The sequence below is a fragment of the Gymnoscopelus microlampas genome (assembly GCF_963454915.1).
Source record: "Gymnoscopelus microlampas genome assembly, chromosome: 6".
NCBI classification, from domain to species: domain Eukaryota; kingdom Metazoa; phylum Chordata; class Actinopteri; order Myctophiformes; family Myctophidae; genus Gymnoscopelus; species Gymnoscopelus microlampas.
This window is the reverse complement of record NC_139943.1, coordinates 15,013,131-15,085,219: the sequence shown is the minus strand read 5'-3', so window position 1 is coordinate 15,085,219 and position 72,089 is coordinate 15,013,131. Positions and strand designations below refer to the sequence as shown.

The following is a 72,089-nucleotide window of genomic DNA, read 5'->3' as shown; positions in this document are numbered from 1 at the left end:
TGTATAGACTTTGATTAATAACTTACATACATTTTCAGTCAGGTTTTGTACCAGACTGCTTTCCTTTCTTTTGTTTCAGTTTTCTTTCCATCAGTTTCAAGTCTTGGCTTTACAAAAGAAAATCAAAACTCTAACAGTGCAACATTATATTTTTACTGGTCCATCATTATGACCTCCTTTTTCCCCACCTAGATGAAGTATCAATTGGAACAGCTGGAATAATTCTATTCATTTGAAACCAGATTATAGCTGTACAATATAACACAGAAAGGTTTATACAGATTATGGGCTTATCTCAACTGAACCTGACAGCTTCCCACTAGTAGAAAGACTCTTGCCTACAATTTCTGACAGTGTGACTCTATCTTCTGAACTCAGCAAATGCTTCATTTTACTTTGCCATGTGGTTCAGTGACAACCCAACATTAAACTCTTAACACAGTACTGGAAAAGTACAAGAACAAACAGGGCTCACATAGTACAACAGGACATTACGGAACATGCATTTTGTGTCGTCTTCAGAACCAGGACATCATGTTCTGCAGGAAGAGAAGTGAGAAGAGACAAGATTGGACATTATCATAAGTATTGAGTTTGGATATTGTACACAATCTGACGTGGGCTCTTTGGGAAACAGAGTTTGATAGAGATGGAGATGATTCACAGATGACAACGTCGGTATTATCCAGTCCATCTGCTTGACCCTCACTAGTCACCTCTGACACTGTCGTAGCTTGGAAATTTCCCTTTGTGAAAAGGTTTACCTTATCGTAACATAGAAAGGTTAATGTGGTAAGAACATTGTTATATTAGACCTATAGATTGTGGTATTATGGAATATCGTTAGTAGGCTAATGGACATTGTGAAAGTGTAGCTATAGATTGTGGAAGTCAGAGGGAAACATGGAGTCATCAATCAGGAAGCGACATACCTCAGCGACCTTCATTTCCAGGTTTGACACATCTTGTTTGTTTCTTTAGGCCCATTTTACATTCTACAGAATGAAAGTAGTGAAACAGATTTTTAAAACATGGCCTTAAACCGCTGTCTCGCCAAAAGTGTTCCACACAGAGTGTGTACATAAAATAAATAGCAGTTTTATTTAGTAGAATGGAATTATAATAGTGTTGATGGATCATAGTGACATCTTTATTAATGAATTCTATAGCTACAGTTTTTTAAAGAGCTACAAGCTCAGCTCTACAAGCTCAGATCTACAAGCTCACAACACGTCACGTTGCGACACATTGTGAGCTTGTAGATCAGCTATTTTCAGTGACAACATTCGGTGTAGACGGAAAAAAGAAGTGGAACAAGTGTAGAGCCCTAGGGGATACCGGTCGACTAGTTTGAGTGGTTAATTTGTTTTTCTGTGTTTTAAACATCACAGGTCATTATGATGTTTAGACAACTATTATAGCACACTCATAAATATGGATTGAGACAAGATAAAGTACCTCTTGCTCTTTGTCGCTGAGCAAGAGGACAATGTACTGAGAATTTGGGGAGGTGGTGATGGAAGGATGATCCTGAAACAGCAGCTGGTATTGGGGGGGCTTTTCCCTGATCACCCCCTGCAGAGATAGAAGTGTTGTATGTGAGGGACATGACACTCATTCATTTACTTGTTGTTGTCTCATTAAGGAGTGAAGTAAAAAGTGATTGTGTTTTATGGCATTTAGCTACCTTAAGTACCCCCACTAGACGTGACAGTCCTCAAGGAATAAGTAAGTAAGTAAGTAAGTAATTTGACACAGCAGTGTCAAATAATAAATATGTAAAAGATTTAAACAATAAATCTTCATCTACGGCCAGCTGGGAAAATAACCGGGGACATTTTGTGCTCATGTGGAATGCGCCCTAACCTTTCAGCTGTTGGGTCAGCCCAGGAGCCACTACTTCAAAGGATTTAAATAGTGCTTTAGTTTTTAATCTGGTCTGAGGAACAGCCAGGAATCCTTGGTCAAAAGACCTCAGTGACCTACTGTACTAGTATTAAGGACACCGGAGTAGGTCATTAATGTGTTGGAGCCTGACCATGCAGAGCTCTGTGCTGCATTTGAGATTGTCAATGCCATCAAGTTGATATATTCAAGAAAATGAAATATACCCCCCCCCCCAACACACACACACACACACACACACAACAAAAACAAACAAAAAACAAACTACTTGTTTTTTTAATTGCCCTGAGGCTGATAATGTGTGTGTATATGTTGTCAATGCAACCTGAAAGTAAAGTTAACACATACCTGGTAACCTGTCTGTCGCCTGTCTGTCGTTCTGATCCAGACCTAGGCCCAAGTCCAGGGAAGAAGACCATTCTTTGTTTAAACCTAATTTTCATCTGGACCTGTGGATCAGCTTCACCCTACAGAACTGGCTCTTGGATGTGGGCAGGTCCATTGTCACGGTATCTCAGTTCAAAACCTGACCTGACATAGAATGTGAATTGATGTGTTTATAGAAAGAGCATGGTTGGAGTGTCTATGGTAGTACTATAGGAGGGCATAGGAGAGATGCACAAGGATGGACTAACTTGTTAGTTAGTTGTGGGATTGATATGATATAGTACATCGGATGAATGGAGGACAGAATAAAGGCTAGAGAGGATGAACTACGTCCTCAATCTACGTAACTCTAACTCCCAGTTCATGGCAACACTGTTGGTGTCTTATTTTGATCACACTAGATTATATAATTACAACTCAATATCCCTAAGGTTAGACAAACAGACAGAGATAGATGGATAGAGTCCTACTAACCATAATAACTCTTGTTATAGCTGTTGCTGCCAGTGGAATGGTTTCCTCTGAACAGACCCAGCCCTGCAGACTTTCTCCACATGGCTTACAACATCTCCACCCCCATCCTGCTGCTAAAGGTAACTCATCACACCATGGTCATGCTGGGCAGCTCCCACAGTGAATACTGAGAATCTCCTGGTGGCCAACAGAAGAACACTGTGGTCGTACTGGGTAGCAGGTTAATTAGGCAGACCATATGAAAATATTTGGTGGTTAACCCATTGAGACCTGAAGCCGATTCGACATGTCTCCTAAATCTCAACAGTATTCTGAAAAACGTATATGGTTCTATATCAGTGGTGCTCAATCATTTTGATGTCAAGGACCCCCAAAATTATATGTATTTGGCCGCGGACCCCCATCAAAATATTTTGTTCCAGGGACCCCCAGAAGCAACGATTTGAGTTAAAAATGTTCGCTTTAAAAATATATATTGTATTCAAAGATTTGCACACATTTTCACAATTTTTCAAAAATAGCAGATCTACAAGCTCATAGCGCGGCACTCGGTGCCGCGCTATGAGCTTGTATATCTGCTATTTTTGAATAGCCCAAAGTGTAAAATAATGCTTTTTAGCTCAAATCTAAAAATGGCACAGTTCCAGGTCTTAATGGGTAAGAGAAGTGGTTTTCAGAACTTTCTTGAATTGGTGAGAAGACAACTCCATTACTTATTATCTACTGGAGGTGTCTTCTCACCAATTCAAGTTCTGAAATCGCTTCTCTTAACCACCAAATACGTTGCATATGGTCAGCCGAATTAACCTGGGTCCGTCCGATATTTACTTTTTGTGTCTATGACTTTTATTGATGCGATATGCTTTTGTTGTTTATTTTCTTTGTTATATTGTTCAAATTGTTTTTTTTGTCTATTGTCTATTAATGTTTATTTGTAATAGATGTGTATATTCCACATTGATGTAATTTTATCCTACAGTTAATGTACAAACCTTCCCGGAGAATGCTACTTCTCAAGCCCCTAAATGATTTTTTAGGCATTCTCCTTCACATTTTTATTGATTCTTTGTGTATCATCTTTAAATTCAGTTGTAAGTGAAAACAAACAAACAAACACACCTAGCTCTCAGGTGTTAAGTGTGATTAACTTCATGAGTGTGAAGTAGAAATATTGACTTGGGTCTAATTACCGTACATGTATATCCCAGCTGACAGAGCGAAGCCCCAAGACCCTCCCCCGTTCTGTCATCTACCTGTGCATCATTGCTGTTGTCATGGGGACCAGCATCCATCTGGTGGCTGACTCTATCACACATCACCTCCTCCTGATTGGCTACCAGCTCCACCTGTCCATCAGGGAAAACCCAATAATGAAGAACCTCAAACCTGCTTCCCTGGTACAACCTGAGTTTCTTCACTTTAGTTTACATTATTTTTAGTGTAGTCTAGTTTAGGTTTGTTTAGTTATACATGGTTCATTTCAATGTACTTTTGCTTATTAGTGGCGCATGAGTCCCTCTATACTATTCTTTGCTGATAATATTGTGTTTTAACAGGTTGATTCCTTTGAGCTTCTGTACTTCTATGATGAGACTTTGGGTCATTTCATGTGGTAAGAAGTCAAACTATTTCCCCCTGCATGTGAATCTAAATGTTTTCTGCTGTAAGATCAGATAAAGTTAGATGGAATTCATATTAACAGTGTACCTTTTAAAGGCTCAGAGAATCAGATGCTTTATTAAAGAAATGAACTCGATGAACAAGTGTCACGACCACGCCCACGCCCTCATTCCAGAGGTCCTCATCTCCAGCCTATTAACCACACCTGTTCCTCCTTAGTGCACTCCTATATATACCCCCCTCTTCCACTCTGCCAGCAGGCAGTATTGTTTGGCTCTAGACTAGACTAGCAGCTCCACACGGTCCCGTCCGTGTTTGTCCTTGTTTCTAGTTTCTCTGAACTGTGCCTTGTGCACTTGTACCTTTGTTGGACTTTATTAACACCCTTGAAACCTGCGCCTGCATTCAAGAACGTCATTACAACAAGGTTCAAGGTTCAACTTTATTGTCAACAATACCAATTACAAGTAAAATGCACAGGAACAGGGGTTGGTCGAATGATAATCTTTTCTTTCTCTCTAGGTACATTCCTCTCTTCCTCATCCTTTTCCTCTATTTCTCGGGCTGTTTCCGTCCCAGGGAGGAGGAGCCAGTGATGCCCCAGGCTGGTTGGCTCCTTTTACTGCCCAATGCACTCTACTATTGGTCAGTCTTTTTTGTACCTTTATTTCATCAGGGATAGATAACAAAGCTCCTAGAAACATAAAGTTTGTTCATTTATTGAAACTGAAGTCGTAGCATTAGGGTAGTGATTTCCATGATGAGGTCATCAGGGTTGCACTTTGTAAATTGTGCATTAGAGTAGATTCACCCCTTCACACACCGATGATGCAGGCAAACATGTAAGGCACCAACCTGCTCATTGGGGCAGTTAGGGGTTCAGTGTCTTGGGACACTTCAACACTATGCCAGGAGAAGCCGGGGATCAAACAACGCTGTTAGATCTAACCAGTTACCAAGCAGTCACTCTTCCACTGCCACCCCCGTCCACTTGGAGTCACCAGCTGAAAAACAATCCGTGTGTGTGTGTGTGAGAGAGAGCTCATCTTCAGCGTGGTAGAATAATTTATGTGTTTCCCTGACTGTGCTGAGTAATTACCTCTCAGATCTCCACAGACAAAAGACCCAGGCTGAGATAGATTTAAAACTCATATCAGGAATTGGAAAAGATAAAGTTTGAATTGAGAGGGAGTGAAGACAAATTTTACAAGACCTGGCAACCCTTCATCGACCACTTCAATAAGTGCACGCTGACCCCTCTTACATAATGGTTAACTTATTAAAAAATGAAAAATAAAAAAAGGAACTGAGTGTTTTTATTTTTCTTATGATCTTTTACAAAAAGATCTGTGCAGGGAGAGTATGAGAGCAAGAGTGTGTTGTTGTTCTGTTTTTTTGTTTGTATCTGTATAACTGTTTGTTTGTTGTTTTTATGTTGTATATTTTATTTTTTGAATTCATACCAAATTATTTGTCATTGTCTTTTCTTGTTTTATATTTTATAGTTGTTTATACTCTGATTTGTTTATCATTTTACTAAGAATTCCAATAAAAAAAGTAAAAAAAAAAAAGAAAAAACTCATATCAGGACAATAACACTTGACTGCTTCACTGTCAGAGGAAGGACTTGTTTTCCTGAGCCCTTATTGTTATTGCATTATATGAATTCTATGATGTATTTCTTTTCAGTGAGTTATCTATCATTTCTATACTATATTATTCTTACCATTCCACCTGTCTGTCTGTCTCGTGTCAGGTACCTGGTCACTGAAGGACAGGCCTTCATCCTCCTCATCTTCACTCTCTTTACCATGATCGCCATGACCCTCCAACAGAAGAGAAAGGGTCTTGTCAACGACAGCAACGGACTCTTCTTGCTCTACAGGTTTGTGTATGCACGCACGCACGCACGCACGCACCCACACACACCCACCCACAAACCCACACACACACTTTTTGTGTGGTTTTGATGTGTATTTTTTTTGTGTTTTGTGTGTAGTTTCTGTGTTTCTCTAGGCCTTGTGTGTGTGTGGGCGGTTTGTCTGTGGAGCAACGCTGACCTCAGGAAGAAATACCCCGGGGTCATCTATGTGCCCCAGCCCTCCGTCTTCTACATGCTCTACCTTCACCCACAAAGCTATCAATAACACACCCACTAACTCCACCCCAAAAAACTATCAACAACCCACTACAACCACCCTAAACCTACTCCATAACACCATTTTCCTTCATCTTATTTGATCTTATCTTAAGAGAAAAGTGGCTTATTTTTCAGTGTTATATGTAGAAATGTAAGATTGACTTAAGTTTTTTTTTTTTTTTTTTTTTTTAAATATAGGCAAATACTTATATAACCTATGTAACTACTTTAAATGTAATTATAAATTAGTCTGTGCAATTAGTCTCTGAATGTCTGTCTCATCTATGGCTGACATGCTCTTATGTCTATAGAAACTGTATATCACAGCTGTACATACAGTATCTAACTTATCTCCTTACAGTCCTTTGTCTGTTTACATTACATTCTAGACAATTACTGTAACTGAAGACAAACAGATATGACCTGAATAAGAGATAAGAAAATAGGAGGGAGGCTTGATTTAATTAGAGGCTAGAGTCTTTACAATTTTACTGAAGTCAGATAAATAAGCTAAAACCACTGATTACAAATATATAAACACCATTTACAGCCGCTGTCAGCACCCCCCCCCCCCCACACACACACACACACACACACACACACACACACACACACACACACACACACACACACACACACACACACACACACACACACACACACACACACACACACACTCAATAGCATAATCTGCCTATCAGTTCAGTAAAATATTCAGCCAGTAAGTAAACAAGAAGAGAGGCTTGCTTTATTGAAACCTATAGCCGCCTGCTGAAGGAATCAATGGGCAAGTTCAACAGTTCAGACATCAAACATTACACATGCGGTTTGGATGTCAGTAAAGGGAGATGGATGACACGGCACGGCACACCGCCTCCAGTCCCACTATCATCCTCATCTTACACACACCCCAGGACACCGTAACACCCGAAACACCTGATCAGATTCAGCAGCTTCAGTAGGAACAGAGCAGCTGACAAATTCATCTGACAAGACTCTAGCCTGCACAGAAACCATGGTAAGCACACGTAGGAAATATTTTTTTTATTCTACAGTTTCCTCTTCTAACTTTTATTGAATATCTCTAATCTTCTCTGATAATTTTACTGTATTTTAGTAGTTTCCGTACGTATATTTTATTGTTAAATAAAAATGCAACTTTAAACAAACTTAGTGTTTAACTAAATTTAATGACGTAGAAGTTGGCCTTATGTTGCTAGTCTGAAAACATATTTGACGTTTTTATGTTCCTATTTTTATCACAGGCAAAGTTCCTGACACAAGATCAGATCATCGGTAAGGTTGGGAAATGGATCACTGCTTTTTGTGTTTGATGTTGGAAAGCTGTTACTCTACCGTAATTTCACAAAAGGATGAACAGAGTGATTTAATTGAGTTAATTGGTGCAGATGAATAGCATAGTAGAGTAGTGCTCCCCAACCATGGTCTTCTGAGAACCCTAGTACTTGTGGATTGCTTTTCTACTAATACTTTGGGGTTTTATCCTACCAGGACATTCGAACAGCTGGTTTTCTATCCTACCAGGATGGCTACTACTGTTCAAACAAAAAAGTAAACTTCAAGTCTGATAAGGGACCAATTGTGCTTGGAGCACAGCCTGAGGGTGAATGTAGTTATCAACCTGATGAAACTAAACAACAACAACCCAGCAGTACCAGTTCCTGAGAACCAGGGTTGGGAACTGTCATTGTTGGTCTGTTTCACAACAGACTCGAGTTGAGAAGACAGACAGTAGAGTGTCTCACATGCCCTGCATCAGTGCCCTAACCCTGCATCAGTACAAAGCCTGTACTTGTTCCCATTGAATGGGGGGCACTCACTTGCTCTGGTGTACCTAACGAGCCACACACACACACACACACACACACACACACACACACACACACACACACACACACACACACACACACACACACACACACACAGACAGACAGACAGACAGACAGACAGACAGACAGACAGACAGACAGACAGACAGACAGACAGACAGACAGACAGACAGACAGACAGACAGACAGACAGACAGACAGACAGACAGACAGACAGACAGACAGACAGACAGACAGACAGACAGACAGACAGACAGACAGACAGAACAAATATATAGAAGAAAATATACTTTGAGTGGCCAAAATACATGTAAAGTATATATTGAAAATGAAATTCCAGGGTCCCAGATATATTTTATGGTGCAATATATACTGTACTATATGTACACTATGTATACAACATTTTTGAACATTTTAAATATATCGCCACCTGGATGTGTACAGCTGACAGATGATGTTTTGCAGAGTTTAAAGAGTGTTTTTCGCTCTACGATAAAAAGCGATGTGGGAAGATTGATGCCAAGGAGCTGATCACAGTGATGCGCTGCTTGGGTTCAAGTCCCACCTGGTCCGAAGTGGACAGACACTTAATGATCCATAAGATAGGTACAGTACTCCTGTCTCTCCATCTCTCTGTTATGTTGTGTGTGTGTACCTATACAGACACAAGATATGTACACCTGTCTGTCTATCTGTCTGTTCATCTCTCTCCTACTCTCTTAAAGTGTATTTTTTAAATAATATTATATTATTATATTAATATAACACACCTGCAGCGGTTGGAAGTGGTAATGATAATAATAACAATAATACATTTTGTTAGTTGATTGATTGAATTGATTGAACACCTTATTAACAGTTTGCAAAGACAAGCACAGGGAAGTAAAGTTCAATACAAGGTCTGTTGAGAGGATTTTAAGCCCAAGAAAGCACAGGGAAGTACAGTTCAATACAAGGTCTGTTAAGAGGATTTTAAACCCAAGAAAGCACTATGGCTTGTTTCCATTGGGGTCCTTTGTACTCAGTTCATCAAAACATTTAATGACAGACAAATATACACTACTATGCAAAAACATCAACAACAAACGGGTAGAAATCGAAAATAAAAATATGTAAAGTAAACAGCTTTGACTTTTTTTTACAGGGTTTTGAAGGAGAGTAGGAATTCACATGTTTTTATAACTGTTGGTAGGACATTCCACATTTTTGTGGCATAGCAGTAGAACTAATTTAATCCCTTGTTAGAGCCGAATCTGGGTTGAACGTGATTTGTGGAGCTCCCTCTGGTGTTGTGATTGTGGATGTCACTAACGTTTTTGAAGTAGTTTGACAGGTACATGGGAGTCTTTGTGGTGTAGTGTATCTTGTAGACCAGGCCCTTGCAAGTTGCTGTACTCTGTTCTCTACCTTGAGCCATCCCATCCTAGCAAAGTGAGCAGGGGTTAAATGAATTGTAGATGTATAACTTGTATATCTTTACATTTTAAGTACATGGCATCTTCTAGGCAAATGCCTTGTTGTTGTTTTTAGTACCATTTTAAAAGGGTAAACCATCTATAACATAGATGGTTGTGTGTGTGTGTGTGTGTGTGTGTGTGTGTGTGTGTGTGTGTGTGTGTGTGTGTGTGTGTGTGTGTGTGTGTGTGTGTGTGTGTGTGTGTGTGTGTGTGTGTGTGTGTGTGTGTGTGTGTGTGTGTGTGTGTGTGTGTGTGTGTGTGTGTGTGTGTGTGTGCGCGCGTGCGTGTGCGCGTGTGCGTGTGCGTGTTCAGATAGGAGTGGGGAGCTGGACTTCTCTACATTCCTCGGCATCATGTACAAACAGCACCAGCAGGAGTCACCAGAGCAGGAGATCCTGGATGCTCTGAACATGGCTGACAAGGAGCAGAAGGGTTACCTCACTGCCTCAGAGCTCCGTGCCAAGCTCACCTCTTTGGGGGAGAAACTCACAGACGCGGAGGGTGAGGGCAGGGGATGGCGGTCAATATTAAGTAGAAATTTCACAAAATGAGTGTAGTTTGTAACATGATGCTATCCAGTGGGCTGTGGATTAGTTTGATTGACTGGTGTTTTGTCCTGTTTTCAGTGGATGACCTGTTGAAGATCGCTGGTGTTGGGCCTGACGGACGTATCAACTGCGTGCAGTTTGCCAAGGCAGTGACCCGCCCAACTAGGAAGTTCTGATCCAGTTCTGAATCACCACAGTACGACGGGAACACACACATTTAACATATTTATTTGCATTCACATTTAACAACAAATTCTTGAACACAAACAATAGTAGATGCAAAAACTTGGGAAACTCAAGTGTTTCAGGATACAGATCACGGATACAGGCAGCATCGTCTCCTCCATATGTGGCAACTGCCAATTATCACAGACACTGAACTTGCCAATGCCTTAAGCTCTTGGCTTGAACATTCCTGCAATCTGCAGGCCTCTCACAACAAATCGATGGACATTACCGAGGCTTCCAAATATGAACGCACGCACGCACGCACGCACGCACACACACACACACACACACACACACACACACACACACACACACACACACACACACACACACACACACACACACACACACACACACACACACACACACACACACACACACACACACACTATGTATCAAACTGCTGACTAACAGTGGCTGAGTAATGTGCTGAATGTCACGAGTTATAGGGTTTAGATTTTATCTGAACATAAACATACCCATTAATGTTACCACATGATATACTATTAAAAGATATACTATATACCACCCACTTGTCTCAACAACCCTTTTGGTGGGACGAGAACCGGAGATAAACCTTGAAGTAACTTTTCTACCTGGACAGTTCTATTTGTGTCGAACTAATACTGCAGTTATTTGTCTCTATTGGACAGACAGTTAAATTCATTATAATTGCAGTGAATTATAGAGTAGTTACAACAAGACATTGAAAAGTAATTTAAAAAAGAAATTCCATTATACTGGTCTAATAATAAACCACATTGTTTTATGAAATAGTGGTAAAACATTGCAGCATATTATAAAACATATATCTGCTACATTAATTGTCAATCAACAATATGTCTTAATTGTATTCAAGGTAAATGTTGAGAAGCCATGATCAATGGCAAAGTAGTACAAGTGAAGATTGGCTGTACTGTTGATACTGTACCAAAGATGCCACTCCAATTCCAGCACTATAGTTCTGTCTGCCAACGTTGTGATGATTAAATTATGAGTGATGGTGTTATTATAATGTCTGTATTCCACTCCCTTGTATCAGCCTGTTGTTGACGTAGATAAACCACTCACTGTATAAAAAAAAGATCAACCTGATTAACCAACTGCTTAGACAAATTGAGGAAGCTAAATGACCAACCTGAATGATGCTCTCTCTCCCTCTTGTGGATATTCATGTGTATTACAATTGTCCCCTTGGGTTTTTAGGACTTGTCAAGTTTAAATTTTGTTACATGCAGCCATGACCAGTGCATTGAAATACTGTCATAGTAGATGTCTTCAACCATTCTTGGCTGGATACGTATAAGTTGCAATGATCAATCAGGCTCTGCAGAGCTGTGTTTGCCCGTACGAGGCTTGTGTAGCAAAATGTTTATTTCCAGGTCTGTTACAGCAACTCTAATTTAAATCCAAATTCGTAGGAGTACTGCTTTATTTCTTTGTTACTTGTGAAAGTACATCCAATGCTGACTCAAAATCAAATAGTGTAGAATTGGATCTCATAGAGTTAAATGAACCTTATCCTGCTAAAACTGCTTTCTTGTTGCGCCCCTGTGGTGCCAGCGGGTGCCAGACAGTAATCATTTCTGTCTTTCAACTGCTTCCTATGTGTTTAAATGCATGTCCCCCCAGGGGCCAGTTTCATTGACCACATGAAATGTGTACCCAGACAGGCATGTGACACGCACGCACGCACGCACGCACATACACACACAAACTCCTGCAGGCACACAGGTCAAAAGGTCAAGCAACTGGACAGGTGTTTCACCGTGAACACACACGCACGCACGCACGCGCGCGCGGCACACACGCGCGCACACAGCCACACAGTCAGTAGGGGCAGGATCTCCATGTCTGACATGTTTTAAACATTTGGCCCCACAGAGGGCAATTAATTTCTGTAGCAACGAGGCTTTCTTTGAAATAGAGTCCCCTGCAAATGTTCCATTTTAATCATTAACTCGGTGGTCTCTGTTACTGTATGTTCAGCTTCACTCTGCAGGGATCTGCTACTTTGGTTTGTCAGTGCCATTAAACTACAGAAGCTGTATCCATTATTACTTTTTATTCTGTATGATAAGGAGATGAGTGGATCGTCACACTCCAGTAGCCCCCTTGTTCTCTCTACTGAGTTATGTGCCTGCCTCTCTCTCCATCAGGACGCTATGTGTTGAATGATTCATTCCATTCTACAGGCTTTACATGACAGTGCAAAGTCCACTTAGCAAGGCATTTATGGTTTAATACCTGTTTACAATTCACTGTGTCCTCTGGCTGTCAATATTACACTGCACAGCTGAACCTTTACCTGACGTGAAGGGGATTAGAACATTGTCCACATGACACATTAGTTTCAAATGCCATATTCCCATTTCTGGTATCATAACCAGAGTGGAGTTGTGCTGTCGGAAGGCTACCGACAGCAGCAGTAGCTGAATTAATATAGCCTACTACAGGTGTATTTTCATGATGTGATGTTTAGATGAACAACTATTTTACCAAAGGAAAAGGCTGGACACAGACACAAACCCAGATGAACTAAACAGAAACTTTGGGGATAAAAACACCACTGCAATTTGATTTTCAGTCTGCTGAATGTCTGCTTATCTGCCGAAGGTCTGCTGGAGGTCATTTGATGCAGAGGGTCATGTCATGTGATGCCACCCCCACTATCAGCAGTTCAATTAACCACCTGCCAGTTGTATCACAATATTTGTCTTGTATCACATGTCTACAAAGGTCTACTTTACTCTTAATGTGGCAAACTTACTTTTTCAACACCCAAGGAAAACAACACAATTAATCCCTGTAGGCTATTATAGAAAATGCTGCTGGAGTATTCCTATGCAACAATGAAAACTACTATACATTTTGTATTATTCCATGGTAGGGAAACCTTAATCTGACAATGGCGATGTATGCACATCCACTCTCACCCAGGTGCTGGACAAATGACTGAAAAGGAAAAATATTTACAAATATATATTGTACCTTTCTTAAATGTATTAAACGTCTGTCAAATGTAAGACAACAATTTTACTAATAAGCATAATAATAAAAGCTTGAGATGAAATATTGACTTGACTGAAGGGATTGATATACTTTGTGAGCTTGTAGATCAGCTATTTTCAGAGTGCAACACTGGCACGCAACTAAATATGGCTTTAAGATCATTAATGTTATTATATTCATTTTTCTTTTCTTTTTATAAAATAGAAATTGACTGTGTTAGGCACTTATTAATCTATTCTATATTGTAATGGGGAGTTGGGGTGTGGTGGTCCTTTAGGACTGTTTGAAATATGCTAGTGGCTCAGAGCTACAAAATGATTGATTATTCACATTCGTTCGTTATTTCCTCAGGTCATCATTTCATATTCCATGTTTACTTCTTCCCAAGGGCTATTAAGATGCTTAACCATATTAACCCTGGCTTCCCTATTTTGGGCATGTCATTATGGGCCAAATTTCTCAAAGATTTTCAAAAATAGCCGATCTACCAAGCTGATGTGACATGTGAGCTTGTAGATCGCCTATCTTTGAAAAGTATAAAATAGGGATTAAGTGGTTAATGGCAGAAAGCATCTATTGCTTTGTACATTGCACACTTGTTGCATTTTCATGTCCCTGCATAGCATATTTGTACTTGGTATGAACTTAATTTCCCTGCAATAAAGATAACCTTTAACTTAGAATACTATATAAATACTGCTGTATATATGCTATAAAAACGACCATAGATAATGCTGTATTAGCCTATAGACAATACTGCTGTATGCTACCCCTTAGATTGTCTACTACATAAAAGAAATAGGCCTATAGGCTATCAGAGTCATCATTTTATTTTTGGAAAGAATTCAGAACAATGCTTTTATGGTTCAACTGGCATGTTTTTTTTCCTTCTACATTCACATTAATAAAGCTTACATGGCACAACAACAAAGTCAGAAATATGCCACATATGGTAATGTGTGTGTAATCTAATGAGAGGACAGAGGTGCTCAGCTGTGCGGGGTGCGCTGAGGACAAGGACACAGCTGGGTGACTGTGGAGATAATTAGCAATTTGACACATTAGTTTCACTTTTTATCAGATAAACTTGAGTGATTCTGGTGGCCTTTTAGCCCACAAGCCACTTACAATCACAAACTAATCAAAGCAGCAAGAACTTTGCAGCAACTTGAAAGAAAGATTGATAGATACTAGATAGATACTAGATAGATACGAGAGAGAGAGAGAGAGAGAGAGAGAGAGAGAGAGAGACAGACAGAGACAGAGACAGAGACAGAGAGAGAGAGAGAGAGAGAGAGAGAGAGAGAGAGAGAGAGAGAGAGAGAGAGAGAGATAGATAGATAGATTGTTCACTGTCTTTGTATGGAATATGAAAGTTTAATGACCAACTGGTTTTGATACAAAACGGTTTTAATGACCAGTGAGACTCCGGTCCCCCAGGCAACGTTCCTCTGAGGCGGGCAGCCGGGCACCGCGTCAGTCACACTGGTCGTTGAGAACGGACAGCCGGCACTGCTCGGTGTCCATGTTATTTAGAGGGATGACCGTCAAATGCATGTCATCCGGGTCCTCGTCCGCTTTCATAATCCCGGAAAACGGCCGGACCTGACACGAGGTGCCGACGGCCGGCGAGGACATCCGCCAGAACAGGTCCTTGAGCATCTTCCTGAACTCCCGACGCATGAGGCAGTACAGCACCGGGTTCAGGCAGCTGTTGGCGTGGGCCAGACAGACGGTGACGGGGAACACGTAGGTGTGCACCATGTAATACGACGTGTCCCAGTTCACCACGTTGAACTTGACCAGCACGCCCCAGAAGGTGATGGCGTGGTTGGGCATCCAGCACAGGAAGAAGGACAGCACCACCACGGTGACCGACTTGGTGACCCTGGACCTCCGCTTCTGGTTGTTGCTCATGCTTCTCGTGCGCACGAGGCGCAGCAGCAGCAGGTAGCAGCCGCTGACGATGAGCATGGGGAACACGAAGGCCACCAGGATCTTCTGCAGGTGGTACACCGCCAGCCAGTGCTGCGAGTGTGGGAAGCGGAGCAAGCACAGCTTCTCCCCGGCGATGTTCCTGACCGTGGAGAAGATGGCCGTGGGCGCCGTGGCCACGGTTGCGCACAGCCACAGCCCCGCGCTCACCCACCTGTACACACAGGCACATGTCAATGCCCCATCTGTTAGTTTTGAAATAACATCAAATCATATCAATAAAAAAAGTAGGCTAGGCATAATAATAATAATAATGAAATCTAAGGTCATCAAATGCTGCAGAAGGCTATATAACCACAGAAGCTGTCAGCTTGTTTAGTTTATGGGCTGCATAAAGATGTCCTACTATGTAACTTTCCTGACTGTTCTATCCCGGATTGAACCTGGGTCTCCTGTGCAATGCTGACATGTTTTACCACTGAACAGTGAGCTAATAGAGCCTGCCATGCTTGCTCTGGGGAGACATTGAATTTTGAAACTTGAGGTCAAAATTAATGTCAAACCAGAAACAGGATCATGTCAAAGGTCATGTCAAACCAGACAGAATCTAAATGTCTCAATAGAAGAGCATGGAGACCACATACAAGTTACATTATATTAACATACTCTACCATACAGATTGGAAAAAACAACATTTTATCCACTAAAGAAAATTACACAGGCTAATAGAACTTTACAGTATTGTGTAATAAAATAGAGAATATTTGGTCAAATTGAAAGTATGATTTGGACAGTTCTAATCTAAGGCCATACCTGCAATAAAACTCATCACCCACCTCACTGAGCAGAATCTGTGTCTGGTCCGGTCTTTGAGGGCAGAGGCCACAGACCAGTATCTGGTGACGCTCATGGCGGTCAAGAAGAACACGCTGGCATACATGTTCATGACAGTAACGGACAGGATGATCTTGCACATGGCGTTACCAAACGGCCAGCTGAAGTCCAGGGCGGTGTCCACTGCCCAGAACGGAAGGGTCAATACGAACTGGAAGTCTGTGACCGCCAGGTTCAGGATGAAGAAGTTGATGGTGCAGGTCCTCCTGCTTCTGCCGGGCCTGACCTTCAGGAGAAAACAAGAATGCACCATTTAAAGCAGTGGTTCTCAGACTTTTTCATGTCAAGGACGCCCAAGGTGATTGATTATGTACAGGCCGCTGGACCCACATGAAAATATGTTGTGCCAGGGACCCCCATGCAAGAATTATATTGTTAAAATGTTTCCAAAATAGGCTGTCACATTTTTTCAAGATCTTTGGAAAATAGCAGATCTACAAGCTCACATGTTGTGAGCGTGTAGGGCTATATGTAGCTATACTGTATAGGGTTAAAGTGATTAACCTGATTTTGATGCAAAATTAAAGGTAGGGTAAGGGAGGTACCGGTAAGTTAAAAGGTTAAAGCACTATTTTCGGATAGTAATCATTTCTATAGATTGTTTGTTCAGTAATAGGAGTCTCCCCATCTCTCCAGCTCTTCAATAAACAGAAAATACATTTTCAGGTGCATTGGTGACAAAACTTCAGGCAATCAGAAGAGAGTACCCATTTATCAGCTTCATTTTTTTATAGTGTTCCAGTTCCATTTCATTTGTTTAATCTGTATCCTGTTCTCTATTCTGATTGGATCAAATTGGTACCCCGACCTGAAAATTCATTTTCCGTTAAATAAAGAAGAGCTGGAGAGACATGGAGACTCCTGTTACTGTACAAACACTCTATATAGCAATGAGTACTATCAGAATATAGAGCTATTTAACATTCACTTTAACCCAAGAAAATCACTAGCTCTACCTTTAACTAATTTTTCTGGGGACCCTGCACTGGAACCCCCTCAAGGACCCCTGGGGGTCTCCGGACCCCCCTTTGAGAACTGATTTAAAGAATAGAATAGAAATAGATGCAAATACATGGTTTACGGCATTGGTTCTCAAAGTGGGGTACGGGGGCCCCCAGGGGTCCTCTTTGGGAAGGTTCCAGGGGGTCCCCATGCATTAGCTAATCATTTTGAGCACTTTATCCATATTTTACACTTCGGCAGATGTACAAGCTCAGAGCGCGTCACTTGCACTGCGAGCTTGTACATCTGCTATTTTTAATTTATTTTTAAATAATAATTTTGATTGATTAATTTAAATATTTTTTTCCACACATAAATCTTATTTTATCATTATCCGATGGGGGTCCGCGGTCAATTACATATCAATTTGGGGGTCCTTGACTTGAAAAAGTTTGGTTTAATTCGGACCTTCATGAGGAAGAACACCAGCAGATTGCCGACCAGCCCCACGGCGCACACCACAGAGTAAACCACGGAGATGAGGATGCGCAGCGCCGGGCTGCCGTCCGCCGACGCGTCGATGTCCTCCAGGCTGCTGAAGCGGTCGGGGTCCAGGGTGGACCGGTTGGCACTGGTCGTGTGGTTCCAGTCCTCTGGTTCCATTCTTCCAAACGGTAACACCGGCACTCCGGGTCCCCTGTCCGCCAGGTCCATGTCCAACCCGTTCACACTCCCAAGAAAGTCGAAGCCTATACCCACAGTGGGATGGGAGGTTGCGGTTATTAGTCAAGCGTTGCTACCAGGTAAGCCACCGAGGCAGCTGTCCAAAACCCCGATTCGAGTAGTATTTGAAGCTCCAACGCGTGCCTTTTAGTTGTTGTAGTCCTATAGCGACGCATTAGGGAGTGAAAATGACAGAGCGGCAATAACTGACGCCTATCTGTGAGAACGTATCACCTTAATTGTATAGCGCGCTCTCACGGTGGAAACGGAGACTATCAGAAGAATAATTCAAATAATGGACAACCGAGCATGATTTAATCAATTTTTGAATAGCCTATGTTACCATCATAAGTTACATCCTAAACATGCAACATCTGTCACGTCTGAGACACTGGAGAGGTCCTATAGCCTCCTCCTGCCTGTCGTGGTGACCAAGTGACCGTTGCGCGCGCTTACACCTGCTTTTATGCATAGATGCCCCCCCCCCCCTCATCCCACACACTCTTCTACGCATGATTTCGAATTTCTACATTTGGTTTAGAATAGAATAGAATAGATAAGTACATTCTGTTTGTATATCCTGCACCATATAAGCACGCACGCACGTGTGCAGTGCGCACCCATGCAGCAAGCACACACACACACACACACACACACACACACACACACACACACACACACACACACACACACACACACACACACACACACACAAGCAATATGAACTGAGAGATCAGATCACCAATGCATATACAGATTCCTAAATTGATTTTTGGGGCGGTGTAGCCGCCCCCTATACGTTTTGGACACCGACCAAAAGATTTGTATACCCCCTAACCCTTCCATTGTTAATGCAAATCGATACTTTTGCAAAGTCAGCCAATCACATTACAGCTAGTGTCATCACCACTAACCGTAATGTGATTGGCTGACTTTGCAAATTCAGGACTGTGATTGGCTAGCGAAACACATGACACATGTGCAGCCCTATGAATAGCAGTATGGACTTTAAAAAAGTATCCTTTTTTAAAGTGAGTCATGTTGTGATGACCACACACCGCCCACTTCACACTGGGTGTGATTTTTGGGGCGGTGTAGCCGCCCCCTATAAGTGGGTTTTGGACACCGACCAAAAGATTTGTATACCCCCTAACCCTGCCATTGTTAATGCAAATCGATACTTTTGCAAAGTCAGCACTCACATTACAGCTAGTGTCATCACTACTTACTGTAATGTGATTGGCTGACTTTGCAAATTCAGGACTGTGATTGGCTAGCGAAACACATGACACATGTGCAGCCCTATGAATAGCAGTATGGACTTTAAAAAAAGTCATTTATCCTTTTTTTAAAGTGAGTCATGTTGTGATGACCACACACCGCCCACTTCACACTGGGTGTGATTTTTTTCTTTGTATGATAGATTTTACTGAAGATCATTTAAATTTTTAGATTTTGGCCTTATTTAGATTTTTACCAGGTTGCTTGCAGCCTGGTCTAGGAAGAGACTGATCAACTAACTACTCAACACTTTCTCAACACTTTCTTAACACTTTCTAGGGACATTTTCATCATTGGCTGTCCTTCAATCCTTTAAGCCAATGGGGAGACTTCCCCATACTCTGAACGACGGGCGTCCTCCCATGCTATGGGATCATAGCCCAGAACAAAAAATAAGTGTGGTCGCTGCCACCAAACAAACTATTGACTTGACTCATACACACACACACACACACACACAGTGCCGCCTCCAACATCGATTTGTTACTCCGCGAGCGAAAGGGTACAGGACCAGTGGACCACGGGTCCATTTGGTCCCGTGCGGGGAGGCTGGAGAGAGCAACCTGGTATTAATAGGACTGCATCATCATTTCTTGTTTTTGTGTATTTAAAACAATTATATTGATGTTTTTTTTAATAGTACATGTCCTATACATTCAATTTGTTGTTCTTCTTTCTTGTCTTTCTGCTAACTGAGGGAGGAGGACACTTTATAGTTTAATGGGATTTTGAAACTTCTTTCTTGGTTTTGTCTGATGTGTTGTGTTTTCACTTTCAATTGTTGTGGTTGTTTGTCTCTCTGAATTAACCTGCAAGTTTCCCCTCCTTCATTAAGTGGACATCTTCTCTTATCACACCTACACAGCTGCTGTGCTGCTGGATCTATATGGTCCAAAGCTACTGGCAGGTGTTTGTTGGATATTGTTAATTTACTTATATTTCAAAGTCTCTGACACTTGATGACAGATGACATACAGCCTATTACGGGTGACATATTAATAGTTTAGTGTCTGTTTTTCATCTATTTCTACTCTACTGTGTGTGTGTGTGTGTGTGTGTGTGTGTGTGTGTGTGTGTGTGTGTGTGTGTGTGTGTGTGTGTGTGTGTGTGTGTGTGTGTGTGTGTGTGTGTGTGTGTGTGTGTGTGTGTGTGTCACTCTCCCTCTCATGCTCGCTCTCACCCTCTCCATCTATGTCTTGGAGACTGTCTTGTGTCTTTTTTGTTTACCTTTTTATTTACCCAGGGGAAGTTAACTGGGAACACATTCTCTTTTTCAGGAACACCCTGCTTCACATTCACACAGACACACACACACACGCACACACACACGCGCGCACACACACACACACACACACACACACACACACACACACACACACACACACACACACACACACACACACACACAAGCTGCCCAGTACAAAGAGAGTCCAGAGGGAAGCACACACATCCCAACAAAAACTGTTCAGGTGCTGAACAACAATACGTACATTGGAGGAAAGGAAGGGAAGTTCGCACACTGTAGCTCCAGTAGAAAATGTATTTAAGTTAACAACGTTTCGACCACTGTGGGTCTTGTATCAGGTCTGATACATTACATGAAGGAGGCGTGTTAAACACAACAAGAGAGGAACGTCACAATCAGAGGCAGCTGTAGTAGTAATTACTACTACTTGTACTGCCCAGTACAACCACAGTCTTATAGTGTTGGCCACTGAGCAGCTCCACTGGAGCAGTTGGGGGTTCAGTGCCGCGCTCAAGGGCACTTCAGTGGTGTTGAGGGAGGGGTAAGTGGTGGCCATCCACTTCCCTGCCCAGATTTCTTTTTCTGCCGTTCCAGGGAATCGCGAATTTTTATTTGGAAAAATACAGTTAATTTATCTCAATGTACAAAACAAAAAGAAAGTCATGCAATTTTCTCTTTTTCCTCCTTTCCCCTCCAAACACAAACAAACAAAACCCACGCAAAGCAATGCAAAGAAAAACAAAACAAAACACCCCCATAGCCACAACATCACTGAACATATGGAGCCTCAATGAAAGAAAAAGCAGTCCTCCATAACACACATCCTCCAGCAAGTCATTATCTCGCAGATCCCCAGCATGTACAGATGATCCTTGTACGCAGTTCTCTTGACGTATTTTCCCCATTTCTGAGAATTTTTAACCAACATTGTAAAGTAAATGAAACCTTTAAATAATGAATGTGTCAACTTTAGAAGGATTTCTTGTTTATTTTAGTCTTTCACCCGCAGCAGCAGCTCATATGACGGACGTTTCGGCCCACAGGCCTTCCTCAGCATGAATGGCAACTTTAGAAGGAACAAATGTTTTCAGCAATAAATGTCTCAGTTGCAGATACTGCAGGAGTTTATTGTGTGGTAGGTCAAATTCCCCTTTTATACCAGGATAATAAATATGTAGGCCTAATAAAAAAAGGGAGATTTGCCTATGCTGAGTTGATTGTCAGATTCCTGCAGAACATTGAAGCCAGGGTTCAAATTTAAACATCCAAGCTATTTTCTTCCAAACCCACTCAACTTGAGACAACACAGGTTGAGATCGACTATGTGGGTCCAGTTTGGTTGTACATTTAAATGGGCTTAAGAGGTAAACAGATAGGGCTCTCGAACATTAAACTACAGTGGGGCTCTCTCTGGGGGCAACACCCTATTGTGCCATATGTCTGACGGTCAATGCATAGTGGCAGAGCAATGTGTTTATCTTTTAATGTCCGGGGCAACACCCATCGTGCCATATGTCTGACGGTAAATCCATAGTGGTAGAGCAATGTCTTTATCTTTTAATGTGTTGTGTTATTTTATTTCCGTCCGTAGATGCAGCAAACAGCAGACAACGCTTTAACCAATAGGTGCCAGGGAATCATAGCAAATACAGAATGGTGCTAGACGAAAAATGCAAAATATAATGCAGCATTATTTACAGAGAAGCCAATCAAAAGTCTGGGAAGATGGACTCAAAACTGAAGGACTCTGATGATCAGGCACATGAACTGGGTGTCTAGTCTGCTGCTTCCACAGTTAGAACTAATTTACACCACCTGGCTGCATCCTACTCACAACCCTGTGTATAGAGCGTCGCAGTTCCCGCCCACTTCCAGTTGCCGGAAGTAAATACTCAATGCATTTTTCCCATTGACTTTTCCGAACATATTTATATAAATTAATTTAAAAGGGTATTTATTAAACATAGTATATCATATCATTAAATATAAAATTAAAAAAATCACAGAAAAAAAGGTTTTATGGTCATGATTCACCAGAATCCTGGATGGCTTGATCCTAGGCTTAAATTCATTGATATAAATATTTTTGGAAAAGTCAATGGGAAAAATGCATTGAGTATTTACTTCCGGCACCCGCGGATTCTGCGCAACTGCGATGCTCTATACCATCAACTAATTAACTAAACTAGATTCCTGTCTTAAAGGTACAGAACACATTTAACATACAAGACCGCACAACAGTACTAATGTACCCTACTCAGTTACTTTACACCACTGCATGGTAGTGCTGTCCTCCTCCTTGAGGCAGTTGCATTTCTGGGGTTGTCAAGCGGGTTCCTACTTTCACCAACGTTCACTGACTTACACCCAGCATGGATTTGTCATGACCTCCAGACCTTTAACCACTTAAACCCTCTATGGTTAGTAAACTGGACCTGAGTTGGCTCTACACTTGGACTGCTTTTTCCGTCTACATCAAGTCTCTTCGCCCAAAAATAGCGAATCTACAACCTCGCAGTTGGTGTGAGCTTGAAGATCTGCTATTTTTGCTGGGGTTTCAAGGGGTTAATGAGTTAATGAGTGAGACAGACATAGATAGGTGAATTCATCTATCCATCCCCAGGGGAAATTCAAGTTTATAGCTCATGCAGGAATTCAGGTATCCAGAATGGGTACACAGTCAGCGGGTACTCTGCAACAAACAGTAAGTAAGCCTTTCTTCCAGAATGTGATAATGTTAAGATGATTGGCATGATGCAGCCATAGCTGAATGGTAGGTACCCTGTTCACCCTCCAACCCTGGTCTATGTGTCAAAGTGTCCCTGAGTAAGACACTTAACCACTATACCTGTTCCCTGGGCGTTGTATTAATAGGGGCCACTGCCACTCCTCCTATAGGATGGGTTAAATACATAGGTTCAAATTTCATGTGTATGCAAATGTACTGTGACAAAAATATCCCTTTTTACTTTCCCCTTCATATGTGCTCTGTTTCAACATATCCCAGTCGTAGTTTTCCTGTCCCAACATCACTCTTTGCAACTCACTTGGCTGGTATAAGTCCACCACATCTCTGTCACACACCTTGTAGAAGCCTCTATTGAACTCCTCAAACACTGTCCTAAAAGATGTGTTGAATGCCTATACTGTAGCTGACAAAAGCAAACTCCTCCTGTTTGAGCTTGTGATAGGCTTTCCTTTTTCTTTTGAATCAACTTCAACATCTCTGCCCATTGAACAGTGAAAGTCATAAGCATGTTATCAACAACATCATCAGTGTAGTTTTGAAAAAGGCATGACCAAAATAGAGACGCTAGGTTGAAAGTGGTTAACTGGCACAATAAATAAATAAATAATTGAATTTAAATAGATTTATTTTTAATGATGTATCATTCATTCATTTCCCTCTCCTTTCCAATACCCCATGGTTCCCCCTGGTGGCCCCATATGTTAGTGTGCAAATGGTAATTTTTCAGCATGAAGGACATGACCATTTTGAACACCACAATGGCCTTCATTAAGTTTGAGGTCATTTAGACAAGCCCACCAGTGGACCAGTGGACATGTCATAAGCATCATGAAGACGTCTGGTGATCTCAGGCCAGACCTTGAAGCTGCAGTATGAGCCCTTCTGTTATCTGACCAAAGTTTACCATTTCTTTGAGCCATAGGTACGTACTCTCAACAACTGGTCATGCGTCTGCATTGGCAGCAGTGTCAACATCCACTGCAAACCACTTAACAACTTCATTTTTAATAAAGTGTTCGGTTAGCTATTCTGGTTTTTAAACCCCTTTTAGATGTGGTGTTTTTATGAACATTTTTATTCTGTGCTGTAGCACTTTTAGATTTGTTTCAAATGTAAAGTGCAATATGAATAAATGTATTATTATCATTATTACTTCCCTTACGTTGTGGAATGGAGTCCCCTCAGGACTCTAGTGTATTTTCTGGTTTTGCTCTAAATATCTTCGCTGCACATAGCTGATCCACAAGCTTCTATGTAATATAACACGTATTAAACTGGTCTGATCAGTAGGCAGAGTAGTGTGTCAGTCTGCCACACTACTGCGAGTCATAATGATTAGTCTCAATATTTATTGCCAGCTAGTGGCAGGCAATAATTACTGAGACTAATCATTCATGGAAATGATGGGTTGTTTTTTCTTTGTTTAAATTGTTTCTAAGAGGTGAAGTAGAACTGTTTGTTTCCAGACAAGAGGTCTCTATATGTCAGCATCAACAGAATGTTGTGATCTATATGCTGCAGCTTGCAAATACATGTCTATTATTGTCATATGCATCAGCTTAAAGAAAGCAAAGCAGGCCATAAGCAGGTCTGTCATCATGCAGTTATAACACTGCATGTATTTGTAATATTATGGTAAAACAACATTCTCCCACATTGAAATGTAGTATTGTAGATGGTACCTCATACTGCACATATGTTTAATTTTATCATAATGAAAATGATTCCGCCAGGCCAAAGCCGGGGGAGTGTGTGTGTGTGTGTGTGTGTGTGTGTGTGTGTGTGTGTGTGTCCGTCCGTCCGTCCGTCCGTCCGTGGCTATTTTCACAACATCCCTACACCAATCAAAGTCAAATTATGACTCTCACACTGCCAGGAGTCCAAGAAAACATGGGGCAGTGTGGAACTACATTTGTATGTCAACATGAGATTCCCAAATTGTCAGATTGGGTTGCTTTGGCTGTGGTAGCATAGTGCCCCTGCTCCAATAGTGAAACCTACGCTACAGTACATGCATGGCTGCAGCTGCTACTCAAAACTCTGTCTGTCAGAAGCCTGTATGAAAGCAAGACATTGCCCGAGTAATGATCAGAATAAAAGCCCATGTAATAATCTACTACGTATATAAAGCTGAAGTTGTCTGTGACTGTGTGTTTATTGTTTAAACTAAACATTCCAAATAGACCAAAATCTATTCTCTCAAATCTACTGTCTTTTAGGAGTCGGCAGACTCGGCACATAGGAGATTGGTGATCGATCCTAAATCTCTCAGTTTGATATCTTGGGAACAACCTCCCTGAGGGGGATAGCCAGTCTCTCAAGTTGGAATTAAGCTTTCTGGCAAAGCCAGGACATGGTTGAATGCGTCTCTCTGCTAGAGTGCACAATCCGAGAACGCAGAGAGCCTCATGGGTACCGTAACTATCTGGTCAGGTATGATTTTACAAGCCCATTTTCTGAGTGCTTGCTTCTCAGCCAGGGTAAGTGACTGAAACCCTGGAGCCCTTCAGTCAAGGAACATTGCCAGTCTGCCAGATGGGAACTCCAGCACTGTATGTACATAGCCTGTGTAAGGAACTGTGCCAGTCTGCCAGATGGGAACTTCAGCACTGTATGTACATAGCCTGTGTAGATCGAAACCATTTTGGGGTACTTGTACAAATGGTGACACAGAACAAAAAGCTGCCTGTTGGCTGTGGTCAAGTATGGTCCAACTGACTGTTCCATTCACCCATTTCGTGCGTGTGTCTTTTCTGTGTGCCCAGTTTATGCCCAAATATGGACATGCTCTCTACCAATCATCTTTCATGCCAGTGGCGAAAGCAGCCGGGAAGAGCAAGAAGAACAGCAAACACAAAAGGAAGCACCACTTTGTGGTACCACCTGGCATTGCATAATTATGCTAACTGATTGTTACAGCACGCAATAACCAGGGGGGCACTGGGGTACCAATAGACACGCACACACACACACACACACACACACACACACACACACACACACACACACACACACACACACACACACACACACACACACACACACACACACACAGATGTCATACTTACTGGCCTCCAAGTTCTCTGGGTATATTGGGTACTGATGATCTACAAGCTGATAACGAGGCGTAAACCGAAGCAACACGTTGACAGAGAAGTCTTTCTCTGTCAACAGAGAAGTCTTTCTCTGTCAACATGCAAATACAGCACAAATCAAACTGGTTCCAATTAAAAATATAATACCGTTGGGTGAATGTTTAGTGTGCCAGCCATCCAGTTCAATTCTGACTGGAGCCATTAGAAATGTCATTTTAAATGTTTTGTAATTTTAAATGTTGGTGAAATGCCATAGGCAGCATTTTTGCTTAACTGGTGTGGCTACACTGACCACCCATAGATTGTGGGTTCAATTTTTCAATTGTGGGTTGAAAAAGCTGTACATGTGTCTGGGCTGATGCATGTAGACACAACAGGGTTCCAATTAAATACGGGGGAATATATAAAGACAATATAAAAACACTTTCATCCCTCTATTAGTGAACTCGGGAAGTAAAATGTCAAAAGGTCAGTACTGTTGCTTAATTGGCATGGTTAATTGATGTGGCCACACTGACCACTTTGCCCATAGACTGTGGGTTCAATATAGCTTTGCTGCCTTGTTGGCCTGTGTGTTGATGTCATAATGATGATATTATTGCCATTAGTTGAGCTACAAAGTGATTGCTAAACTACTGCAACGATGTTGTCTGTTTATCTGTCCTTAATTACTCAAAACAGTATCATCAAATCACTACATATGGCTATGAAATGTCATGTGTCTGTTAAATGCCTATTATTATTGTAATTGTAACTAAATAGAGTACTGAAGTCCTGACGTCATTCCCATTACCTCTGGGTGACAGAGTTATTTTTTGTATTGGAAATCCCATAGGCAAATCTTATAGCGTCTTATAAGAACTGTGTTCCAAAAATAAAGAAATCAGCCCGGCGATTTTGTCAGGTATGTGACTCTGTGTCATTTATGATTGTTAAAATAAGTGTTAAATAGCTCTATATTCTGATAGTACTCATTGCTATAGAGTGTTTGTTCAGTAAAAGGAGTATCCTTGACTCTACAGCTCTTTATAAAACAGAAAATGCAAATGCAAACGAACATTTTCGTTTCAGTTTCAGTTTCATTTCCAATTTTATCCAATCAGGATAGAGAACTCAATCAGGATATAGATTAAACAAGTGAAATTGGAAGTGATGACACTAAGAAATGAGCATGCAAAATTGGAACTGGAACACTATAAAAATGAAGCTTAAAATGTGTACTTTCTCCTGATTGGCTGAGATTTTGACACCTACCGGAAAATGTATTTTCTGTTTATTAAAGAGCTGGAGAGACGGGGAGACTCCTGTTACTGAACAAACACTCTATAGCATACATGGGCAACTGGCGGCCCGGGGGCCACATGCGGCCCTCACCTTCACGTAATGCGGCCCACGGGTTAATATCGGAATACTGATATATTGATTTCAGCTGTTCCAAACATGCAAACCCGCTTTAATTACTGTAAATACCAATGTATTTGTATTTAAGTTCATAAAGTTAGCTTAAGTATAACTAAATGCATTTGAAATTAAATAAACATTTCACTTTTCAGGATTCCAATTCAAAAATAGCAAAAAATAATTCAGGATTCCAATTCCAAAATAGCAGAAATAGCGGATCTACAAGGTCAAAACGCGTCGCGATGCGATGTGTTTTGAGCTTGAAGATCTGCTATTTTTGCAACTTTTGTGTGACATACTAGAATGACAAAGTATGGTATTAATTTACGAAAAATATGTAGATAAGAGGTTTCTGCAACAAACCAATATGCAATGTGGCCCCCTGGAGTGAGTGTGGAAATAATAGTGGCCCTCTCCATCATCAAAGTTGCCCACCCCTGCTCTATAGCAATGATTACTATCAGAATATAGTGCATTAACCTTTTAACAAAATACTTTTTGTTTTAACCAAAAAATATCACTTACCCTACCTTTAAGTCTGTTAACAAATACCTTGTTTATTATCAATTATGTTAAACTTGGGACACAGCCATAGCTATTTAATTTCCTTTTGTATGTGATGCATTTTATTCTGAAGTTGTTGTGTTGCATTGTGGGTCCTCAGTCCAGAGGAATCCTTTATGAAAGTAAGTTGGTCTCCTGTTTGCTCAGACTCAGAATAATTAATTAACATTATCTGTGCTTCATAAAAAAAAACTGTTAGTGGCCAAATATGCACTGTTTATTATTTGTTGTCTAGTAACACTCGTTTTTATATTTGATGTTATGGAATTGCTTAGTTCATGGTTAAAAACGATTAGCATGCTAAGCTAGCTGCTGTGTTTAAAAAAAAAAAGCCACTAACATGGAACATGCTGTCTCTGAACAGGTGACCAAAGACTGTCTGTACCTAAAGAGCTGCTGTGGTTGTGTGTCCCAAATCGTGTTTACAGGTATGTCTTCTGTGTAATATTATTCATGGGGTTTTGTTATTATTATTTTGAACAGTATGCAGTGCCATAATTATTTGAGAGGCCTAGCTGCAATTCTGCATTTGTCCCAGCAGGGCGGCAGTAAAGTTCATGTCTGTTCACTCTGTCATTTGTAATATATAACAAATGGAGCTTTAGAGGAAAGAGGTTATTCTGCTATTTTGCAATGTATTGTTGTGATATTGAATTCATCTATTTTATAAGGAAATGTTTTTATTTTATTCTTTGTATTTTTATCAGACTTTGTGTTAAACTAATTCCACTATACGATCACCATTATTAATAACTCAGTCCAGAGGAATCCTTTATGAAAGTGACCAAAGACTGTCTGTACCCAAAGAGCTGCTGTGGTTGTGTGTCCCAAATTGTGTTTACAGGAATAAAACCACACTCTATTGTCCATATTCACACGGCGGCCATTTTGGAATTTAACATTGCGTTGCTGTGGCAACTGGGGTGGCATTTCATTGACTTAATGGCAATATGGCCGCCGTGTGAATATGGTCTATTGCTCCAACATCCGGATTCATGTGTCTTTGATGAGACAGCAGGCAGGACAGAGTAGGAGAGGTCACATATATACAATATATCCAAAAAGGATTCCGTTCTAGCTGACCTCCTTCCTCAAGAAGGTGGACACTGCTATTAATATCAACAGAGCGCTTTCAGACAAATTGATAGTCAGAAGCAGCAGATGGTAGCGTAACTTTGAATAAAGGATCTGCTGTCAGACTGAGTGTGAGTGAATGTGCATTTGTATCAGTGAGCCCAGGTTGAGCTGCTGAAATATCTTTCATCCTGTTTCCCCCGCTGACTTCAAAGACTTGGGACGTGGAAGGGGTTACCCAAAAGCCTTTAGTCGATAAGCTCTATTGTCAACTTTAAGTCCTCCATATCCTGGCTGAATAACCAACACTCATCCCCAAAAGGCATATTGTGATGTCAACATGTGACTTGAAGGGGGGGCATTGGAGTAGCAGCTAACCATACATTAGTTGACTTGTAGAATGTTCCATATACCATGTTGCTTTTGTTATTAGTTGTCTTTTACATTAGAAATTGGGAATGTATTTATTATTGATTTAATTTTAATTTTTCTTTAATAATTATCTCTGCTACACACCCCCTCCCAAAACACATGGTACTCGGTCTCACACACACACACACACACACACACACACACACACACACACACACACACACACACACACACACACACACACACACACACACACACACACACACAATATATCCTAACCACAAAGCTTTAGAAAAGCCTTCATATCATTGTCTGTGAAATCATTTTTAAACTGATTTTTTAAAAGTCTCATCCAAGCTTGTCACATAGCTAGTAATGCGCAGAAACGACTCTGGCTAAAAGGACATATACATTATATTAAATTAAACTTTTAATACATCTACAGTATAAACCTTTGTGCTGTTGATGGGATCAGAATCACTTTATTTCCCTACGTACTTACATACATAAAGAATATGAAATACTTGTATTTGTACAAAGATTGTTGGACAACCACTTCAGAGGCTCTATACATCTACGTATGATAACAGTATGATAAGGTTGGCAAGGAATATCACTTCAAACACTAGCCATGCTTTGTATGGAGAATATAGGTTGCTGCCTTCAGGAAGGAGATACAGTGTTCCTACATACAATAAGGTCAAACTGAAGAGGTCCTTTGTCCATCAGACGACATTGAGGCTTAATCAGGAGTTATAAGCCAGGGGTAGGCTGAGTGGTGGACATTGCTCGTGTCTTTGCATGTCTTTATGTATGTATTTGTATTTTGTTGTTTTCTTGTGTCATGTCAAATGTGTGTACTGTTATATGTTGCATACATGGCTGCTTCTGGGTCGCAAGACAAATTTCAGTGCAAACTGACAATAAAGTATTATCGTTATCGTTCCCCCTCAGCCATTTGCAGTGCAACATAAATAAGCAACATAAATATAAAACATCCACAAACAAAATCATAAAAAGACCATCTAAAACACATAACATAAACACACATTTAAAAACCCAATGTGTACAAATGCAGTTAATTTAAATTAATCAGATAAGTTAATAGCACATATAAAGTGCCATGGTGCAATCCTTTAAAAGGTTAGCAGCACAGTACAATACAGTGCTGTTGTGCATTTTAAAGGTGCAGTTACAGGCTGTCCGGTCCAGTCCAGTCCACTCAAATTCAGTTCAGTTCAGTTCAGTTGGTTTGGGGAGGGGGGCATTGGCAGGGGGCACAGTTTATTTATAATCCTCACTGCACTTGGGAAGAAGCTAATCAACATCCTACTCCTTTTGGCTTTCATGCACCTATATCTCCTCCTGTCATCACGGTTCAGCTGATGTTTCTCATGTGCCGAACTATAGGAAGTGAGCTATAGGCTAGTATAGACTCAATGGTGCCCCTATAGAAGATGGTAAGCCTTTTTGAGCCTCTGCTGGGCCTTCTTAATGATGTTATACAGTAGGTGGAGGTCAGGTCATCTGTAGATGAACCCCCAGGAACTTGATGGTGTTAACCCTCTCCACAGCGGCGCCACTGATGGTCTGTGGTGTGATACTTGCTTTCTCTCCTGAATTTTTCACCATCTATTTAGTTTCGTCCACATTTAGGGAGAGATTGTGTGAGCTGCACCATGATGCTGAAAACGCCACCTCCTTCCTGTACGCAGACTCATCGTTGTCAGTCTCATCGTTGTCAGTAATGAGTCCCACCACCACTGTTGTGTCATCAGCGAACGTGATGATATTATCTAAGCCAAATTTGTCAGCTGAATTGAAGATAAGCCTTCAAATCAGTAACTGCAGTTGATGAGAACATTAGTTGATCAGCGCAGCTGTGTATGTGTGTGCCTTGTTTGTCTGGGCATAGCCTCCTAGAGTATGCCAATTTTTGGGTCTATATAAACCTATACCTCGCATTATGTTAATTAATTTCTGACCTTTGTGCATCCCCTGTTAAGAGGATCTACAGTATATGTGACTCAGATATCTGTCTCATATACTGAAAAAAAAATCACACCCTGTGTGAAGGAAGCAGTGCCTTTGATGAGTTTATTTAAGTGGGCTATATATGAACTAGAGAAACAATGTTAAATCCCTGTGAATTTATTCCAAAAATGTGTTTTACTAAACTCTGCCTCCTGGTGGCTGCACACTGCGTTTGCCGTGCTCAAACATACGGGGTCATGCTGAGGTCGTGCTCAAACATACACACAGACAAAGTCAAATGTAGAGCGGTTGGCACCGCTAAAAAAAAATTCAGGAGTGGTGACCAGGTAAGAATGTTCTGGCACTTGGAAAGAAATATAGACTGGGGCTGAAAGAAAGATGTGGCTGGTCAGCTGTAAAAGTGCTAGAAGGGATTATTTACAAGCCCTGCAACTTTACTCAAAGCTCCAGGCTTCAGCGAAGTACTACAAAGCAAAGCTCTCTCTGTGTACTTAACTGTGTACAATATGATTGACAGTGATGATGTTACATGCTATGTTGCACATGGCTTGACAGCAAGCCAATTTGCATCGCATGCCATTGATTTTCTCAATTTTAATAGCAAACAGAGTAAGGTACACAATTGTAGAATCTGTGCTCCTTGTTCCACTCACCTGGAAATTGGCCAAAGGGCATGCTAGAGGAAATCCCATGGGGTGAATAAAATCAATAGGGTTTGTACTGGAAGCTGCCCATTAGATTTTTACTACTGTAGGTTGTCGCTAGAGCATATATGCAATAATAGGAGTACATCTCCTAGAGAGCATGATTGTGCTTAGAAAGTTGAATGGCTTTCTGCAATAGATTTTGAGATTTGTGTGCAAGTGGAAAGTTGGGCATAAGGGTGGTGCTAGAGGTTATGGCAATCTGTGCATCAGAGATACATTTTGAGATATTGTGTGTGAAACTGCAACCTATGCTACCATTAGTAAAGGCCATAGGATCACCCAAATCAGTTGGGCTGTCCTCCGGAAAGCATAATCAAATGCCGTTGTCAAATTGTTGCCAACACCATTAGTAATGGGTTGGGTGGGTTCTGGTGAAGAGATGCAATTATCATGGGTTCGGGTGGTCGGGTCAATCCTGGCCCACAATGAAATGAATGGTTCAGACCAGGTTCTTGTCTGGTTTGGGTCAGCTTGGGTTGTAAACAATTTGGACACGTTTTGAGCTCGTAGATCGGCTTGTACTGTAGATGGCTTTGTATTTGGACGCAGACCCCCGTCTAAAAATATTTTGTGCCACGGACCCCCATAAAAGTATTGTTGTTAAAATGTTTCAAAAACATTAAAAAATGTCAAAATAAATGTCAAAATATAAAAAGCAGATCTACAAGCTACGCGTCGCATCGCAAATCTTTGTGTGATAGGAACTTTTTCTGTTTTTATTTTTACATTAACCACTATTGTGGGGGGAACATTTAGACAAAAATAGCCGATCTACAAGCTGTCAGCTTGTAGATCGGCTATTTCCATTAGGGAAAGAAGAGCAGACTAAGTACAGAACCAAAGGTCAAGTTTACTAAGTATTGAGGGTTTAAATGGTAAAATGTCTGAAAATACACATTAACATGAATCCAACATATTAATAGAAAAGATAACATTTAAACAAACACAAATATTAATGTAGGCTACAAACACTGACAGTGATGTCAAACAAGTCTATGAAGCTATGTAAAAGTTTAGTCTGACACCATTTTATATAATATGTAGTGGGGGCACTGTAGTGTCTGCCAACAATGGCAGACACAGAACAATATTTGAGAAATTGTTTTGTCCTTTTAGCCAGTTCAACAATTTGTAGTCCTTTCACACACATCATGCCTCAGGCCAAAGCAATTGTGCAATTACACACGCACGCACGCGCGCACGCACGCGCACACGTACACACACACACACACACACACACACACACACACACACACACACACACACACACACACACACACACACACACACACACACACACACACACACACACACACACACACACACACACACACACACACACACACACGAGATCTGGGAAACCATCTGACAAAATTGCTAGCTGCTGAATTTGTCTTGAGAGATTAATTGAAAGCAGAGTGGGATCCATTCTCTCTGGACATCAATGATCCGCTCTGGCTTTAGGGGCCCACGGCCATTACGATTCATTTACTATGGGGGGCCGCACGCACGCACGCATGCACGCACACGCACACGCACACGCACACGCACACGCACACACTCTGTCGCTGTTGGCTTGATCGCAGCGAAACTGTGCACACACACTCCCTGGATGCCAGACCAGGACCTCTGCCCCAAATGTTTCACACGGACCTGTTATAGCGCCAGTGCGCCACCAGGAGGCCGATCTTTGCAAATCTTTGCAAAACACATTTTTTAGTACTCCTACTTATTTTGTCCAAACATCACCCAAATCGCTACACAGTATCTTTATAGTCATTAAACCAAACAGGTCTTTCAGATTTTTCATATTCCATTGGCTAAGATTGACATCTAAAGTTGTGGTTGCAGGAGTGGCCCGTTTTGAACAAAATGCCGCAAATCATGAACGCAGCGTCCGATTGCAGTGAAACTTTGCACGCACATTCGCACTATGCTGAGGAACAAATACCACCCTTTTAACATTGCCCTAGCACTAGCACGCAGATTCACTCGTGCAATGTTCGAATCCAGGTTGTGTTGTTATTAGCACAGCTTAACTCAAACAGCTTAAACATCAACATCAACTAAAGCGCTTTGAGCACTTGGAAAAGCGCTATAAAAATGCAATTCATTAATTTGGGTCCCGGATGAATTCCGTTTTAATTTTTTTTCTTCATTTTCACCTGGTAGGTAAATTATAGAAATAAAGTAATTTCTTGGGTGAACTTGATATGATATAACTATATAATAACTTAATTATCATTTTGCCATGTCAGAATCACTTTATTCTGCTCTAGTCTCCCCAGGCCACCCATCCATTTTCATTCTACTCCAAATGGAGGTTCTCTTTTAGTAAACCATGGAGAGGATGAGTGAGCAGCTCACTTGCTGGGGCATGGCTAAACTTAGCCTGGCATATGGCCAGACTAATATCACTGTGTATAGATATTAGTCTGGAATCTCTGTGTGGAACCTGCATTTCCGAGGGGCAAATAAAATAAATGCCTCTGGTGATAAACCCGCCCCATATTTGCATACCCTGATTGGTCCCTCACAACTTCGGAGAGAGAGAAATCCAATCTCTATTGAGAGGGGCCAAACCTAATTTGCCGAGGGCAATTCTTTTTTTGCAATGGCAGATTCATCTGGAACCAGTCTAGACTAAACTATGATTAAGTGGTGACAGGACCAGAGTCCAACTGTCAGTAGCCCCGCCCCCTTCTATGGGATCCGAGGTAAATTCTGTTAAAACCGAGCAGCTGGTGTTGTTTGGCTCTAATTGGGTTAGATCTCTGTTGGATGAATCACCAAATAATTTGGTTTCTAAATGCCATCTCCATTTGATCCAAAAGACAGCTCCCCTCACAGTAGAACTGACAGTATAAGATGTGCTATTGTTTATGGACTTAATTCTGTTGTCCTGGTAAAGTTGAAGTTAAACATTATTTTGTCTTTGATATCATAGACGCTGTGTTCTCTTTTTTGGAGAGGTCATTGCTGTGTCTGTTAATTGGCAGGGAGATTGTCATTGGAGATCAATACATATCAAAACACTGCACAGTGTTTGATTCCAGGCCAGCACTACACCAGGTGGTTTCATTAGCTAGTATAACAATATATAACAAATATTTCCTGTACCCTGGAGCCACACAACTCAGGTACTCTGACCTTAAGTAAGTAAGGGTGACGAGTAGCCTAGGTCCCCTGGAGTGCATGCTGACCAGGGAGTGGCAGGGACAGGAGGAACAGATGTCCTGTGTTTACTGATTGAAGTGTGCTGGAAGTGGCGCAGAGCTGGATCATATCCTGGAAGTAGGGGAAGATTGTAGGTCATCACCATTTTAAATTGGATGGAAGCAATTGTTTTCCTACCGTCAATCTCCTGACCTACACTGACTCCCTCTCACTAAGGTCTGTCTCTCCTAGTTCAATATTTTTGAATAACCACATTAACCCTGGCATTCCTATTTTGGGCATGTCATAATAGGTGAGAGTTTTCACAACACATTTTCTAAATGATTTACTCCCCCCCCCCCCCCCCCCCAGATCGCGATGCAACATGTTGTAAACTTGTAGATGGGCTATTTTCACTATTAGTGAGTAGTATAGCTGCTGACAGTAAACAGCTGTTCAAATAAGTCTACTCTGAAAGCAGTCTCATTGAATGGCAGAGAACAACATCCTGTCTAACCATCAGTACGGAGGCAGAAATCTCCACCTTATGTGTATCTCATGCTCGATTACTCGCCTGTGGAGAAAAGGTCATCTACGTGACCTTTCTGTCAGCGTATAGGAGTCACATGGACATTATGTTGTTCACAAGATAGGCGCAGCCTTGTGGTGGAAAGAAATCTAGTTGGCTAACAAAGCACTGACAGAGACGTCCATAGAGTCAATAATAGCTACTTGTCTCTTTTCCTGTGTTGTAAAGTTGAGCCAAAAGTTAGGGTTGGCAAAATATTCTATAAACATCAAGTTGACTCTCTGCCTGTGAGTGAACCTGTGTGTACAAATATGCCTATATATTGCCACGCCTGACGTCACACTGCAAATTGCCATTGTTAGGCAACGGTTGACATCAGCACAAATTGGGCATTGTAAGGAAACGGTTTCTGTTGTGTGTGTGACATCAAACCAGAGCTTGATCAGCGAGAGAGAGAAGGAGAAATCCTGCCCGACCAATGCTGGGTACCGAAACCTGAACAAGCCGCTCCTTGTTGTCCTTGTAGTAAAGGACACAGTGGTGGGCGCCGTAACTATCTGCGGCGATAAATCTGAGGCCAGAGTGGTATAGAGTCTAGTGTTTAAGGATGGAGTAACAGGTCTATAGATTACATCTCTACAATCTAAAACAGATAGGACAACTGGTGTGTGTGTGTGTGTGTGTGTGTGTGTGTGTGTGTGTGTGTGTGTGTGTGTGTGTGTGTGTGTGTGTGTGTGTGTGTGTGTGTGTGTGTGTGTGTGTGTGTGTGTGTGTGTGTGTGTGTGTGTGTGTGTGTGTGTGTGTGTGTGTGTGTGTGTGTGTGTGTGCGCGCGCGCGTGCATATACATTTCTTTTTTATTTGGGGTTTCTGTTAAAGACATAAATCATGTCAATTAATTACACAGGCCAGTACACACCATTAAAAAGCTAGAATGTTTTTATTTGAAGACTTGAAATAATGCTAAACACGTTTTGGTGGCCTCTTTGCTCTGTTTAATGTCTTAAAAAATGCACTGGATTATGCATTCATGAATGTATTTCATTATTTTTGCATCAGTCGGCACCCAGAAGCAATAGCAGTGCCTTGATGAAATAATATTCTGTATTCTGTACCATTCATGGTTTCATCCTTGCAGCCACAACCACAGGCAATATCCCAGGATACTTCATACAGTATCCCGAGATAAAATGCATTCCCACGGTGGAATAGCTGTCACTCAGTGTCCTGTGGACACGAAAGACCATGTTTTATCTGAGCCCATTTCTACAGCTGTCAACATTCTCCTCTGAGTAGCCTACACAACAGTTAGAAGTAAATTAGTAATTATAGTACTTCTATAATGATAGTGGTGGGTATATTTAGAGCATAACAACTTGCTGTGTGTTTGTTATGTTCATATATTTTTCTATATTTGTCACTTTGTTACATATCAGACATCAGAATACAAATGCTCTGAACTACTTGTTCAACCTCTAAAAAAAAAAGCAATTATTTTTTAACAAATTGCAAATACTTTTGTTCATTCAAGCAAATTATTATGTACAATTGTCTGCTGCTGCATTATAAAATGCTTATACCATGCTGATAAAAATGTATAGAAATTTATTTTCTATACATTTCTAATGGACTTTGTAAACATGTCCTGAATTGATGTATCTTGACTTTCACTATTAAGCAGGAATGAAGGTGGCTCTCCACCAAACCGACGTCGGTGACGGTAAGTGCTGGAAAGCATTTGTTGCCGAAAATCTGCAGTTGAATGGGCGGTGGGTACACTGTCGCGTTGGGTTGAAAGTTGTACAACGGCTTTCGACCGTCGGACAGTATAGCAGGTTAGCGGGCTGAGAGGAGGTAGAGCTCTCTGGTTGGCTGCTAGGAGGGATAGCGGGGACCCAAATTGCGATACAGCGGTAGTGCTCATGGTAAATGTATTTTGTCTGAACACAGCACATGCCCATGGTATAAATAGCGCTACACCTGCATATGTGCTTAAAATGCAGGCACAAAGTGTGGGACTGTAAGTGCGCGCATAGCGTGTGTGTGGCTCGTCTCATTCAAACAGCTGTCAGCTGTCACATTTTCGATGAATCTATGAATTAAAAGTGCTGGCTATTACTTTGTAGCTGTCATATTTTCTCTGAAACAAAACTAATATATGCCGTATCTTTAACTTATATTGATTGATTAACTAATCAATATCATAAGCACTTACTCCTGCTTTTCTTTAAGGCAAAAGAAGTCTGTAAAATCACTGTAGCAACCGGTGGTATTCTATTTACTATATTATATTGATCATTAGTTGAAGCAAAAGTATATGGCCGTGTGAGAATTGCGCTGCCGCTTGCTGCAGGCACACAGTGTTTATGGTTTTAATTAACATTAAACACAAAAAGATATGATACACTAAAATAGTGCAGTGCAGCAGTTATCCTATATCAAAATTGGCTTAAGGAGGACCAGCCGGCGGGCAGACAGACCTCTGACATCACACTCTATGTCACCATATAACCATATAAGGAGTTCCCAATGCAGCTACGCCCAAATATGGAATGTGTTGTCTAACCTCAATGTGTCGTCATTACATCAACAAACAAATCAGTCAGCTCCATATATGGGCACAGAAGGGGGCATGCCCATATATGGGCATATGATGACATCAGGGATCTCCATGTATGGGCATAAAGGGGACATGGACTGACAGATACAGAGATCTCCATATATGGGCATAAAAGGGACAAGGACTGACAGATATATAGATCTCCATATATGGGCAAATCAGCATGCCCATATATGGGCAAATCAGCATGCCCATATATAGGCATGACTATCGAGACGACTACAGAGATGATTATAGAGATGACTATAGTGATGACTATAGTATATGACTAAGTGATGACCATAAAGATGATATAGAGATGACTATAGTACATGACTATGGTACATGACTATAGAGATGACTACAGAGATGACTAGTGATGACTATAGTACATGACTATTAGTACATGACTATTAGTACATGACTATTAGTACATGACTATAATACTGATGACATCAGGGGTCTCCATATATGGGCATACAGGGGACAAGGACTGATTTAAGCATGCACATGTTTAGTGTTTGTTGTTGAAAAATCACACCCAGTGTGAAGTGAGCAGTGCTATTTATTTCATCATGCGTCTCGCTAGCCAATCACAGTACATCCTGCGAAGCTTAGCCAATGGGCGTGTTTTCCACAGCATGGCGTCACTGCGAAAGACACATTTTCACGACATGTTCTGACGTGCACCGTTCAAAAAAAAAATCACACCCTGTGTGAAGAGAGTGGTGCCTTTGATTAGCCCCGTATTGCTGTTGTCATCAATGTTTGTTTATTGGACATACATACGGACGGACACACGGACAAAGTCAGATATAGGAGTGGTTGGCACCACTCAAAAAGAGAAAAAAATATTTACTGTGACAATTCTTCTGCGACATACATACATACATACAAAGTTAGTTATAGGACCGCTTAGTACCACTTAAAAAAAATAACATAAAAATATATTTATTGTCAAAAATGTATTCTGAAAATCATGTTCTGTTGTGCACTGCTGAAAAAAAACAAGAGGAAAAAATATATATTGTGACAATTTCTTTTGCCACAAACATACAATTCATCTCTGAATCTTGAATCTACATTTCTCAGTCTTTGAATGAAATAGTATTGATCAGTGAGGTTGACTTGTCTTGGATGGTGTAGGTTGAATTTTCCATCAGGATGCTTCATTGGAAAAGCCATGGAATCCCAATCTTTACTGTGAAGGATATTTTCTGGATTTTTTCCTTCACCAGGTGCAAATGTAATTACATGAGATTCTGTCTGCTTTTTTTCATCATGAAATGCTTCCGGAAATCTTGGCGTTGCACAGACTAATTGGTCATAATCAATTTGGAACTTTCTGATTGGGTCATTCTGCCTGTATTCTGCTTCCTCTTTTTCATCTTCATTTTGTACATTATTAGTGTCTGTTGTAACGTCATCATCAACAATAACATCAGCAATTTCATCTTCATTTACGTAGAGCAGTTGTGAGCCTGTTGGATCTGTATGTTCACACCTGTGATTGAAGGTTGAGGGATCTGTGTAGAATTGATAGTGAGGATTTCCGCTGTCTTTTAAGAATTGCATTGCTTGGAATAGCTGCTCAGGATCTATAGTTGTGTAGTGAACATAAAGCTATGTCTTTTTGCGTTTCAGCTTAACATCAATGGTAGTTATTCCAGCCTGAGATGGAGTCCTGGGAAGAGTGTGCAGAGTGTTCATCACATCATTTTCTCCTATAGGAATATTAATAAGTCTGTCTCGTGTAGCTGGCATTAATGAAGTCGGAAGTCTAAATATTTTCTGAAACAAAATTTTTTTGGCAATAAGATTGTTTGCTAATTCTGTCAGTTGCAGATGTTTGGGTACAGCGGTCACTTTCAGGCCATTAGCCATTAGCAGCAGACATAGGTGGCATTTCTCCTTTTGTAAGATATCTCTTACAGGTGTGACAAAGATACCAGTTTGTGTTGAAATCAATGTAAACACTGAACTTTGGATTGTCCAATTTGCTTTCAAATATTTTTTCAAATAACCTGTCAATTTTGTCATTGCATGCTTTTTCAATGGTACTGCGGACATTGTCATCAATGATGGAAACTCCATTGTCAAACATCATTTGTTCACAACAGGAGCATGGAAATATTGGGCCATATTTGACAGCGCTTTTGAAGTTTCGTAGCTTCTCTTGTTGTGTAAGTCCTTTTTGCTTCGATCTGACCATGGTAATATTTTCTTCCATCTTTTGGTCCTCATGTTGTGTCTGTTCATGTGTTATTTCAGCTCTTCTAAGTCTTTCGCTTTCTAACCTTTTCTTATGGTTAATTCCTTTTGCTCTGGTGTTTGTCTAGCTCTGCTAAGTGCATTTTGCAATTGCTTAATTTGACCTTTGTGTTGTTCATTTCGGTTTTTAAGAACAGTGGAACATGAAATATCTGTGTCTTGTTCTGTCTTTCTGAGTGAATCGAAAGGGTCGTCTTCTCTCTTCCTTTTCATTGAAAGTGAGTGTTGGTCATGAAGTTGATCGTGGTGGGATGTTTGTATACGTCGGTTTTGCTGAGATTTGATCAGGGTAATGTTTGTTTCTGTCTTTTTCTCCTCAAGTTGTGTTTGTTCATGTGTCATTTCAACCTTACTGAGTTGTTTCTGTTCTGGTGTTTGTCTTGCTATCCTAAGTGCATTTTCCAATTGCCCAATTAGACGTTCTTCATTTCGCTGTATTTCTTTTGGTCCCCTCTTTTGTTGCATCTTTTTGTCCTCAAATTGTGTCTGTGCATGTTTTATTTCAACCCTCCTGAGTCTATCATTTTCTATCCTTTTGTTCTTGTTAAGTTCTTTCTGGTCTGGTGCTTGTCTAGCTATGCTAAGTGCATTTTGCAATTGCTTAATTTGACGTTGTTGTTCTTCATCTCGGTTTTTAGTTTGAATCTGCAAAAGATTTGGAAGAAGAGTGGTTTTGTTCTCAATATCGGTTTCATCTTTTGTCATTTTCTGTGAATGTAAAGAGTTGTCTTCTGTCTTCTTTGTCTTTGAAAGTGAGTGTTGGTCAATTTCCATCATGCTCTCAGGGGCAGTAGATGCTGATTGGTCCATTTTTGTTGTAACAAGGTAACATGACACCAAATCTAGGTAGTGCGTTTAGTGGGATTCCCAATTCAAAATCATTACTCCCTGTATGGCGGCATGGCTCATGGGTAGAGTTGCCGTCATTAGAACACAGAGGGTTCCGGAAGGGTTCCCAGTTCGATCCCGGCCTCCCTCAGAGTTAGTGTCGAAGAGTCCTTGAGCAAGACTCTGAACCCCTAGTTGCTCCCGGTGAGCAGGAGCAGGAGGGAGGGACAGCACATATTAATGAACACCACACATACAATGCAATGTAAATATGCCGTGTGTCATTGCAAAGGGAGATGTCACTCCAGTCGAGCCTTTTTAGGGCTGGCGCAAAGTTTTGTTGTTGTTTTTTGGTATTATGTTAATGCAAATTTGGGGCCTAATTACCGAGAGACTGCTTTGTAAGTTTTCTAGTGAAAAAATATAATATTGTGGTGTGATAGACCAATCAGAAAATTAAATTGTACGTTTTCTTAACCCTCTCTATTTTATTTGCGAATAGCAGGTCTATTATAGTTTTGGATTGATTAGTGATTCTGGTGGGATGTTGTACTAGCTGCGAGAGACTGTATCAGGAAGCTGTTTGAGTTTTTTCCTACCATTTTTTTCATCCCAGTTTACATTTATGACACCGAAAAATAAAATGTCCTTGTTGAAGTCACAAACATTAAACATTGCTTTTAGCTGATCATAAAATCTGTCTGCATTGCAAGGTGTTTTTAATGTACAGCAAAGCCCCCCAACCTTTCCTTTAACTGTATCCTTTATGAACACATGGCATGTTAACTAATGCCTCTGGAGTTGACTTTTTAAGCCAGGTCTCTGCCAGTCCCAAGCAGTCAATGTTCAATCTGGGAACCCAGAGCCAACTGAAAAGGAAAAACAGCGACCTCTGCTGTTTGTTACTATGTCAGTTGGCTCTGGGAGGAAGAAAACGGAGCACCCGTGTGCAAGGAAACCGGGGTTTTGGTCTGCCTTCAGCGCATCACTTCCGGTGGTGCGGTGGTGGTGTTTGTGTCCGTCCCTCTCTTTCGTCCGCATTGACTCGAACTCACAAAACTCCATACCACAAAACTGCTTTAAATTGGTTTACTAACTAAGAAATCATAATGTTGGGCCATCTGGTCTGGTTTGGCCGTAGTATAATGCTTAGAGATGCACTATTCTATAAGGTTCCAGGTTTGTCCCCGTTGTCCATCATGTGAGCAAGCAAGTTATTTAGTGTGAAATTAAATTGAATTAAAAGGAGAAAAGAAATCCCCAGATGAAACAGATCAGAAAAGACATGACACAAACAAGACTCAACACCAGTTCAAGGATATAACGTTTTTTTCTCATTGTTTGGTTTGCCGGAAGTCATTCACACTGGCAAAGACTCAAACTTTATGGCTTTGCTCAAGTGCTTGCAATTGCTTATTGTCATTCAAGTATCTCCCATTTAGTCTCAGCAGGCACTTGAGTGTTTCCATTAAAAGTGTGTGTTGCGGGCATTCTGCTCAGAATTACAATTTACAACGTAGGAAGTATAGACGCTCTTATCCAGAGCAAGTGTGAAATCAGAGTAGATGACATGAAGGTGAACCGTAGACAATCAAAAGAAATTACGCACATCCTCCATGATGCTAAGCCAAACTGCAAAACCTGAATCATGAAAAACAAGATTGGGGCTTGAAACTCACTTTTAAATGCTCCAAAGTTTATTTACAACAATGAACCGTAGACAACAAACGACACGACAAATAGTCACATAGAGTGCAAAAGAAACTAGGACACCAGGTAAACATAAATGACATCATATCTAGCATCTGTCTAAACAACATGTGATCTAAAAATAACATTCTTAACATGTGTGGTCTAGCAAAACAAATCTAAATAACAAAAACATGATCAAGTAACCAACATCGATTTGCATAGCATAACTAGCATCTATCAAAAGTGGTAACAAAAAGTGATAGAAGTAAAGAGGAATGCTAGGGGGTGAGTTGGAGTCTGAAGAAGTGATGGAAAATGGTGAGTGATGGCAAGGGGGAATTTATTCCAATGCTTGGGAGCCAGGAGGGAGAAGAGAATTTGACAGAGATTGGGGTGAAGGAGTTCATTTGGTGACGTGTGCAGTGCAAGAAGTGGAACAGGAGTCAGTACCCACTGAGCTGTGTGGCCCATTTAAATTGTTGAAAGAAAAATGGCATGGTGATGGCAAACCTAAAATCTGTTAGATTACGTATATATAAACGGAAAAAGCTTGCTATTTTGGGTCTGTGAAAATAAGTGTCACATAAAAGAGAATGAATGGCTGGTAAGATCAAAGAGCTGTATTTACCCCAGGGGATGAAGTCTTCATGGAGCCTCTGGTCATCCTCAGACTTTCTGAGCTACTTTTTGCATAAGGTTAGGTACACTGCAAAATCCTGAATTGGATCTGAATCTGAGTGGGTGAAGACCACGTACAGTAAGGGTCTATTACTATGGGTTGACATTCAGAATTTTGCATAATTAGAGGATAAGAGATGCTTCAATCTCGTTTTCAAGGGGATCCTCGATAATGGTTCACTGAGGGTGGGACCCCAGGTCTTAAGCATTCTTTGTTCTTTTGTGTCTGTCAAGGTCAAGTTTATATTTTTATTACATTTTTAATTTCAGTTTCAGCTCTGATAAGTTTTTAAAGCGGGGTTTGCTAGTTCGGATTTGCACAATCACAACGCATTGTGAGCTTGTAGATCTATTTGGGCATGTTTTTCTGTAAAGTCGCTTGTTAATATTGGTAGTTGCGGGTTGCATTTTTTTTGCCTTGTTTCTTAAGTGCAGTTGCTTATTTGTGGGTTTACTTCCAAATGTTGTTTAAACCATTGGTTCTCAAACATTTTCAATTGAAGGACCCCAACATTAATATGTATTAGTCCGCGGAACCCCATCTGAAAATATTGTGTGCCAGGGAGTGACACCCATACTGGATCTGTGTTGGTCTGTGTTTGGAGCTTTCTCTTTGAACACAGTTCTTCGTCCTAATTTGGAGGTCATTTCAATTAGTAGTAGGATACTGTGTACCGATTTGCGTGATGTTTGGACAGAATCAGTTGGATTAGCAATGTACATGCCCTTATATACTGTACATAGCAGCCATTCAGAATATGTGACAGAGTTTCAGTAACTGGATTGTGGTCATGGTGCAAACAATGAGGAAATGTATTAGGGTACCACAGAGAGATCTGGCTTTGACTGTAAAGGTGACTATATCCTCATCAACCGCATAATTTTTTAATATTGTATGAGAGACGGCGTGATCTGCAGCAGGAGGGCAAGCTAGCCTTGTAGTTTTAAACCATTTGTTGTTGTTTTTGCTGTTGTAACATTACAAGGTACCTCTGTGCATTGACTGGTGAATGGTGATAAGTGATGTTCTGTATCCATAACAGTAGCCCTTACTGAGATCAAACAGTTGGTAATAATGTCCTCAGAAACTACTACAGTGTCGGAGTCAGTTCGAACCCAGTGCAGGAATACTCCAGTTCTCACACAGAGGTCATTGAGTTCAGTCTGACGACACCCCAAATCCATTAGCATGTGTGTCCATATTAAGGCTGGGCTTTCTTCTGAACCCCAGGAAACTTGGCTCGCCCTCTCTTGCCAGGGGCACTTTACGCCGTTACACTAGAAACAGAGAAGAGCAAGTTCCCTGACAGTGTTGTCATAATTGTCTAGCCTGTTTATCAAGTGAGCCAGCCTTGTGGCGTTATATATCCACTCCACGTTTGGGACGCCAAACACACCCCCCTGTTTGGACTGGAAAATAATGTCTCTGGTGGTGTGGGTGTTAAGTCCGAACCACTTCCTCACAAAGTAAACTATTTTGACATTTAGTTCACTAAGTGTTTTGCCTGCTAGATGGACGTTGGAGAAGTGGTGTTGAATTCTAGACAGTGCAACCTGCCTAATGGCCTCCAATTTCATCAGCAGTGGTAGTGGTGACACATCAATCACATTCAGCCTAGCTGTAAACTCAGTTGTGATGTAATCAACCTGTTCTTTCCATTCCCCTGCTATATATGCACACACACACACACACACACACACACACACACACACACACACACACACACACACACACACACACACACACACACACACACACACACACACACCATTTTTTTTATCTGAGTGATGAAGAAGATGACCAAACAGATGACGCAATAGAGACTGGGGTACAAATGGGAGACATTGATCTTTCTGAGAAGACTCCAGCCAAGTCGAGGCGATAGTACCTTCCCGATAGACGATATCCCCTGTTTGGATACATCCTTTACCTGTGCATCTCACATTCCTGGCTGGTCTACAAGTGGGATTGTGTTCTACTGAACAACTAGACCTGTTAACTATTGATTTGGTACAGCCTGTTATTGTTCAGCTTGTCCTTGAAGCAGCTAGAGTATAACTATGGTCCCTGAGCTCATTGGCAGAACTACCGTACCACAGAGTGTTATTGTACTTCTCCCCATTAGATGGTATATTGTGTAAACTAACACTATTGGAGTCAACCCAGGGAAAACAAAATCAGGAAAGGCAAGAAGCGCACCACCTACGTAGATGCACTGCGGCAAACAACACGGAAGAGCTCAGAGTGTGGAGGGCAGCGATTCTGGAGTCCCCAGTTGATGTTGGCTAGACTTGCATCACATCTCTATATTGTAACAATGTATTTGATATATCCTATGTACCCCCCCCCCCCCCACACACACACACACACACACACACACACACACACACACACACACACACACACACACACACACACACACACACACACACATACACTTATGCAGATACACCCACGCATCCACTCAGAGAGACTTCTTCATACTGTATGTGCCCAAGGTCATATACAGTAAGCACATCATGAACTCAATACATTCATGCACTCTCCAGCACCACACCACATGACACCATACACACCTCACACTAAGGACCACAATGGAAACAAGCTGTATGCTTTTTTGCGTTATCCTGTTGATTATGGTGGGTCAGATGTATGTTACATGTGACATTAGTTTTATTTCATGATCAATAAAGATATCAATCAATCCTAATATCATGTACATTAAAGCATAACCATCACCACCTAGAATATTGTCCCCGACTCCTATTGCCTCATCAATTACTGATTTCCGCCCTCCGAGAGTAGACTGAAATGGTGCCATCTTATAATGAGATTGTATTGAATAGACTCTATTCAATACAATATGCAGCTCACCATGTTTTAGAATATTGAGAACAATTATAGATCAACGAGTGATGACATGAGCCACTATTGGCTAGAACTGAACAGCTTTTCTTGGTGAATATAATGAGGCACTTAACGTTTTTTCTTTTTTGCTTAAGTGGTCACTTTTTTGCCACCCTGTTCTAGAACGATGCATCTGTACCACAGATTAGATTATCACAAGATGTGTCCGAATATAACATGGTGCCACTTTTCCATTGAACTCAATGGACGCGGCCGCCATGTTCTTTTCTGTTTTGAATGGTGTTCTCGTTCTTGATAGGGAAGAGGGTCGGACCTTAACTGATGGAGGCTAAGGCTTGGCTGTCTATTCGGAAAGATTCTAATTTGGTGAAGTTGAGTATATTTGATGGGAAGAGGAAGCAGGTGAAGTTCAATTCCTAATTTCTACACACCATATACTCTTCACAGCTGCATCAGGAGAGAGAGATGCAGCTGGATCTTAAGTTAAGATCCAACCGCACGCGCGCTCACGCACACGCACACGCACACGCACAGCTCTCATGCCCATAGAAACAGAGGGGGCATGTGCCTACTCAGGTTTTTGGAGTGCAAAAACAGTTGAAAGTGGAATCTCTTCTCTCAAGCATTGGCCACAGGCTCAATTTAATACAAATAGACTCCAATATGTATTGGCTTCTTGATTGAATGACTGTTACCCCGCTGTTTGGTAGTATATACACAGGCATAGATGAGGCATAGATCTCCACAAGAAAGATTGTGTTCACTGGCTTCCAGTTGCTGCCCACACCCTGTACCAAACACTGGTCGGAATCAAGCAATCAAGGGCATCATAGCAACCTGTACCTTCCGAACATGATCCTATCCCACATCCCTGTGTTAGCTGATCAGCTAACACTGGAAGTGTACATGTCTGAATGCAGTACATAGCCCTAAGAGCTCAAAACTTGCCTTCATATTAAAGAGGGGAGGTGGTAGATTATCAACAAACTCTAACCCTTAGGTGATAATAGGCAGAGTAAACTGTTTACTGCATAGTATGTCAGGTTCCAAGGATGTGGTACATGACAAATTTAACGCTGAAACTCATTGTTTATATGAGCAAAGACTAATAGTTGTTTTCTAACCCAACCTGATCCATGACCAGAACACATCATTATACAGGAAGTAGTATTTAAAGTGAAACAATCACACTAATGATATGCATGTAAACGCTTCAATCAAATTATTTCCATAACCCAATTATTCCCTGTCATCGGGGTATAAGTGTGCTCTAATTGCATGTCAGGAAGATATGCCTGCACGTCCCAGCCTTGGAAAAACATCCGACTGACAGGACAATTAAACCTGTCTTTCTCGACAGGAGCCTTGTCCATGAAGAGTCAACTCATTCATTTCCTCTTTTCCTGGTTGAATAAACAATGTTAAAATTGAATGAGAGAGGATGAAAGGAAAAAACAACAATGGCGTCACATGTTAATCCAGGGCTGATAAGTGTATGTGTGATGTTACTTTATGAAGAGTCTCTGCCCACGATGCATGGGAGGATCGCTGCACAAACATGCGGACGAAGTGTGTCAACATGCCGCGATAAGCAAAGTCATTTACTGCCATAGAAATAAATGACTTTTATATCTGTGTTAAGCTAGCCGTTGAGTCATGAAGCCTCTAACCTGCCATGCGGTTCTTAGCACTCCTCCCCCATCTCACCTTGGCATCTTCATCTCCATGGCAACATGCACACTCTGCTCGCATGTTTATTAATACCTAGAGATATGGAAAGGCCAGAACTGACACCTGCTGTCATAAACAAAATACAAAAACAAAATGTTGTTTTATCAGTCAGGGGGGGGGGCAGATATGTATTCTAGAGATAAGAGGAGATACGCTCCACGATAGATAGAGCACATCCATAAAACATAGAAACTGCTGGGATCAAGAGCAAATTAGACCTGGTGTCAGAAGGAGGTAGTTGAGTAATATAATACCTTGCCTGACAGAGAGTATTACAGCAGGGAGATTCCACAGGAAACTACTTTATCAAGTGCATTCTTTTTCCATTTCATCATCCATTTATTACCTATATCAAATATGAATCAAAGGTGATTATGAAAGTCAACCAAACAACATTAGTGCAATGAGGATTCTAGCTGGAGCCCTCATTCAATGTCATTTCGACTCATATGGTTCACACCTCATGACTCACCTTCTCTCAGCTCACTTTGCTAGTCTGCGTTGGCTATAGAAGATGAGTGTAACATTAAAGGCCAGTCCGCACCAATGCAACTAGTCGCAACTTGCAAACCAGTTGCAAGAAATTGCAGTGGTCTGGACTGACCAGTTACAGTGCTGTTTGGGGATAATGGTTGCAAGTAGCCACCTGTGCCTGAGGTGACCAACAAGCTTGATGCTAAAGGCAGAGCCAACATCTACAAAACCCAGGTCAGGAGTATTATGGAGTACTCCTGCCTAGCCTGGATGAATGCCTCTCAGACCACTCTTATAGGCAGATAGACATTATCCAAAAAAAGGCTTTAAAAAAATCATTGGGGTGGATGAGGACTTTGCCCTACAGCAGTATGCCATCAGTAAGCTGAGTCATCGTAGAACAGTTGCAGCATGTTAATAAAGTATTCAATCAAAAATGGATCAATCATGGATCAATTGACACTTGTCAACAACACAACACAAACGGCTGCACATTTGTCCTGTAACAAAAACACTTCTGAACAAAAATCGCATTCTTCACCGCCCCAAAAAAAATATTTTGGCCAGATTGTTGCTTATTTAGGCTATGTTTTCAGTCTTCAGCCAAATGATCAAAAAGTGAGGTATGAGTACAGACCTAAGGCTAAGAGTATACTGTAAAAATGTAGGGAGGATATCTGTCTCTGCTTGTTGCTCTGTGTTTTATTTATTTTTTTCCTTTTTGTTTTGTTTTGTTTTTCCATCTGACAGTATGATTTACAACAGTAGCTGTCAACTCACGCACTCTCTGCAAAGTATCAGGCGCTTGTGTGTGTGGTGTTTTGAGAAGTGTGTATGCGCGTGTGTGTACTTATGTGTGCGACTGTGCGTGTGCGTGATGTAGTTGTGAGACTTTGCAGTCTACTGCTCTTCATATTGTAGCAAATCTTTGTTACTCTGACTGACAAACAGACAGACAGACAGACAGACAGACAGACGGACGGGCAAACAAGGCGATACGCAGACAGACGGGCAGACAGGGAGATACGCACACAGACAGACGAGCAGACAAGGAGACATGCAGACAGACAGAAGGGCAGATAGGGAGCTACGCAGACAGACAGATACTGTAGATGGGAAGATTCAAGCCTTATTTCCTGTCTTATCACCTGTCATCTGTTTCTGTAAATCTGACAACAGGAGAGAGCCTGTTGAAGCTGAAGGTTTTCAATTATGTTTTCTAACAGTGATAAGATAAATTACAGCAGCTGTAAAAGTAATCTGTGTGGTTGGGGCTGTATGAAGATGAGCCTCTCATTTAAGGTGAGAGTTGTTAAAAGCGATAATATTACTGTTTCATTTCAGAAGCTTCCCCCGGAATTTGGGGAGTCTTCGTGTACACAGCATCGGTAACCGTCTTCCATGCCGATATCTCGCCACTCCGACTAGTGGCTTCCGCGTGCGGTTAGGGTTAGGGTGAGGGTTAGGTATAGGGTTCGTTAACGTCGGAAAGGCGACATGTCGGAAAGCTGCCATGTAACCCACAGCATCGCACAGCCTGATGGAGGGATGCCGCTAATAAACAGATTAAAAAAACACATTTTACACAAATTACAAATATTGTCCAAGAGCATTTACTCTCACTAAACTAGTCCAAAGGCTCCAAATCATTATTGTTACGTTTAGTCAGCAGTGGCACAATGACAAAGGGGAAGTGATAGAGCAGATGTTTAGGCTGTCTTCAATGTGCAAGAACCCTGATCCTCTTTGTTCACAGAGACGTAGTGGACAGACAATGTTTCTGTGATCCTAGAAAGATTTGTTAATAGCGATGAATAAGGGCAAAGAAACTAGAACAGGGTCTGAGAACAGAATGCAGAGGAATAGCTTTTAGATCAATCTTTTTCCTTTTTGCCGCCTCCCATGTAATCACCACTGCTAATAACCTCTACATTTGCTCTACGGAGGGTGTAGACAACCCCATATCTGTCTCCAGCCATGTCTTTTCACCTGACATTGAGGAGAATGCAACGCCTGCAGAGGAACATAATATATTTCGTAGTTTCGGCACCCTGACGACCCTGTAGGTGTTGCTAGTGAAGTGACAGAGATTGCCCTCCCCTGCCAGCTTCCCGGCCACAAACATGGTCAATTGTGTTTGTTGGGACAACCGGTACCATGGAGGATTCGAATCACAGTTTCCATGGTGGTGGGCAGGAACATTTATTCCTGCCCATGAATCTTTAAAAGCAGAAATCCTTTCATTGATACTTTTGTCACGAGTCAGGTGAGCAGAAGCAATGGTTCTTTATAGCTCTCTCTCTCTCTCTCTCTCTCCTTTCATGCTTTAGAGACCATTCTGACAGACAAGAATACCTCAGTATGATTTCAACAGCATTTGTCAATTCACTCCCCCTCCTGTCTTGTAAATATACTGTATGCAGGTTGTTCTGTCCATAATAACGGACAGTCTTATCTTTACTATCTTTGCATGTTGTTTACAGACCATGACAATAGGGTTTGTTTCCATCAAATTATACACCCCAAGAAGTAGAAACAATAATGCTGTCTTCACATTCTACAGGACAGGAGACGGAACAATTGGGTCTCTGTAGGATAGTCAGTGTAGTCTCTGGACTGACAATGTTGTTTGACACTATAGACCTGTTGCCTATAGTAGGGGAAGTCATAAAGGACTTTGTTTAAATGCATGCCAAGCAGCAGAGCCAGCAAGGCTCTACACACAATATACAGTATCTATACACATACAGTATCCTATAGACTTGGTGCATCAGTATGTGTTTGTGATGTGAAAGGTTTGTGATGTGTGTGATGCAGAAGGCGATTCAAACTGTTAATTAGCATTTTTGCCATGGGCTATATGCTGCAGTGGTTCTCAACCTGTGGGTCGGGACCCCCAGGGGGGTCCCCACTTGACAGTGAAGTGACAATTTAAGGACCTTTAAGACCTTTTTATTACCTCAAAAAACAGAAAGAAAAAAGACCATTCCTGCATCAAAAGTGATCAACACAATGTGAGACGTTTTGAGCTTGTAGATTGTCTATTTTCACAATATTAATATTGTACAATATTGAATGCCTCAACCCCTACAGGGTGGGGGGTCCCCAGTTCAAATATGATTATTTTGAAATGGTTGAAATGGTTGAAAATCTTTGGGCTATGGGATCTGTAGTGCCATTTGTGTGCAAGTCTGCACATAGTTTGGGTATGCGCATCGCAATCCCGGTTTGGCCGGGGATGTAAGATGTAAGGTGTTATTATAATGTGTTTTTATTGATGTCTCTATGAGAGCTGCAGTAACATCTTAATTTCCCCTCGGGGATGAATAAAGTACCTACCTACTGTAACAATACACATCTTGAATTTTGTTCGTCTCTGTCGGACAGAAAATATTTGTCTTTGAAGGACAGTCAGTGCTGTTTGTCTTTGTAGTACAGACGATATTCTTTCTCCCTGTAGGACATATAGGTGCAGTTTGTCTCTATCAGACAAATATTGTAGTTTGTCACTGACAAACAGTGCTTTGTCTATGTAGGACAGGTGTAACCACCTGGCTTATGTTAATGGAACCAGCCTAAGACAAGAAAGCAACATCACTGGTACCTATTCCTTTTTAAATGTGTTCACTTTAACTGTCCTTATTACTTGAAACAATCTCTGGAACCATATACAGTACATCACCATACCCGCTTAGACATTCACAACATCCCTATTTTACTGTTCCCAAAAGAATATGTTCTGTATCTGGACGAAGGTCATTCCATCACAAAGCTCCATCTGACTGGAACAACCTTCCTCTTTCTCTCAGATCAGTTACCTCTCTTGGCAGCTTCAGGACTTCCCTGTATTCACACCTCGAAACTACCTGTTCATGCTTTTAATACTGCTTGTACATACGTTTATCTCTGACTTTGAGATAGGTCATAGTACTGTATTCTCGACTTCTTTAATTGCTTAAAACGAGTTGGTGAATGGGGGTGTGGGTGGGAGAGGGTGAGCAAGCTAACTGTATCTGTACATGTGTGTATTGTGTACTTGTACTATATGTAATGTTTTATGTATGTGCATAGGACCCCCTCTAAAATGAGATTCATTTTTCATCTCAAGGGGCTATCCTCTCAATAAATTCTGACCAAATTCTAACCACATCTATCAAAGTGCCATATGCGTGATCCTCTCTCCCCAAGGAAGATATTAGGCTTTTCAGCTTCAGGCAGGGTATCTCTCTCTCATCTTTGATCTTCCCCAGAGACATATGAGAATCGAAGTCCTGATGCCACTCCGTTATCCCCTGGGTCACAGAAGTATTTTTTCTCTTGAAAATACCACAGGGTCATCTACATTGCATCATATAAGAACTGTGTTCCAAAAATAAACAAATCAGCCCGGCGATTCTGTCAGGTATGTGACTCTGTGTCATTTATTGTCACATACTGGTGAGGTGAGGACCCAAAAGCAGGACAGCCAGGCAGGTAGTGATATAGGTGAACAGAATAGATATCACAAACACAAAGTAACATGAAGTGACACCAAACAATGACCCGACAAGGACTGACTGGGGAACGAGACTATAATTTACACATGAGGACTGATTACGCATGAGAAACAACTGGGGAAGACAAGAACAAAGAACCATGAAAACTATAACATGAACATAACATAGAAATACAAGACCTAGACAAGACAGGCAAAGTCTGTGACTGTGACAGTACCTCCCTCTAGGGATGACTCCTGACAATGTCCATGAGGAGGGACACAAAAGGAATGTAGAAATTGGCTCGAGCACTGGGAATTTGGAAATGAGAGTTCACTGTAGACAGGGGCAGGCAGGGAAAGGGGCTGAACCCCCCCAGAGATTTCTTCCACTGCCAACTGGATAGGGATGTAGACACTGGGGCCAAAGCGAAGCTGGACAGTCAGCAGCACTCCCACAACCAGGACTCCAGAGAAGTGCAATCGGAGCTAGCACAACCAGGACTTCGAGGAGAGGTAGGCCTACCAGAAGTTCCATGACCAGGACATCACTATCTACCAGCTGGTGCTCCAATAGCCTCCCCTCCAGCAGTCAAACCAGCTGGCACATTAAACGAATTGCACCACAGCAGTCAACTAGCCGAAGCTTCATTGATGTCCATTTAAACACCCCAAGCCTCACCAGGTGTAGACAGGCTGTGGTCAGCGTGCTGTCCGCTGGGTCCAGTCTGGTCGGGTCATTCTGTCACGTACTGGTGAGTTGAGGACCCAAAAGCAGGACAGCCAGGTATAGTGATCATAAACCCATGGTTGGGCGTTTTAATATACAGTAGTAGGTGAACTGAATAGATATCACTACTGATTACACATGATAAACACCTGGGGAAGACAAGATCAAAAAACCATGCAAACTAGAACATGAACATAACATAGAAATACAAGACCTAGACAAGACGGGCAAAGTCTGTGACTGTAACATTTATGATATTGAGTTACATTTGATAACGTTTGTGTTTGGAGAAAATCGATTTATTTACATTGGATAAATTATTACCTTTTCACCGCCAGCTGATGCTTCATATCCCTGATGAGTAAAATCGCCAGGCTATTGAGACACTATGGTATTTTCAAGGGAGGAAATTACTCTGTGATCTAGGGGGATAGCAGCCTTTACCGACAGTGATGTAAGACTTCGGTTCTCTATTGGAAGAACATTCCTCTACAATTATGTTTAGTCACAGTTAGACTTGCAATTGTGTGCTTAAAGGGATAGTTACGTTTTGGATTTGATATCGCATATCTTGATGTCCTTGTCAAATAGTTCCAAACCATTTTTAAACTAGAAAAGCGCGCTCCTTGGAGCACAGATCCCCACCAGGCCAGTTGCCATATACCCAGGCTGTGTTGCGACCTGTTATAACGCCACCAAGAGGTCAATTAAAAAAGTTTGGGATGGTAGATCTTCCTTGGCCTATACTGGGAATGTGCGTGCAAAGTTTCACAGCAATCAGACTCTGCGTTCATGATTTGTGGCATTTTGTGCAAAATGGGACACTTCTGCAAACTTTGGAAGCGTAGCCAATCGGAATGTAGTCTCGCGTAGCCAGACCCCACAGAAAATGAAAAACAGCGACCTCTGCTGTTTGTGATTTTGTCTGTGGGGTCTGGAGGGAGGCAAATGGGAAGCCAGTGCGCAGGGAAACCCCGGTTTCATGTCTTCAGTGCATCACTTCTCTTTTCATTCCCACTAACAATATTTCTACACGGAACACTAACACCACTTCTCCCAGAGAACATGGATGGTTTTGGTTATAAGCCCACTTGTTTCTATGATGAAAGAGTAATTTAAAATGTGAATATCTTTCCGTGGTTTTGTCCGCTCCGAGGACGCTATTGTTAAATTAGTTTTGGCTAGTTTCGAGGGGGGAAGGGTGGATGGACACGTGAATCCCGCCCACTACATTTGATTGGGTAAAGCGCGGCCTACTTCCTGATCTGAAGGCACGCCCACTTGTAGCCAATGCGCACACGTTATGACGAACCTCTCCGACAGATTCCACCGCAGGGCAGAATCTGTTCTTGAGAGATTAATCGGAATGGAATATGAGAAATCTGACAGATACGTCTTGATCACATGACCACAGAGATAATGTGTACCAATTTCCATAAGGTTTGGACAAAATAGTAGTAGCTGAAAATGTGTTTTGCAAAAACTCTGATGGTGGCGCTGGCCAATTTGAAAAGTTTGAGAGTGTGCATGCAAAGTGTCACGCCGATCGGTCCATCGGTGACCGAGATTAGCTGTTTACAGATGGACAGACAGACGGACGTACAGACAGGACTGAAAACATAATCCTGCTAGCCTAACGTTGTTCCAGTCGGGGATGACTGAAAAATGTCCACTGGAAGCTAAATGAGTCACTCCACTGAGTGCTGAAGTTACAGCATTGCCATAACAACAAACTAGCCAATCAATCGCACATGAGATACAGTAGTTTGTCCTTGGTTGGGATGCACAGCTTTTTTTTTAATGTTAGCCAGGGTTAGTGTGAACAAACACGCCTCTGTCTCACGGCTCTCGCCTGAGGAACTAATCTCCAGTTGGACGAGGGGGGTCATGCATGTTCTCTCAGCCCTATGTTACCTCAGTTTAGGATTAGGCTTGGGGTTAGTGTTAGTTTTGAGGGAACATAGGGCTGAGGAAACATGGGCGAGGCTGCAGCAGGTTGTAGTAATTATTTCCTCCAAAATCTTCAGCGTTTCTAGTGGGTATGACCCTGCAGCGGCAACCATGGATCATGTTGACAAATAGAAGTTATTATTATCTGAGGAGTAATATTATGTTTATTCTGTGTCGATGCTGCAGTGAAATCTTTACAATGTTAAATGTAAAACATTTGTCCTGTATGTAGTCCAGTCAGAGCAGGAAGATTTTAAAAGCAATACAATTAATAAAGTTTACAAACATCACCAGGTGGTTCCATACCAGGGTTTTTAGATCAGGTGACAATACAGGGTCCATAACAGCGTGGGTTGTATGTGTAACTCGGACTTCATGGGGCGAGTCCATGACTACAGTCATTATCCATTCCCAGCAAACATTACCAACAGACATAATTAATCCCTCTGTGTCCAATTAAAGATAACGGGTTCATGTGTAGTAAATAGCTAATTTACATTCTTGGCTATACATTTATTGTGTGAATTTGCTCATTTCTCATTAGTTCTGTTTTTAATTTTAATTTGTAACTGGGCTTCAGGCAGTGCCAGTGCGGATGAGGCAGTGTGACACACTGCGCTCTGGGCATCCCTGTATACCAGTACATCAAGGTTGAGACTGATTGCTTTCACCGGTCTATTCCACAGTGAGACTTTGACGCTCTCTTAGACCAAGCGCAGCCTCATGAACAACCATGGTTCAGACCGCCACACAGCAAATTACACAATAAACTCTTCCACTACTCCCAAAGGAAAGAGAGCCAAATTCACCAGCCTGTCAAGCATAATCTCAGACATATTGTTGGTCTTTAATGAATAACGAATAATGGTGAACATTATTATAATATGCTAATCATGGAAACACAGAAACAACATAGAATAGAAAAGAAGGATGAAGAGGAAGAAAAAGAGGAGAAGAGGATAAACACATATAATGTGAATTATTTCAAACAAGATTTAATCCCCAATGATGATGTAATTGGAATCCATGTTTTAGGACTGTTCACAACACAGTACCTCTGAGATGCCGAGCGAGTAGGCTACACAGAAACGGTGCCATCTTTTTTTTTTTTTTTTCTTTAGTGGACCAATTAGCCTACAATATATGAATATAGGGTTGAAAATGAGTTCCTGAAAGAATGAAAAAAAATCACAAGTCTCATTCCTTGAAAAAAAAAGAGCATGCCTGCCTCCTTCACGTGCAGAAGGAGAGACAGTGGTTTCAGTTATAATTATAAAAATATTTGTTTATGTAAAATTCATGTACACACCGGGTTAAAACGATTCATTTAATTATGAATAAATACTACTAAAAGTTACAATAAATATATTAAAAGGGTTTATATAGTACAACATTTAAAGGGATATTTCACTTTCAAAAAAACTTTCAGTCATTTTATAGTTTACTCAGGCTTTTGTGAGCACCCCAGACCGTTTTTATGTTGTGTGATTCATTATTTAGATATTTAACATTCATTTTATCAGACACGCCCCCTTCCTATACAAACCCATTATAACTTCAAACTCCATTTTTAACATGTTAGATTCATCAAAAACACCCGTCCTTTTTTCTGGTGACTCTCCCTGCCCTCCTAATACGCGAGGGGGCCGTGTTTTTTCGATTACCTTTTTCATTTATTTTATTTAATGTTTTTATTGTATTTACTTTTTTAAATTTTCAAAAAAATATATTAAAAAAAAATGGAAAAAAATATCGAAAAAACACGGCCCCCTCACGTATTAGGAGGGCAGGGAGAGTCACCAGAAAAAAGGACGGGTGTTTTTGATGAATCTAACATGTTAAAAATGGAGTTTGAAGTTATAATGGGTTTGTATAGGAAGGGGGCGTGTCTGATAAAATGAATATCAAATATCTAAATAATGAATCAAGCAACTTAAAAACGGTCTGGGGGGCTCACAAAAGCCTGAGTAGACTATAAAATGACCCAAAGTTTTTTTGAAAGTGAAATATCCCTTTAAGGTAAAAATGCTGTGCCCATTGCTTAGAGGGTTCACGGTAAATTGGGCACAGTCACATGGTCAGAGTGAAGCTTGTCAATCAAGTCAGAAGCAAGCAGAGCTAATCCAGAGAGGTCACATTTAAGAAACTCCAGAGAGAGAGAGAATAATATTGCCAAAGTTCTGCACATGGTTCAAAAGGCGCACACGGTAAATGCTTATTGTAGTTGTACCTTTCATTGATTTGTGATGTATATGTATGTGTGTTATCAAAATGTGCAAATGTAAACTTGTTTGAGAGACTTCAGTGTAACATGCCAATAATTGGATGCACCTGTGTGGACTTGATAATCAAGAGGACTCTGCTTTACAATGACTGTGGACTCAATAACCTTAACAAATGTATGTTTATTCTTTTCATAGTTTTCACGGTGTCTTATGGTATTTACTATTGGAGGAGTTTGTAGAGTTGTGGAAATAAAACCCAGGAAAGACATCTGTATGAGGCATGGACATTTGTTGAACCGGTGGCAGCTACAGCCAGATTGAAGTACTATGAGATATTCTCTGGCAGCTATATAGGAGCAGTGTCAATGTTGCTGTGCAAGTCTGCTGTGCATTGATAAACCTCTAGAACCTGCCTCCCTAAAGGTGCTGTAGAAAAGAGACTAATGTAGGGTTTCACCATTATAGATACTGCTGACATAAGGCAATTGTCTGATATCCAATAACGGTAGAATATTTATCCCTAATTAATCATTCTTCTCATTTCAGGCTCAACATTCTATGTTTTCCCAAAGAGACAGCATGGAAGAATTAATGTTCACATTCAAATTTGGATCCCTAGCCATAGTCTGTGTTACAGAGATAAGACGGGTCTATTGACGGTGTGGCAATTCCCTGTGTAGTCAGTAGGGTAACTGGAACAGTCGCCCCAAAACCTAGTCCCCCCCGCCCCATTTTTTTTCCAGCGGCAGAACACTCGGCCCGCCTGGTGAGAACAGACCCCTAATATTAAGTTAGGAAGTATTGAGGCAAAAAAACGACGGAGGCATGCCGTCTGAAGCGGACTTGAGCCACGAGAGGCACAATGCCGAACGTTGCGAAGTCACCGTGCCGAACGTTGCGAAGTCCGCTTCAGCTGACTCGGGTACGTCCCGATAGGGACAGAATCCTAGATCATCGACCCCCCTAGTCTCAGTACCCCTGAGGCGTCAAATATTTGGGCAGAGTAGGTTTGGTGGCCAGAAATACGTGGTTCTGACCGTTCCGAGGTAGGTTTGGGGCAACCGTTCTTTTGTCAGTAGAGTCCTTGAACGTCAGTCTGGAGCTGTGTGTGTGTGTGTGTGGGGGGTCCTTTTTTTTATTTTTTTTGACGGAAAGCCTGGAGAAGTTTATTACTCTTTGGTCAAAGCAATTTTATCATACTGCATTTTGTATGTGGCCATTTTGCATTTTGTGTCAGTGGTCTGTGAGGCAGGTGACATTATTCTTTTATGATCAACGGCTGCCTGGCCGCAAGGTTAGAGAGCCCTTTTCAAAGCCAGAAGGTCACATATTTATTTCATCCTTCAAACAGGTCATGCGTCATTTTTGAAATATTGTTGAGCAAGACATTGAAATATTGAACCCAGGGGGTTGCATACATAAGGAGGTTCACACTCACAAAACTATAGCCCAGAGACTCCAAATCGTTTGTTACTTTTACACTGCCGTTTCGCTCTGACAGGCTTCTTCAGTATCATTTTTTTGAATAAATTGTATGTATTGACTATGCCCTATTGAAGATGTCAGTCTTGGTCAAATATGGAGGGATTGTGGGATGGTGGATCTGGGATTATGAATTCACAAAATGTGAAAAATAGTCAGACACAAAAATATTTTTGTGTAAGTTATGTCCGAGGCCGGACATAACTTACACATGGACACAAAAATGTGTGTCCATCTTTTTCTAGACGGCTCGCTCCTTAGGTGTAAGAAAAAAAACAATAATTAAAACAATCACATAATCTGTGATAAACTGTAACCAGCTCTGTTTTAAGCCTTATAGCTACTAGCTTGGTGAATGGTTTAATTATGTTAAAACAGGCCCCATGAAGCACAGGAATGAGTATAACTCTGCTGTCTGGCAGTTAGGAGGTTTTGTTCATCATTGATAAGAACAGCTGAATGGACCTCCAAGCTCACAATGTGGTTGGAGGTCAAAAGGGGGTGGAGCCTGGAGTCAGCAAAACCAGCTAACTCCACCCCCCTTTGCTGGAGTTAGCTGGTTTAGCAGAAAGTTTGAGGATCCAATGGAGTTAGCTGCTTTTGTCAGAAGCACTTTTTAATACTTTTCATTGGTTCAATATTTATTTTACCAACACACAGACGTAAAGGGTGTTCAGTAGCACTGATTTATGGGGAAAAAAACGCAAAAGCGGAAAAATGGAGTTAGCAAGCACGGGCACAGGCAGGATTCACCAGGCAGGAAGACAGATGCCATTCAATACACTAGTTTACAGTACCTGTATATGAGAGGGGAGATGCACATTACATGGGCTAACAAGACACAGGTGAACACAATGGACATTCAATAGAGGTGTAACAAATGACAGTTGAGAGGGTGGATCATGAGAGGAGAGTGACATCTGCTGGACAGGTACTGTATAGTGCTTGGCAACTTGTCACCACGGGAGGCGTGGCATAGTAGCTGCAGACATTGGTGGGAGTCAAAGTCAAGCTGTTTATGTCCCACCAAGATGTCCACCGCTACCAAATGACACTTGTTGACGCCCCCTTCAGGTTTTTTTGCTACGCTCTGTAATGGCACAACCGTGATACCTACAGTATAGCATATTTAAGTGATCAATATACAATAATAATAATAATAATACATTTTAGTTGTATAGCACCTTTCATACAGGGTTGCAGCAGTTCAAAGTGCTTCACAGGCATGACAGAATTCAAATACTACACAATTCAGAGAGATAAGTCAGTTAAAAGGTTAATAAAGCAAGCACCAGGCAAAAACATAAATATGCATAGAATCATGGGCATAAGAGGACGGGCATAGGATTAGAATATTCAACACACAATAAGTAAAACATATAATGAAATAAAGATTAAAAGGTCAAGCAGGGTTAAAATGGAAATAAATCCTGGAAATAGCATTCAATAACTAAACCAGACAGGAAACATATTATTAAGTGCTGAGGAACCATTGAAGGTGCTAAGAGAGAGCTAACCTAAAAAGTGCTAGGAGAAGGCTAGCCTAGAGAGGTGCGTCTTTAGCTTATCATGTTTAAAAATGTCGCTGGAGTTAGCCTCTCTAACCTCCCCAGGAAGTACTGTACAGTATGTTCCACAGTTTTGGTGCATAGAAAGAAAAAGCTGTCTCTCCTATTTACTTTTGTGGGAGCTGAGTTCTGTCAAGCAGACCTTCTGTGGAGGATCTCAGTGCTCTGAATAGAGTGTATGGCGGTAGAAAGTCTGTAATGTATACAGGGCCTTGGCTGTTGAGTGCTTTATGAGGACCTTGAAATCTATTCTATGGGAGACTGGGAGCCAGAGGGTGTACAGGACTGGTGTGATGTGTTCTCTTTTCTTTGTTTTGGTTAATAGTCTAGCAGCGACTTAGCAGAGCAGAGTTTTGAGTTGTGGTCTGTCTATGGCTTGTTTTGGTAGTCCTGTGAGAGCATTACAGTAATCTAATTTTTTTTCTGCATATGGTTGTGACAGGAAGGGGTCGTACCTTTGCTATGTTTCTCAGATACATTTTTTTTAATGTTTGTTATTTTATTGTTGTGTGATGTAAAGTTGAGATCTGAGTCAACTCAAGTATGACTCAGAGGCTGGTTACTTGTGGTTTAACCCATGTAGCTAGATGTCCTAGGCTAGGGAGTTCAAAAGTTCAACCCTTTTAGGCTTTGGACCTACCAGTAGCAACTGTTTTATTTTCATTTAGTTTTAGTAGGTTTGCGTTCATCCAGTCAGTTATGTCAGTGAGGCAGGAGGTGAGGGGGGTTACTGTGTTGTGTGGTTCTACGGATATGTATAATTGTGTGTTGTCTGCCTATGAATGGAAATTAAAGTTGTGTTTCCTGATGATGTCTCCTAGAGGGAGCATGTAGAGAGAGAAGAGTGCCAAAGGGGATATTATGTTTGCCAGATACACATTCCCCCAGGCAAACACAGAATCTTCTACCTGTGATGTAGGTGTGATATGGGGCGGCAGTGGCTCAGGGGTAGAGTGGCCGGTAGAGCGGCCGGATGGAAGCCGTGAGGTTTCCAGTACGATCCCGGGCTCCCCCAGAAGAGTTAGTGTCGAAGTGTCCTTGAGCAAGACGCGGAGCCCCTAATTGCTCCCGATGAGCAGGATGGTGCCTTGCATGGTTTCCTCTGCCATCGCTATATAAATGCACCATTTACCATTTAGGTGTGTAGCCAGTTTAGGACTTTCCCACATAGACCAACTGTGTGTTCAAGACGATGGAGTCGTCATCCTTATTGATTCTGAAGTCATTCATTATTTTTGTCAGGGCTGTCTCTGGCCCTGATGCCTGATTGAAGAGGGTCTACAATATTGTTTTCTGTGATAAATTGATTTAGTTGGAGAAAGACATTTGCTCATAAATGGAAGGTTTGATATGGGTCTGTAATTATCTAAGTTATTGCTATCTAGGTTGGTTTTTTTCAGTAAGGGTGAATGCCTCTGCACAGACTCCTGTTATTAAGGTTGTATTCATGATCTGCAGGACAGTGGAAGACATATTAAAAACATTTTTAAAAAGAGTGGCAGGAATTGGATCAAACATTTATGATGATGGCTTGATTATACTGACAATCTTGCTGAGCTCCTTTTTTGAGACGCTGTTATAATTGTTCATGGTGTTCTGTCTGTCACTGACACTGACTGTGGGCTGACATGATCCCTGGCTCTATATTGTTCCTGATGGATATTATTTTATTGCTAAAAAAGAGTGCAAATTCCTCACATTTCTGTGGGGAGGCTGGGGGTTCTGAGGTAGAACGAGGGTTTAGTATTCTGTCTACAGTGTTGAATAGAATCCAGGAATTATTTTTATTGTCGGATATGATTTTTGAAAAGTATGCTCTCCGAGCATCTCTTATGCTGTTGTTATAAGTGATCATGGTTTCTTTAAAGATATTGCGATTTATTTCCAGTCTGTTTTTTTCTCCATTTCCTTTCAGCTGCTCTGCATGCTCTCTTGAGGTCATGAATGTGATCATTTTTCCATAGAGTTTTTTCCCCCCCTGTGTTTTATTTTTAATTGGGGCAACTATGTTGATAGTGCAGCTGAGTTTGTTATCATCTCCTCCAATGGTCCATCCTCAACATAGGTGATGGGACATATTGAGTTCATGATTTCGGCAAATTTGATTTCTGCTGCTGTATCAATTTTTCTCTTTTTAATGAGGTGCTCCTCCGCAATCCTAGCTACTGGTAGGACACAATCAAACAGTATACAGTGATGATCGGTTAGTGGATTTTCTGATACTGAGATATTTTCTATTGTATTACCTTTGAAATGACCATGTCTAATGTTTTGCCAAGTCGATGAGTGGCTTCAGAGATATGTTGGGTGAGGTCAAAGCCCTTGAGAATATAAATACATTCTATAGCTTTAGAGTCTGCCTCATTAATGTGAATCTTAAAATCACCATTTAAAATGAATTCTGAGAGAAATATCGGGGGGGGGGGGGAGATAGACATTATTAAGATAAGTACTGGTCCCAGGTTAGTGTCTGTACAGATAATACGGTCTGTAGAGATTATGGAAATTCCGCCTCCTTTTTAATCCTGTCTTACCTTATTATGTGTCTTATTATGGGCATGCCTCTATAAGGGATGCACTATTCCTTCCTAATGAGTGAATGAATAAAATCATATTTATTTGATAATGCTCTGACATTCCACAAAGCCATTTTTGTCATTTTTTTCTCTGTGTCATAGCTGTTGCTGATGGTCTCATGCTGTCCTCTAAAAACAACGTAGAGCTAAAAGCGATATCACGTCTTCCACCTACTGTATAAGGTGCAACACAACAGCTACAAATGTCAATGTTTGTAGTCACAAATGGTCTCGGGAGTCATCATGGATCCAATCATAACCAAATTGGAATCGCATAATCGCATTTAGTAATTGTTGAGGCAGACCCTGAGACACGTTATAAGATAGAAGTTTAATATTTGAGCTCATGGGAGAAGTACATTCAAGTTCAGGGTGGGGGTAGTTCTCTGTGAAAGCAGGGAGAGAGCCTAGTTATTATAGAGGGGATATTTGCTTGTGTCACAGGACCAGGCTGTACCCAAAGCAATAGATATCAGGCCTGTGCCATGGCATCTTGGCTCCTATAATGTGCACAATAAAATGTCAGATCATATCATAACATCATATGGCAAACGTGTACACACACACACACACACACACACACACACACACACACACACACACACACACACACACACACACACACACACACACACACACACACACACACACACACACAATACATATGCTTTCTTGTAGATTTTTTATTTTTTTCACCCAACTCACCCCAGCTCCTCAACACCCCCCTCAAGAACCAAACAAACCAGGAGATAAAAACAAACAGTGATAGAACAAACCAATCACTCTCCTCATAAATCATTCACACACGCGTGCACGTGCACACACACACACACACACACACACACACACACACACACACACACACACACACACACACACACACACACACACACACACACACACACACACACACACACACACACACACAGATGCAGAACACAGACCAAGGAGACATGTAGAAAGTAAATGTAAGTAAATTAGCCTTTTTAATCAATAACTGAGCCTGAGGTACAAGCCTTAACATCATATGGCAAACGTGTACACACACACACACACACACACACACACACACACACACACACACACACACACACACACACACACACACACACACACACACACACACACACACACACACACACACACACACACACAGTGTGAGTGAGTGAACCCAGATGCAGAACACAGACCAAGGAGACGTATAGAAAATAAATGTAAATGTAAGTAAATTAGTCTTTTTAATCAATAACTGAGCCTGAGGTACAGGCTTCAAAAGATTAACATCATATGGCAAACGTGTACATTTGAAATATTTATTTATGTCCACATAAATAGAAGTACAAGATGTACAAAGGACATAAACACTCTGCCAGTGCAGTCAGACACACACACACACACACACACACACACACACACACACACACACACACACACAAATCATTCACACACGCAAGAAGGCACGCGCGCGCGTACGCACACACTCATGCACACACACACACACACACACACACACACACACACACACACACACACACACACACACACACACACACACACATTACTTCAAAAGCCGAAGTAATGGATTTCACCAAAGGAGTTCCAAAAAAGTGGCAAGGAACAAAAGACAGGAAAAGTCGTCCCACCTTTTGTTCCTTGCAACATATCCCAAATAAAGTGATCACTGCAATAGTGTTAACTATTGTACAACAGCTAAGACTGTAATGTAGAGAGGGAAATTATTATTATTTTAAATAAATAAGAATATACATTATTATTCCTCCAATACTGTGCTGCTTTGGCAGTGCTACAGTACTGTACATGCCCGTTTTGTTTTCAAAGTGACCATCAGTTCTCAGACTGGAATTAACACATTAATTAGTCGTAGAAGTGAAGTGGATACGCCACGCTTTAGGTCTCTGATGGGTTTTGAAGTACATACTCTGCCAATTTTGCTTGATAGAAAGCTACCACAAAATTAATATTATCTTCAAAGGCAGGGAATAGGCGGCTTAGTTATCTATGTAAATCCCACACCCAGTTACTGTAAGTTTCACTTTCATTTTGAAGGGCTTGACGAAAAACCTTGACACTGTAAATAGCTACAACGAGGAAACCACAAACAGTGGTGGAAGTAAGACTAGCAATAGCCTAACACAATGTACAAGTACTCTGTTACAAGTAAAAGTCCTGCATTCAATATTTTACTTATTATATATAGTAGTATTGGCATCAAAATGTACACATAGCCTACACTCTGAGGAAGGCAGCATGGTTGCCAAAACCTTGGCTCTCTCGACTCGTCCTTATTAATCAAATATGTTTGTGGCACGAAAGCTGAGTGTGTGGCTACTTTGATCTCTTCATCAAAATGTACATAACATACCAAACATAAAACTCATTATGCAGAACGCCCCATTTCACTAATTTCATTTATTTTCAAAAAATATTGAAAACATTTGACAACTTACTCTAAAACAGAAGATTTAAAAACTCGCAATGCGACGCGTTGTGAGCTCTTAGATCTGCTATTTTACAATAACAAAAGTACAAAACAAGGCGACGACCCCTCAACCGGACCATCTCGCCCCCTCAGTCAAGACTGCCATTTAAAAAAACAAACCCTCTGGTACTTTTTAATTAATAGCGTTTTGGCGTCAAGCCTTCATCAGCTTGTTAAGAAAGTGGTCAGTGGTGTTCTTGTTAAGAAAGTGGTCAGTGGTGTTGTGTGTACCGGGAGGGACAGATAGACAGAAAGACATGACAAGGACTTCAGCTGCTGGGGATAAAAATAGATAATTCTTTAAAAAGGGGTCGACCTTGGGTGGGCGGTGGGTAGACGTCACAAACATAACATCCGGACTGACGAGGCCCACCGTTGCTCCGATCTGCACCAAATTTGGCACCAACACTGTTCATGGCCATGGGTCTGCCATGAGAATAGTCATACCAGGGGCCACGTGTGCCCCCTCCAAGGGGCCCTAAGGGGGCACCCCAAGGGGCCACAGGCATTCTGTTTGTCCAATCCGCACCAAACTTGGCAAAAACACTTTTCAGGGGTCAGACATGAGAATAGTCACACTAAAAAACCTAAAGTATGGGGCACTACAGCAGTGTTACTGCAGTGGTTAAGACTTCAAATGGCCATCATTTCAGTGACTGATTGATTGATTGATGTACTTTATTTAGTAAGACATGAGAACAACAGTACATGGAAGTACAAATTCACAATACAAGGTCTACTAAACTGGAAGACTCATTAAAGCACTGGGCTTGTTTCAAATGAGTTCCCCACGCACACAAATCATGATGACATGTAAGAGACAGACAGATATACACACTACTATAGAATGTCATACAATCAGTTTACAGGTTACTGGTATGAAGAGTGAAAAATATGTACAAAATATGTACAAAAAAAGAATATGTACAAAAGACCATTACTCTGATCAGCACAATATACTGTAGAATTAGATTTGAAAATATAGTAATCTAAAATAAATTATAACTACATTTTTCAAATATGTATAGTGGAGTGAAGTAGAAATATAAATAATTGAAAAATATAAATATTCAGTATTTGACATACACAGTTTATGTACACTTCAGTATACACTGTTTGAGTAAATGTACCTTTTCACCCATGCATGTATACTTGGAAAATGTATAAAGTTCATGATAGGGTGCGGTCACCCTGACATTACAGTCAGCACACATGACACCATCCTTTCTCTTCCTTAGCCTTGAGCTCCGAGCTTTGAGACACCTCAAACGCTTGACGATCCACGTTGTCACACTTAAATCAGCAATCAGCGGGGCACAAATTGAGTCGCCCATGGAGGAATGTCTGCAGGTGCTGCTCATGTCCAAGCAGCTAGTCAATTCCTTAACCTGAAAAGGAGAATTCCGCCCAACGTTTTTCTTACCTTTTATATGATATTATGATATCCTAGGACGAGTGGTACAGTAGAAAAAACTCCATCCCGAGTCGACCGCAGCTAAATGGGACTTGTGCTAGATAGCGTTTTTTTTTTTTGAAAGATTTTTTTTGGGGCTTTTATTGCTTTATTTGGAGAGGGACAGAGAAAGTAGTTTGACAGGAAATGGGGAGAGAGATGGGGGAAGACACGCAGCAAAGGCCGTCGGGAACGGGACGCGTACCCGCGGCACGCTGTCTGTTAAGGGATTTCAACCAAGGGTGCCTAGACCGCGACGCCACGGTCTAGGCCTAGATAGCGTATTTTAATAGCTTATTTTTTCTTTTTTTTTTGGTGAGATCTAGCGTTCTTATGGACAGAAAATACTCTACAGTGTTTATGTTGGATGCGCCTCTCCGGAAGTCTCGCAAGACGAGATTTCACCAGTGACGTCATCCACGTCACTTTGTCAACACTTGACAAAAACATTGTGGAGAGTTTTCTGTCCATAACAACATAAAAAAAAAATAAGTGTAATTAAGTGTAATATATTGCCATTTGTAGCCTACAGCAGAACCCCCAAAGAGCCATAGCTTCTGGCTATCAACACACCCCCCCCCCCCCCCTCCAATGTGAACAGCTTAAAAAAACTAAAATAGCTGATCTATAGGCTCACAACACATTGCATGATGACATATTTTGAGCTTGCCAACATTTTAAATATGGACGCCAGGTTGAACATAATCAAACTGGCACAATAATTGTATGATTTTTTTAATCTTTTAATATGTAATTTTCTATGACTCCCATTCCTTTTTAATTGGCTTGGGGGCCACAGCCCCCACTTTGAAAACCAATGGCCTACAGTATATTATAGCATCACTGAAACCTATCATATCTCCATATTTCTTTTAGATTGTTCGTAAATTGATGTCCTACTTAAATAGCTGACCTACAAGCGCAAAATATGTCACATCGCATCACATTGTGAGTCTGTAGATCTGCTGTTTTCACCATTTTAGAAAATAATTTAAAGTGAAAGTGGTTACAGTAAGTCTGTGTGGTTAAGTGCCAAAATAGCCAAATAGTCTTTGGGTTATTACAAATATTTGAAAAGTATTAACAAGAGCTTGTGACTACTATGTACGTTTTCCATTTACTGACAAGTGGACATGCTGACAGTGACGATAGTCAACATTAGCCTATATTATACAGTAACCAATATACAGTATGCATGCAATAATACAGTACTCAGTGCAAGTTGATCATGCAATACTTTAACTTTTTGCTATGAAGGTTCAGATGTATATTTTATAATTAAATAAACACTATCCCTGAGCAAGGCCTATACGGCACACTGCGCATAACAGGTGCCAATCGAAGAAGAGCCATAGGCAACGTGGAGGCAGTGGAAAAAGCCTCCAGATGGCTCTGGTTGAAGAGAGGAGAGCAGTGGAGGCAGGCAGTAGCATGCCACTTGGACACAGGCTGGGTGGGGTATGGTATGATCAGCTTCAGTCGGGTCGCCTGGAGGAGGGTGTCTGTTGCAAGACCCGAAACACCCAGTGACTCCCGGAAACAACACTGATGTGACCCAGTTTGTGCACCAGCAGATGTTTTTGTTAACTATAATTAAATAAACTAGACCATACCCGATGAAGGGCGCCCTTCACCATACCCGGTGAAGGGCGCGCGTCCCCTCGTATATATATAAAAAATTGCTATATAAAATAGCAAAATAGGCTTGCTATTTTCTGTTGCCCTGCAGCAGGCTTGAGTATATTTTTTTATGGCATTTTACACCACTAACAACATTAATCAGAGAATCACACGTCTTTGTCACAACTCGTGTTTTGTCTTTTTTAACCAACACAGTACAAAGTACTGGACACACAGATGACACACAGGTCATAGATGACTCAGGTCATAAACCTGGAAATACAGGAAAATAAACATTGTATTACCATATATTCATAGCATATATGATTCACAATTAAGCAGCAGGTAATGTAGCACAGTCTATCACAGTAGAACCGAAATAGCAGAAAATGACTCCAATACCCATGAGGCACTCTGAACCATGAGCCAACAACGCGTCGCCCCAGCTACCATTAAGTTACAGTGTCCAAGTTACAATACACAAAATACACCAAAATAATACTTTTCAATGGACTACTTGGGTAGCACTGATAATATTAACCACAGTAAGGTTCATAAAGTGTGTTGATGAAACGTTTACATTGTTGATTAAGTCACGATGACGACGTTAGCATTAGCGTTAGCCGCATGCTAGCGCCGGGCTCATATTAACTTGGTTTGGCTAATAAACATTAATCCCAACTAACGCCAACACAGTAATGGATGTAAACATACACAGACATGCTTTGGACATTATTATCAGGTTGCATGTTGGTGGTATGGGGTTCGTTTGGTTTGGCCTCGTTTTCATAGACCTCGTTGCTTGTTTCTCTCGCGAAACCTGTGGCCATGTTTCCCATTCAACCCGGAAAAAAAACCTACGTCCGCTGCCACTACTGCTCCCGGTTTGGCTACAATGGGAAACATGGCCACAGGCCATAAGCGATTTAAACGGGTAGTTTCGCTGGCGACCTAAAATATTATGCAGCCGACCAAACCTTAAACATCCGTGCGGTTTAGAATGTACCATTAGTTTTGGGATACGATGTATACAAAAGGGTAAACAGCGGAGCCTTGGCGGACGTTCGCCCGATCCTGGAAGAGAACGACATAGAACCGTTCTTTATGGAGCTAATGTGCATCGTGTGTGGGGAAACAAATCTGGAGTGTTTACTTTCCACAGCAGAGAGTGGGCGGGGTCTATGGTGTAGAGTCGGCGTCGGTGTTGCCATGTCCGCCGATTGTATGCGCTTTAGGGCCAATGTTGGTGTTATAGGGTTCGTTTGGTTTGGCCTCGTTTTCATAGACCTCGCTGCTTGTTTCTCTCGCGAAACCTGGCACACAACGACGCATGCGCAGTTTGATCAAGAGTCCACCCTACCACCAACCACCACCACCAACCACCACCGTGAGCTTACTGGAATTATAATAGGATACAAAATGTCCAATTTAAAACAGCTAAATAAAATACAATATAATCTATCCTATACAATCCATAAAGATTTAGCCAAAACATTTTTTTATGCATGGACAAAAGGATCAAACATGAAGAAAACCCAGAACATTTTGGACTGATGTATTTCTTCTCACGCACCTTACACTGCTTATGGATGTACTGCACTTTGAAAGATGTAATTTCTGCTTTGAGGTACAGTATGGGGTGGGTGGGTGGTTGTATAAAAGCCAGTAACTTTTTCAATTAAACCAAAAGTCTTTCACTGGTATATTTTCACAATAACCATTTCACATAAATTGTTTTTTTTAGCTTCTCTATTCTTAACACTATTAAATAATATTTTTAATCGCGGGTGTCGGCCCCCGACACTTGCGCCAAAATGATAATGGCACAGGAAATGTACCGGACATGTATTTATTTATGTATTTTAGCGTTAATGAATACTGTTTCTGACAACGTGTTGTTGTGTACCAAAATATCCTCGAGTACTAGAACCCTACTGCTTTCAGTTTTTACCATTCCCTATTGAGAAACGCTGTAGTGACACAGAGCTACCAGTAAGTAGTTAGACTACTGAAATGAATGTTTCACAGTATGGCTTTAATTTAGGCCTATTTTTTTGTATTTTCATCATGTCCAGCATGTCCACAAC

The 72,089-nt window shown here is 41.2% G+C and overlaps 3 protein-coding genes across 3 annotated transcripts; 2 read left to right on the top strand and 1 right to left on the bottom strand.

Annotated features, from left to right (window-relative positions):
* Positions 1-500: 500 nt before the first annotated feature.
* On the top strand, positions 501-6,533 carry cln6b (CLN6 transmembrane ER protein b; the record flags this gene model as incomplete). Its single annotated transcript, XM_084059442.1, has 8 exons — positions 501-553; positions 2,294-2,414; positions 2,787-2,885; positions 3,975-4,163; positions 4,323-4,378; positions 4,909-5,031; positions 6,143-6,271; positions 6,386-6,533. The coding sequence occupies 8 exons, from the start codon at positions 501-503 to the stop codon at positions 6,531-6,533; spliced, it is 918 nt and encodes a 305-aa protein (XP_083915568.1).
* An 841-nt stretch (positions 6,534-7,374) lies between these two features.
* calml4b (calmodulin-like 4b) lies at positions 7,375-10,557 on the top strand (the record flags this gene model as incomplete). The annotated part of the gene is made up of 5 exons (XM_084059441.1): positions 7,375-7,446; positions 7,792-7,822; positions 8,842-8,982; positions 10,146-10,334; positions 10,460-10,557. 5 exons carry the CDS (start codon positions 7,375-7,377, stop codon positions 10,555-10,557), a joined length of 531 nt encoding a protein of 176 aa, XP_083915567.1.
* Positions 10,558-15,097: 4,540 nt separating this feature from the next.
* rxfp3.3b (relaxin family peptide receptor 3.3b) lies at positions 15,098-48,971 on the bottom strand (the record flags this gene model as incomplete). The annotated part of the gene is made up of 4 exons (XM_084059440.1): positions 15,098-15,770; positions 16,393-16,676; positions 17,861-18,141; positions 48,890-48,971. 4 exons carry the CDS (start codon positions 48,969-48,971, stop codon positions 15,098-15,100), a joined length of 1,320 nt encoding a protein of 439 aa, XP_083915566.1.
* Positions 48,972-72,089: the final 23,118 nt, after the last annotated feature.